Raw genomic sequence first — 62532 nt, forward strand, 5'->3', positions numbered from 1 at the left:
CTGCAGAAAGGAAACCTGATCTTCTATGAATCAGACCTGACAGAGTGTGGCATCGATATCAGAGCAGCCTCAGTGTACTCAGGAGTGTTCACACAGATCTTTAAAGAGGAGAGAGGACTGTACCAGGACAAGGTGTTCTGCTTCATCCATCTGAGTGTTCAGGAGTTTCTGGCTGCTCTTCATGTCCATCTGACATTCATCAACTCTGGAGTCAATCTGCTGTCAGAAGAAAAGCAGTCAACATCCCGGTGGTCTAATGTCTTTGGAGGCAAATCAACACGTTTCTGCCAGAGTGCTGTGGACAAGGCCTTACAGAGTGCAAACGGACATCTGGACTTGTTCCTCCGCTTCCTCCTCGGTCTTTCACTGCAGACCAATCAGACTCTCCTCCAAGGTCTGCAGACACAGACAGGTAGAAGATCAAAAACCAATCAGGGAATAGTCGAGTACATGAAGAAAAAGATCAGTGAGAATCTGTCTCCAGAGAGAAGCATCAATTTGTTCCACTGTCTGAATGAACTTAACGATCGTTCTCTAGTGGAGGAGATCCAACAGTACCTGAGATCAGGACGTCTCTCCACAGATGAACTGTCTCCTGCTCAGTGGTCAGCTCTGGTCTTCATCATACTGTCATCAGAAAAAGATCTGGACGTGTTTGACCTGAAGAAATACTCTGCTTCAGAGGAGGCTCTTCTGAGGCTGCTGCCAGTGGTCAAAGCCTCCAACAAAGCTCTGTAAGTATGAAGAAGTGTTTTCAGAATGCAGTAACTGTGCTGTTATTGACCCAAATGGAAATAATTTTCTTCATTATTCTTTGTCAAGACAGAGTGTCTTCAACCTCTCAGAGAGAAACCCTGTTACTTATTATTGTTTCGTGTCTGTTAAATCCAGATGTAGTTTTGTTGATTCTTTATATCTCCGACATATTAGAGTAAAACAGAAAGCAAGTCTACATGTGCTACAATGATATTATGAATACTGTATCACCTAATCTCTGTTTTACTGTTCACGCTCCAGACTGAGTGACTGTAACCTCTCAGAGAGAAGCTGTGAAGCTCTGTCCTCAGTTCTCAGCTCCCAGTCCTCTAGTCTGAGAGAGCTGGACCTGAGTAACAACAACCTGCAGGATTCAGGAGTGAAGCTACTTTCTGCTGAACTGAAGAGTCCACACTGTGTCCTTGAAACTCTCAGGTAAGGATTCATTATTTAATGTCATTAGTTCATGTAACTTTACAATTGGAGCAGGTCTTGATCATACTCCTAATATAATTCAATTCAATTTAAGAGACCCAACATTTTCCTAATAAGCAAGCAGTTGTTACAGTGTCATGAAAAAAACTTACTTTTAACAGGCAGAAATCTCAAGTACAACCGGACTAAGTAGTGAGACGCCATTCGTCTCAACTGGTTGGGTTGAGAGAGAGAGATCATTCACACTGCCTCTTCAAGGCAGGAATCTTGCATCAATATTCCACCTCACTGTAGGTGTGAAAGTTACAAAGGTGGAATGGGGGAACAGTTTCATTCCACCTCTGATCCTCCAACAGAGGTAATAACAGAGCCACAACAGAGGTGAGACGACATCTGTGTGGACAGGAGTGTGATGTTCTGATAGTGTTCATAGTCTGACAACTTAACAGATCCTTCACTCATCAAAGTAACAAAAAAAAACCCCAAAACAATGACACCCCTAATATATAATATATATATGAAAATATATGCTCCCTTCAGGATGAACTATAATTTCTTTGTTGATCCTCTGACTTTTCATCTGATGCCATCATCAGGTCATCATTTTAATCTGTACAATATGTTGGTTCATGGCCAAATATTTGCAAAAATAATGGCATTTTATCAGCTTCAGTTATACTCTGTGTTTAGTGCTGATTATTGAAAACTAAGATGATGAATATAATAAATGTTAAACCCTTAAACACAGATGTGCACTTAATTATCAGGACTCTCAGCTGATCTGTGATGTGTGTTGTTTTGTGTGTCTGCAGGCTGTCAGGCTGTCTGATCACAGAGGAAGGCTGTACTTCTCTGGCCTCAGCTCTGGACTCCAACCCCTCCCATCTGAGAGAGCTGGACCTGAGCTACAATCATCCAGGAGACTCAGGAGTGAAGCAGCTATCTGCTCGACTGGAGGATCCAGGCTGGAGACTGGACACTCTCAGGTATGTAGAGTCCTGCTGCAGCCACAGACAGTCAGTAGCCCCGTTCACACTGCACACTGCCAATTCTTCACCTCTGTGTGAATTTCTCAGAGGCGGCGAGGGGTGAAATTTCGCTCCGGCGCTGATCCGCCTCTGGAGGTAGTATCAGGGGCGCGTTATTGACGAACTGAACCAACCTTCACTCAACTAATTAAAGACAATTGTCAAAGTCAAAGTCAAAGTCATTTTATTTCGTTTCCCCAGGGAGAAATTTGTCTTGGGTATAGGGAAAATTCCTGCATCAATAACAACAGTAAAACATACACATACCACATACAACAAACAGAGGCATCCAGCCCCCTATAAAAAAAGACAGTAAAAGTACACAAATATTATATATATATTAGGGGTGTCAACGTTTACAATTTTTTCTACACGTGTAAACGGGGCTTCTAACCGACGTGTACCCGGTTACACGTCGGAGATTTATGATCTCTTTCTATCGCAGTTGTGGTAGCACCGATGCCAGCAGCAGTCTCTCCCTCCAACTTGTTCGGGTGTTTCCATCGCAGGTGGTTTAGCATGGATACCGTGCTGTTGTTGTAAGCCAACTTTGCCTGACATAGCCTACACTCAACTTGATTTCCACTGGCAGTTTGTTCAAAAAACACACAGTGCTCCGCTTGTTGACCGCCGCCATCGTGTCCCCCAGTCAACTTGAAGTGACGTGACGCGACACTGGCTGTGGCTGCGGGTTTTTTTTGGTTTTTTTATATCAACGTAACATTGTTCCCCATTCATCTATTATGTATACGGATAACTGCACTAGTGGGAACATTTAATTGTATAGTTAGTTAATGTTATTATCTGAAGCTTTCAGGCAACATTATCTTACTTTCACTTTTAAATATTGCGTCCGTCTAATTTTCCTTCGGCCGTCAGTATCAATTTATAGCGGGTCGGCTCTGGTATGGAATGTAATATGTGCTACTGTCGGAAAACGGGTCGGATGCAGTGACCCGTGCAGGACTCTGCTCTAAGTGACCATTTTAATCCTCTAGCCAATTATCAAGCTAAATATCCAACATGCTAGTTAACGTCAAAGACTGTGGTGGAAGACGACGGTAAAATATTTCCACTGGATTAATTTATGCCTGAATTTTTAAGGTGTGGCGGCTTTTATTTTGCCGTGGCGGTGCGCCACAGTCAATTACATGTAGGGGAAACCCTGAATAGCATATATATTGATGAGAATGAACGAGGAGGAGGAGGAAAAAAAAGACGTGTAAACGGTTATTGATTTTTCTAAACGGTTATAATTTGTTATCCGTGTACCCGTTTACACGTGTAGACGTTGACACCCCTAATATATATAATATAATATAATAATATTAGGGCTACTGTGCAAATTGCCATCCATGTACTTGTGCAAGAGAGCTATCCAACATTCATTCTGTTCTGCCTTGCATGCCTTACGACCACTTCTTCAAGCTTACATAGTCATCCATGCATCCAGTCCATTCTGTACACATTCCTTTATCCATTCATCACTTCCCATGCATTCAATCATAAAAAATATACATTCATTGCTCCATTTCTATACCCACATACATTTAACCTTAAAAAGTTAATTTCTTCCTAGTCTACAATCAGTCATATGTAAATACTCCATTTCTTCATTCAGCCCTGACCATACATTTCAATCCTACAATAACATACATTTGTTGTTCCATTTATACCCATACATTCAGCCATGTGGATACATTACTTCCTATATTCAATCATGATCACCGTTTTTCATTGATGAGCTTGACTGAGAGGGGGATGAATGAATGTTTATACCTGTTGTGTTTGTGCAGAGAAACCCTGTACCTCCTGCCTGAATTCAACAATATATATTCAGGATACAACAGATGGCAGATGTCAGATAGGATAGACTTAGCCTGACTTATTGTTGCCTGGTCAAAGAGCTCCTGCGGGTTGAGCTGGTGTTCCCATGATTTTGCCTGCTGTCTTAACTAGGTTAAAAATCTGGGTTTTAGATTTGACTGTTAGGTTCCCGAACCAGCTGGTAATACCATAACGAAGAATAGACTCAATTGTTGCCCTACAGAAGATTAGCATGATATTTTTACTGACCTCAAACACTCTAAGTCTGCGCAAGAAGTGGAGGCGCTGATGAGTTCTGGCACAAACATCTGCCACATGTGTGCTCCAGCTCAGGTCACTGTCTATGTGAACTCCTAGATATTTAAAGGAGGTCACCTGTTTAATGTCTGCACCGTGGATGGTCACAGTGCTTTGGTCTCCAACTGATCTGGGATCTACCAGCATTTCTAGAGTCTTTTTTGTATTGATATGAAGTTGATGTAGATCGCACCAATTAACAAACATGTCCACACCGGCTCTGTGAACGCTTATGTTTGTGTCTTTAGTGAGAAGACTGAGAATGACAGTATCGTCAGAAAATGTTACTATGTGTTGGTTCGGTTCAGAACTGACACAGTTGTTAGTGTATATTGTAAATAGGAAAGGTGAGCTGACGCGCCCTTGGGGGGCGCCAGTGCTGCAGACTGCTGGATCTGACAGAGCCGAGTTAAATTTCACCTGTTGTGGCCTGTTAGACAGCAATGAGTGATACAACCTGATTAAGAAAGGGTTAACTTTTAACTCCACTAGTTTCCTGAGAAGGATGTCTGGCTGAATCAGATTAAATGCTGAACTGAAATCAACAAAAAGCAGTCTGGCATATGCATTAGGACTTTCTAAGTGTTTAAGTGTGAGGTGCATTACTGTTGATATGGTATCACTTGTGCTCCGGTTTTTAGTGTAGGCAAATTGGTGTTTGTCGAGCATAGGTTCCACTTCTGTATGGAGTACCTCAATCATAAGCCTCCCTAATGACTTGAAAACATTTGAAGTAATGGCCACCGGTCGGTAGTCATTGTCCTCCTGGGGACATGCCTTTTTTTGTACTGGAATTATGATCTGTCAATCTGTCTGTTTCCAAAGATTTGGTACCGTGTGCGTGTCTATAGCCAGCAGAAATAGTTTATGCCATACTGGAGAGAGTTCTTCAGCAAAACTTTTAAGAAGGAAGGCCGACAGATTGTCCAGGCCTGTTGCTTTGTTAGTCTGTATGCTTTTAAACACCTTTGTTACAGTGTGTGGTTCTAACACAGTTCTGTCCCGGTTCACATTACAAATGACATTATCTAACACTGCCGCACATTCATTAACATCATCTGTATAAAACGCATATAAAAATCCTTCAGTTCGTTTGCCCTTGCCTCTTTGTTCTGGGCAAGCAGGGGCTTCTTTTTTGGGTCCATGTTGGTCATTTGTCTGATAGAGTCCCACAGTTCTTCTGTGTTGGATTCTAACAGATTTTGTTCTGCCCATTCCCTGTGTTGCTTCTGAGCTGCCTTCATTTGTGCACTGAGATCTTTTTGTGCAGCCCGGACTCCTGCTTTATCACCAGATTTAAAGGCTGCTCTCTTTCTGTTGATGCATTCCTTAATGCTTTTTGTAATGTATGGTTTGTTGTTAGTTGTTGTTGTTATCGTTTGACAGTTTTCAGGGGTATAACAGAATCTATACAGAAAGATATGTATGCAGTGATTGATTCCGTGATACAATCTATGTCTACATCCTCGAACAAGATGTCCCAGTCTGTGGAAAGAAAGCATCCCTTCAGCTCCTCCATTTGGTTCACTGAACCATACCTTCACAGACTGAGTCACTGGTTTACTGGACTTGAAAACTGACTTATATGTGGGGAGCAACTGGATTTCATTGTGATCAGAGTTACTCAGGGGAGGTCTGGCTCTGCCTGTGTAGGCATCTTTGATATTGTCATAGCATTTATCAAGAATGTTGTTATTTCTCGTGCTACATTTAACATATTGATGAAATCCAGGCAATGATTTGTTAAGGCTGCAGTGGTTAAAATCTCCAAGTATAAACATGGTGGCGTCAGGTTTAGTCTGTAGATGGTGATGGACACAGTCAGTGATTGCATTAGCCCTCTGCCAGCATTCCCACTCGGCGGAATACACACAACACACTAGGGCTGCACGATATTGGAAAAAATGTACATCGCGATTTTTTTGAACCCTGCGATATATATTGCAATGTGAAAAAATACAGGAATTTTCATCAGATGACCTGAATAGCACTTTATGTTATGCTGCACTGCTGCTATCTTGTGGACAATTAACCTGCACTGATCTCACCTCTTATTGTCAATGTTATGAGTATGGCTTCTGTCTGTGTGTTAGAGAGATTCGCATTGTTATCTTTCATTGTTTGCTTTTATTGTGAATTGAATGACAATAAACAAAACTTTGAACCTTTTGAGCTCTCCATCTTAAAATGCAACATTCTAGCTTCATAATTAGATTAAGTAACCAACAATGAGTGATAAACAGGTTATTTAATGACTGAAATCTGTTTTTTGTTTTGGACGACAGGGTCGGACGCCTGGAGATTATTAGCGACACATCTACAAAAATATACCTGCATTTCAAAATGATAATCATATGAGCTCATTCATGCGTGCTTGTGCCCTCCCAGAACTCCCATTACCCACGCTAGCTTACTTTCATTTTTTTTTTTTTTGATACTTTATTTTTTATTGCCGTTTTTTTAAACATTGACAAAGCTTAAAAAAGAAACAAAACAAAACAAAACACCATCAGAAAATGAACAAGTTGGATTGCTATAACTTCAGTTTGCTCCCATGTTAATGTCAGTGCGATAGTCCTTGTCCTGTCGTTGATGCATAGACAGTCCATTTCTCCCATTTTTCTCGACATTGTTCTTCTTGAGTCCTTATCTTGTGGGTCAACAGCTCCATGACATATATTTCGTTCACAATTTTCAGCCAATCATCTTGTGTTGGTGGGTCAGGTTTATACCATTTTCTCGTAATTGATTTTTTGCAAGCTGCTAACAAAATTTTCAACAAATATCTGTCCTCTATTAACACAACATTCCCTGTCATATTACCAAAGTAAAGTAGTACACATGACTTTGATATGTCATAATCCAGAATTCTGACAATGTTCAGGTGAGCATCTTCCCAAAATTTTATAATTTTAGGGCAGAGCCAAAAAACATGGGAATGGTCTACATTTGTAGCCCCACACTTTCTCCAACATGGCTGCGGTGCTAACAGGTATTTGTTCTGGATTTTAGGTGTGATAAAGAATCTAATTAAGCTCTTCCAACAAAATAATCTCCAAGCACGTGATGATGTGGTTGACTGTTGTGTTCTCCAGATCTGTAACCATTCATCTTCAGAGATATTCACACCCAGCTCTCCTTCCCATTTCAGCTTTACGTATGAAGTTGTATTCCCTCTTCTCTCCATTAAATTGTGATATACTGTAGATATTATTCTATATTTTTTTGAATTGTATACTCCAATTATGGTTCTGATTATTCCATTATTATCTAAATCTACATTATGCCTTATTTCTTTGTCAAAATAGTCCCTTATTTGTAAATATCTGAAATGATCCCGGTTATTTAAGTTATATTTCTGCTTAATCTCCTGGAAATTCATGAAATTACCATTTTTAATTAGTGTACACATTGCTGTTATTCCACTTGTAATCCATTGTTTAAATGTCTGGTCAAGAGAACTGGGGATGAAACACCTATCATAAGCTATCCACTGAATCAGTCTAAGCTCTTTCTCCAGTCTATATTTTTGTACTAAATTAAACCACATTTTAAGTGTAAATCGAGTGACAGTGTCTACATGTTCAATCATACTTAATGTTTCTTCTCTATCTCCAATAAGGCTTTGAATTTCTCTTCCGTGCACAAATTGCTCAAAGTTCTTCCATTTTGCTACATAGTCTTCATCACACCAACAAATTACAGGCCTAATTTGTGCTGCATGGTAGTATTCCTGGAGGTTTGGCAACGCCATGCCTCCCCCATCTTTCCCAATCTGTAATGTTTTAAATTTAATTCTTGGTCTGTGACCATTCCATATATACCTTGAAATGATTTTATCCCATATTCTAAATTGTTTCTCAGGTATCTCAATAGGTAATGCCTGGAACAGATAGAGGATGCAGGGGAGGATATTCATTTTTATGGTCTCTATTCGTAAACCAATGTCTAATGGAAGGACAGTCCACCTGTCTAAATCGTTCCTAATTTCCTTATCTACTTTGATGTAATTGGCTTCGTATATTTCGTCAATTCTTCGTGTTAGGGTGACCCCAAGATATTTCATTTTTGTTGCATTCCAATTCAAATTATATTTTGATTGTATGTGTTTAGGGGGGTGGCAATTGAACGTTAAAATTTGTGTTTTAGTCAGGTTCAGCTTATATCCTGAGTAAAAACCAAATTCTTCAAGTTGATTAATTAGTATGGGAATACATGTGTCTGGGTCCTCTAGATAACAAATCACGTCATCAGCAAAAAGCCCAATGGTGTGTACATTTCTCCCAACCTTTATCCCTTTAAGATCTTTATTCTGCCTGATTGCTTGGGCCAGGGGCTCTATGAAGATTGCAAACAAAATTGGTGACAGGCAGCAACCCTGCCTGGTGGACCGTTCTAAAGTTATGCTCTCAGTCAAGCTACCGTTTATTCTTATCCTTGCAGTTGGTCTTTGATAGAGTGTTTTAATACATTCAACAGCTTTGTCGTTGAGTCCGAATTGTTTAAGAACCAGATATAAAAAAGTCCAATTAACGCTGTCAAATGCCTTTTCCGCGTCCAGGCTTATCAAGGCCGCACTAATATTTTTATTTTGGATATGATCTATGATGTGTAGCGTTCTCCTAATGTTATCTTGGGCTTGACGTCCCTTAATAAAACCTGTCTGATCTTCCTCAATAATGTCACTAAGAAAATGTTCATATCTTTTGGAAATAATAGAAGTATACAGTTTATAATCAATGTTGAGTAGAGATATAGGTCTGTAATCCGAGCAAGTCTCGCTGTTATTTTTCTTAGGAATCACTGTTATTATTGCTTCCTTCCAGGATGGGGGGATTTCACCATATTCAAGTGTATAGTTAAATGATAATTCAAGTAGTGGTATGAGTTGTTCACTTAATGTTCTGTACCATTCAGATGGTAGGCCATCACTGCCAGGAGATTTACCTGTTTTTAATTTACTTACTGCCTTTTGTATTTCTTCTCTTGTAATGGGTGAGGTCAAGAGGTCATTCTGATTTTTCCCAATAGCTGGTAGGTCTAAGTCCTTGAGAAAGACTTTAATTTGATCTGTATCAGCAGATAAAGGCTGGCTATACAAGTCTCTATAGTAGTTCATAAATTTAGTTTCAATCTCCTTGGGTTCATTGATTACCTGATTTGTGTTTATATCCCTTATCTTATGAATTGTCCTATCCGCTTGTTGCCTTTTCAATCTTTTTGCCAGCAATTTAGTTGCCCTCGGACCCACTTCATAGTAAGATTGTTTTAAAAATCTTGTCTTCTTTTCAATTTCAGTGGTTAGTAGTCTATCTATGTTATCCCTAATTTCTTTAATTTTTGGAAGCAGTGAGGGATCTTGTGTAGTTTTGTGTTGCTTTTCAATTTTGAGCAGCCTTGCCTTTTCCTTTTTATAAATTTCCTCTTTAGTTTTTTTGATTGCTGCTGTCTTTGCAATGAGCTTCCCTCTAATAACTGCTTTCAGGGCATCCCACAAAACAACGGGTGTGACCTCTCCATTATCATTTTCCTTTTGGTAAATTGTAATGTCTTTCTTTAGCTCTTCCACTATTGATTTATTATTTAATATTCCAACATTTAATCTCCATAATGTACTTTTCTCCTGTGGTTTTAGTTTAACTTCAAGGTAAACCCCACAGTGGTCTGATACGTCTGCTTGTTGAATTTCACATTTCTTTACTCTATACAGCTCCTTTTTATTCATGAAAAAATAGTCAATTCGAGCATAACTGTTATTGGGGGCCGAGTAGTGTGTGTAGTCTCTTTTAGAGGGATGTAGTTCCCTCCAAGTATCAACTAAACCAAATTCTTTAAAAGTTTTCTTAATAACTTTAGTGACATAGTTGGTACTTTTATTCATGTTTGTTGTGTCAAGTTTACTATTCATTACTATATTAAAGTCTCCGCCACATATCAAAATTCCATCCATTTCTAAAACTATTAAGTCTAGCAAGGTTTTAAAGAATAGCTTTCCACTGTTGGGTGGAGCATAAACATTAACCAGTGTCACCATTTCGTTTTCCAGTTTTCCTTTCACAAGGATATATCTCCCTTCCTTATCACTAATTTCTTTAGTACACTCAAATTTCACTGCATTGGGGATAAGTACAATCACACCTCTTCTACACCCATGGCGGAATGAACTATAAAATGATTTTGAGTAGCCAAACTTCTTGAGCTTCTCACTTTCCTGCTTAGACAGGTGTGTTTCCTGTAGGTATATAATCTGTGATTTATCCCTCCTTAATTTAGCCATTACCCTCTGGCGTTTCACAGGATTGTTCAAGCCATTAACATTCAACGACAGTATCTTGGTATTATATTCTAACATTACTGCTTGTGAACTTGCATGGCAATCCAATTCTAAACTTAAAAAACACAATGGAACTATAACCATAGAACAATAACAACAGTGTGACTTCCAAAAGCAAGGATGTGTTTTGACATCCCTGAAGGTCCCTGTTGGTGGGAGGAGGGTAAAGTGCCTCATTTCTGAGGAGGCCCTCCCTAGTAGTGAGAAAATACCCACTATTACTAGAATTGTCCAACATTTGGTGCTTCTGTAAACTACGTACCTCCAGTCGGTTTCCCAAACTTCATAACATTAATCATGAGTCTTTTATCTTATATGGCCCAGGGTGAGATCACTCAGAAGTAAATGTTCATTTTGGTAAGAAAAATAATAATAAACAATATAACATTAATAAGGCTTGAGGTCACTCGAGCCTCAATCATCACCTTATTGATTTCAGTTCTCTCACTCCTTGTCTCGTCTGAACTCTGTCAGCCTCTCTCTTGCGCGCTGAGCTGTGCTCCCTGAAGCGGTGGAGCGTTTCCATGGCATAACTGTATTCAGTCGCTCCTCGGCGACTGCCGCGGCATTTACCTTCGTTGTCACCGTCACCTCGAGTCCGCGTCGGGCCAGGTCCTGGGCCGCCTCATCAGCTGACCCGTAAATCCTCAATCCGGAGTCCCAGTGCACTCGCATCTTCGTGTAGGGCGTCTGATACCGGATCCCCTTCTCCTTCAGCACCGCTTTGATGGGCCCATACGCCTTACGTCTCTCCATGATGTCAGTCGCGTAGTCGTTATCAAAGTAAAGTCGTTTGCCGTTCATCTCAATCTTCTGTTGCCAAGCTTTCCTGAGAATCAGCTCTTTGACATGAAACTGTAAGAAGTTTACTATTATTGATCTCGGGGATGAGGGGGCAGCTGGCTTTGGGATCAGCGCTCTGTGTGCCCTCTGAATCTGGAGCTCCACTCCGTCAGGCAGAGCAAGGCGACTTTTTAACAGTTCTTTCACGAACTCGACAACTGAACTCCCCTCTTTTTCCTCTGGCACTCCGTAGATCCTGATATTATTTCTTCTTGAACGGCTCTCCAAATCGACGATTTTGTCTCGCATCTCCATGTTCTGTTTCACCACCATCAACAGCGTGTCTTTCATCTTTAGGCTGGCTGACTCCAGGTCGGCTATCCGAGTTTGTGCCTCCGCTATGCTAGCGTTTTGGACCTGTAGCTCATGCAAAACTTCCTCTTTAAACTCTGCGAAGTCGTCTTTCACAGCTTTCTTAATTTCGTTTTTAAATTCACCCAAGTCCCGGCTCATAACTTGTTTAAAGTCTACTAACTCTTTAGTGAGTGATGTCAGGCCTTCAAGCAGAGCGTTTTGGTGGGTGCTAGCTGCTGCGTTTGCTTCACCTGTCGATGCTTCTCCATGGTCGCCGTCTTCCCCGTGTTCGGCAGACTCGGTCACCTCCGTAATTTCTTGTGCTTTGTTCATCTTCCTGTCAATCCTCTGACTCCTTTGTACTTTCCCTCCTCTCATACTTAATTTAAAACGTTTTCAAAGCTATTTCTGATGATAGGAGGTACTTTTCTCTGACCGACTAGTGGGAGCTCACTGCTACACGTCCATCTCGCTGTAGCTTCGCACCGGAAGTCAGCTTACTTTCATTTTTAAAACTTGCGTCCGTCCTTCGGGTGCAGGTCAGGCGTCGGTATCAATTTATAGCATGTCAGCTCGGGTGCAGAATGTAATTTGTGCTACTGTCAGAAAACGGGTTTTCTGTTTTAAGTATGGCGGGTGCGAGTTTGCAAAGACCCGTGCAGGACTCTGCTGTTCGGTACCGACGTAAATACAAATTAGTTGTGTTACCTCTCGTTGTGGCACAGAACATGTGTTTGGTCAATATCATCCTTATTGTAGCCGAAATAACTCCAGATAACTGACGTTGCTTTTCTTTTTGGCACCAAGTCTTTGTTTTCCCGATGTTCTCTTGTTCCTTGCTCATTTTTCAATGTTGTCACCAGCGACTCACTTCATGTGCAGGGGCTGGTCTGCTTCGGCACACTGATTAAGAACTAATGTGATTGGTGGATCGCTGCGCATGCAGAGTCTGCATGTAGAGTCTGTGCCAGGTTCCTTTGAAATTAGATGAATTAATTTGCGTCCTACATCGCAGGCTCTGTGATGTGACTATTGCAAACACATACATTGTGATGGCGATGCGCAAACAATATATTTTGCAGCTCTACAACACACACAAATAAGTTAGTAAATTCCCTTGGTAGGTAATGTGGCCGCAGGGAAACAGACAGCAGCTCGAGATTGGGATTACAAATTTTGTCTCTTACTGCAAAGTTACAACACCAACTATCCTTCATGTACATACACACCCTCTCCCCCATGTCTTCCCTGAGTTTGCGTCTCTATCCAGACGAATATGTGAAAAACCTTCAATTTGAATGTAGATATCCGTCCCGTCTTCGCTAAACCACGTTTCCGTAAAAGCCATTAGACCGGACTCACGATGTTCGTAGCAGGCTCCCACCTGTTGACGCAAATCGTCCAGCTTATTTTTCAGAGAACGGGGGTTGCAGAGAAGCATAGGTGGTAGGGCTGGGCGATTATGCTAAAAATAATAATCACGATTATTTTGATTGATATTGAAATCACGATTAATAAACACGATATTCACTGATTTCAAAAAAAGGATTTATTGAGCCACCAAAACTCAACTTTAAGAATAACTTTTAGAAAAACAACCAGATAGATTAGTAACAAGTAAAAAAGTAAATGATAATAATATTTGTATGTTTGCGTGATGGCAACACGTACCGCTTGTCCAAAATCTTGACCAGTGTCTTGAAGCCTGGGTTGCTAACTGTACTGATAGGGCACATGTCCTTAGCTAGCATGAATGTCACAGCCTCCGTTATCTCTCGCTGTCGCCGGGAGCCGGTGGGATATGGAGCGGCATTGTAAAGAGTGTCGTCAATGGAGGACTGTGTTGCGGTGGCTGTGGCTGAAGTTGACGCTCTTGCACTTTTTTGGGTCTTTTGCTCCTTCAATACTTGAGACCATAGACCACTTTATGGTTAAATAAATTTGTCGTGTTGCCCTGTAGTGCAGACACGATGGTGTGACAGACTTTGCAAACAATCTCCTTCTGCTCCACGTCCGACAATTTGAAGCCAAAATGTCTCCAAATGACCGAAGTTGTCCTACCTTTCTTTTCAACTAAAGGCTCAGGCTGCTTTTCTGCCATGTTCTCAATCTCTCGTTCCACAATTGATCCACACACTCACTGCTGCAGCTGCAGGCGACACAGCTGCGTTCACTGTGCTTTTACAGCGCAGTAATTTGCATACATGACACGCGGCGGCACGTTAATCGTTTTTCTTCGATTACAGTGTTTTCATGATCGTGAGAAGCCAAAATCTAAATCGCGATCAAAATTCGATTAATCGCCCAGCCCTAATAGGTGGTAGCGGTAGCTTGGTAGCTCCTCGGGTGCGATGTCTAATGCCGCCTCTCCTCCCACGTTTCCTGGCTTTCCAGCCCTGCTTGGTGCCCGGTCCAGGGTGTCGTCGTAGCTCCCCCGGCACTTTATGCAGCAGGTCAGGCGACGGTAGCACTCCACTGTCCCGCCGTCCCAGCAGCTCTGCCCAGCTGTACTTCAGCAGGCCGCCGTTGACGGACTTCTCAGCATAACACCGAACGACTTGGCCAGATAGAATTAGCCATGTCAACACTAGTTGGGTTCTCCTCCAGTTCCTTTTACACACGCGCAACTTATAGTTCCCATCACGAGTCATGTCCAGCGAATTTGCGCACTTGGTCCACATGTGAAAATCAGAAAAGAAAGACTGAAAGGACGCCATAAAAAAATGAACAAATGAACGAACAAACGAGATGCAGTAAGAGCCCTCCTCCATGTCGCCAGCAGAGCAGCGCCATATTGGCATATAGTCCCACAAACCAATGTTACAGGACCAAACAAAAGCTGAGGAAGAAAATACAGCAGATACACGTGAAGCGTTTGTCCTTCCGCCTGTCCTCCCGTCCAGACTTTAACTCACCAAGTGTTTGTGTTGAAAAATCAAATCTCTGTGACGGTCAGCCCTCCCAACTGAGACTTCAGTGAATTTTCCCCCAGAAAACAGCCTCCGTCCCCGTTAGTGAGTCAGACAGCCTCAAGTTTACTGATGGAAATTATTTACTTATGTAATTGAGATCCTGTCCCACCAAACATCCTTGAAAGTGACAAAGTTATGTTTTTCGCTCTAAATCACTACACATTATAACAGCATCCATATGATTATAAACTATTCGTGGGTTTAGATTGACAGAATGAAAACGGGGTAACACCTTAAAAACACACAGACGTCATCATCATGATGTGTAGGTCACGCCTCTATAGGAGCCGCAGCGTCGGCTTACTGTGTGAATTACACGTCAGTTTGTAATCAAGGCGGAGCTGCTTCACTCTGTGTGAGCGACCAACAGCAGAGAATTGGTGAAGCGCTGCTGCGTTTGGGTAGTTATCATTATAACAGCCTGCAGGGGCAGGAAAGTTTCACTGTTTTGCACCACCAGCTAAATCAAATGAGAGAAGAAGACATTCTGTGATCAATCATCTGCTCCATTGATTAACATGATATGTGACCTGTGCAGAGCTGCAGCTCTCTACAGTAGTTGGTGGACCTCTGGTTTAATGCTGTTGTAATTTACTTCAGCCTGGCTCGTAGCTGCTGACTCAGTTTCACTCTCAGCTGTTCTGGAGTCTGTTAAAGTGCAGCTGGTGGAAATCCAATGTTTCCTGATTTTGCTGCTTCAAAATAAAAGCTTTCAAATAACTACATAATACAGGACCTTCATTTTGAAAGATTTATAGGAAGTGTTGAATGCAGGAAGATGGCGTGACAACGTTGCATGAATGGACTTTTAATTAATCTTCTGTGGCAGCAAACAGCACATGGTTTCAGTCACTAACTGAGTCTATCCACACACTTTATGTCCGACTACAGTAATAACAGCAGCACTTTACTGTGACTGCAGCAACGTGCTCGTAGCTCTGTCACATACCAGAGAGACTCACTCCCTACCAACACAACACAGAGTAGTGTTTGTTGTCACAAGTTATAGAGCTGCAACTAACAACTATTTTCATAACCCATTAATCACATAAAATCACAAAAGCAGATGTTTTTTTTTACATGTCGCCCACAGGAAACAGCAACAACATCCAATAAAATAAAGATGAAGTGATAAATCCAACAGGAGGTTTGTGTGTGTTCTCAGATGTTGTCGTCCTCTTTCACACACACCAACATCCTGTGGCTCACTCTCAGTGTGTGAGGAGAGTGGCAGAGGTGAAGAGGTTCAGGGAGAACAGGGAGAAGCAGCCTGATGGACAGATTGTGTTTCTGTGTATGAGAGTCATGTCATGTCCATGTTTGCATGCTGAAAGAGGATGTGCTGCTCTGACCCCCCTCCTCCTTTCAGGGTGGAGCCTGCTGGAGTCCGATGGTTGACACCAGGTCCGTGGAGATGTGAGTGTCTTTTTACTTTCATTCATGAAAACACTGTGACATCACTCATTCACATCTGTGATGTCATCATCACACTGATGACGCATTAATAACTGCAGCTGTGTTGTGTCTTTTTCTCTCCATCAGATTCCTGTGAGCTCACAGTCGACACAAACACAGTCAACAGAAACATCAAACTGTCTGACAACAACAGGAAGATGACACGTGTGGAGGAGGATCAGTCATATCCTGATCATCCAGAGAGGTTTGAGTCCGTGTGGCCTCAGCTGCTGTGTAGAACTGGTCTGACTGGTCGCTGGTACTGGGAGGTCGAGTGGAGAGGAAAAGTTTCTATATCAGTGAGTTACAGAAGAATCAGAAGGAAAGGAGGCAGTACAGACTGTGTGTTTGGATGGAATGATCAGTCCTGGAGTCTGTGGTGCTTTGATGGTCGTTACTCTGTCAGGCACAATAACAGACAAACAGACATCTCCTCCTCCTCCTCCTCGTCCTCCTCCTCCTCCTCCTCTGGTAGAGTAGCAGTGTATGTGGACTGTCCTGCTGGCACTCTGTCCTTCTACAGAGTCTCCTCTGACTCACTGATCCACCTCCACACCTTCAACACCACATTCACTGAACCTCTTTATCCTGGATTTGGACTCTTCTGGTCCAGTTCTGGTTCCTCAGTGTGTCTGTGTGGTGTTTAGTGTGCAGAGTCTCCTCCTGTCACAGAAACATTGTCAGTGCTGAACAGTTGAGTCTGTACAGGATCACAGTCACATCAATCTTTCAGCTTCTTGTCATAAATTCATCAGTCAACTTTGTACAAAATGATTCAAACTGATTGAAAAGATTCTTCATTTACATTTTAAACTTCTTCCATTAAATTGTGTAAATTGTGTTGACTTGTACTTTCTGTCATGTGTTGTTTTGAATTCCGGCTCTTGTTCCAATAAAATCCAGAACTCTTAGTGAAATGTAAGAAACAGAAAACATTGACTGGTCTGTAGCTTTAATTGTAAAGAATCATTGTGAACAAAGTTGTGAATGGACAGTAAAATATGATCAAATGTACTCGACACTCCACCTGAAACACTCTGACTTGTTTCATGTGTTTCTAATGATGAAACCAAAAGTTTGATGGTGTTGGTTAACACATGTAATTATGTCCGTAGTGACGTGATAAACTGCACAACATCTGTTCATTTCTGTGTGATTATTATATGAGAAGAAAACACATTTTAATGACAATCATTGTGTTTCTCTCAGTGTTTTGTGGCTGTTGAAGTCCGGCTGTATTTTCAGGACGTTTGTTGGATTTGAATCTCGTCCGTGAAAATAAACAGCTGTGAGAAAAGTCTGAGGTCACGGGTTTGAATCTTGATTGAGTTTGTTTTTGATTCTTATGTATGGAATGAAAAGCGCCCAGAGAAGAACTTCCAGTGCCCGGGGGATTGGTAGTGCAGTGGGTCTTTTCCTGGCTTGTAGTAACACAGGTTACAGGTATGACCTCTGCCTCCTCCTAAAGGACCTGGGATGGAAGCAATGAACCAGCAGCAACTAAACTTTTATTGAAGTGTGAGGATGTGACAAAGTTTTAAATCAACCTGTTTCTAAAAGGTTTCCACCTTTTTAAAGGACGAGATGAGATGTCAGAACAAGTATCGGAGCGCTGGGTGGTCCTTATACCTCCTGTGGTTGAGTTTGAGGATTCGAACAGTTCTTTAGCACCATAAGTACATCATAAGTGACAGTCAACCATAGCTATCATTGAATAGTGACTCAGTGGACCAACATCCCAACACATGTGATCCACAACCCAACAGCAACTCCCAGAATGTGAACAAACCTAAAGTAGTATCACGTCAACCAACACCAAGTCATGACATTACTCACCTGAGCAGGTACGCACGCCCGACTGAGGGATCAGTAATCAATAATTATTCATGAACCAGATTGGTTCAGCAGATTGAGCAGCACCTGGTGACAGAGGAGAGTAAAAACAACAGGGCCTGACTCTTTATGAAGCTGCTGCTCAGAAGAAGGAGTGAAAACCTCTGAGAGACTCTTTGGTTGTTGTGTCCTGTTAGTTCAGCAGGTTGAAAGCAGGGTTGGAAGTTTTGAAGTTGTGGGTTGAAGTCTTGATTGATTTTTTTGAGTGTTGAGGTTCAAAAGAGTGAAATGTGAAAGAACAAAGAGCATCAGTCTGATCCAGTAGCTCAGGCTGATAGAAGCCTGATCAATAGTCTTGAGGTCGCTGGTTTGGGTGCAATTATTATAATATTCGGACTGAAAAGCTGAAACTCAAAGGCGCCCAGAGAAGCAATCCTAATGCGAAGTGGACTTTGTAGTGTGGTGGGTTATGCAACTGACTGGCAGCAGGATAAACAAGGGTTGGAAGTTCTTGGTTCAATTCTTGATTGATGTTCAAAAGAATCAAAGACTATCACTCAGATCCAGTAGCTCAGGCTGATGCGGTCCTGAGGCTTGAAGAAAAAAAAGCTTTATTGTCATTTAGTTGTACCAACAAAAGTAGTGCAACAAAAATGAGATTACGTTTCTCCAGGATCAATAACACAAACACAGTAAACACAGAGTCAGTTTTGAATGCTGCTGTCCACCAAAGGGTTTCCACCTTTCAGAAACAGGTGAGCATCATCAAAGATTGTATAGTCTTAGGGTTGACTTTCACCAAAAAGACAACCCTAAGACTATGCAAACTTTGAAAGGTGGAAACCTTTATAGTGCTGAGGATGTGAGGTTCATAATTCATAATTTTGAAGCTGAACACAGAGAAAAAGACTCAAAACCTCCAAGAAACTGATCAGAAGACTCAGTGATCAAGTCGTTCAGGATATTTGGTAATTCCTTGCAGTTTTTCATGATGTGGGTTGGACTGACTTTGGAGTCTGTTATCAAAAAGAAGAAGTAAAAACTCCTAATGAAGGTGGCAAATATCAGGGCAAATAGCTCAGTTAGTAAGAAGACTGACCAGAAGATCTGAAGGTTTTGAGTTCAAGCCCCAGTGAAGATTGAAATTTTGACTAGGTGTCCATCAAAAAGGCTTTAAAACTGAAAACAGCCCCACAGATGAGCTGGGGATTGATCCCTGGGCCTCAGGTGTTGAGAATAGAATCTCACATCCTCAGCACTTCAGATCCGATGCACACCTGTTTCAGAAAGGTGAGCATTGGATCAGAAGTGCTGAGGATGTGAGATTCAACACTTTGAAGCTGAACACAGAGAAAAAGACTCAAAACCTCCAAGAAACAGTTTAGAAGGCTCATTGATCAAGTAGCTCAGGATATTCCTTGCAGTTTGCAAGGTTTGATCCTTGCTCAAACCTTTGACTTTGGAGTCTGTTGTCAAAAAGAAGTGAAAACCCCTAATGAAGGTAAATTATATCAGAGCAAATAGCTTAGTAAGTAAGAAGACTGAGTAGAAGATCTGAGGTTGTGAGTTCAAGCCCTGGTGAAGCTGAGGATTTTACTGTTTGTCCTCTCAAAAAGTCCCAAAAAATGCTTTAAAGCTCAAAACACCCTTATGGACCAGCCTGGATTTGATTTCTCAACCTCAGAAGAAGAACAGCAACATCTCATCTTACTGAGCTATTTCACTACACAATAAACTCAGTTCACGGTATATATAACATGAATAAATGTGCAGGAGAGCAATAATTTGGTTTTTACAACATAACGATTAGCAGAGGATCAATCCCACAACCTCACAGTCTGAAGGCAGCAGTGTAACAAACATTTACAAGCATGAAAACATCATTTCAGCCGTCGATTTCAAATTCTGCCTCTAGTGGTTCTTTGCTCCCAGCCCGGACAGGTGCTCACATAGATCAATCTGGTGAAACTTTCAGCAGCCGAAGCTCGACTGCCACAACAACCTTTGTGATACTAAATTTGTATACTTTTGTTCAGAAACTCCACATTAAATTCTGATGTCACAGCCAAATGATAATTTGTTGTCCAAAAAGTCTTTGCAGGAGCGAAACAAGCATCAGAGCTTCTGTGTTTTTTGTTTTGTTGGTTTGTCACCAAGATTACACAAAAACTGTTAAACAGATTTACATGAAACTTGGCTGGAGGATGAGTTTTGGCCCACGATTGAACCAATTAACTTTTGGTGTGGATCTTGATAAAGTGACACATCCAGTAATTGTTTTCTCACTTACTTCAACATTGCGATTTTTGACTTTTGTCTCAATAAATACATTAATAACTACATTGATTAAAAAACAAAACACTTTGTAATCTTTATTTCACAATACATTACTGTGTAGAAATGACACCTGGTCATTTTTCAAATCAAAATATTTACTATCTCTGCCTAAGAAGTTATGTTTTTTGTCTGTGTCCATTTTTTTGTTGGTTTGTTACAAGGATTACACAAAAACTACTTAACGGATTTTTATGAAACTTGCTAGAGGATCGGTTTTGGTCCTCAATCGAACCAATTAACTTTTGGTGTGGATCTGGAAAAAGTATACAAGAATTTTTTATTTTTTTTGGTTACTTTAAAAAACAAAAAAAGTTTTTATTGGTGATAAAGTTTACAAAACAAACCAGTTATTAGTTATTCCCTATTTATGTGGTCATTTTTCAGTATGTATTTTTATACATTAAACTGAATCATGAAAAGTCTCCTTTTGTTCTCCATATTTCACATAACAGTCTAACAGCAGGGCTCTTTACAAATCACCGGGTTCAGATTTAAGTTATGTATTATTCATGCAGTCTTTCTGGGGGAATACTTTGCAGTCATTTGTATTAAACCCACAGTGAGCTGTCTGAAATTCTACCACTAGATGGCAACATTGAAATGCATCAACAACCTACCTCTCTTGTTGCATACCGATTAGATTATATAAATCCAGTTTCAACATAAAGCAGTGAGGAACAAAATCATCTTTAATTCAGTGTGTTTTATTAAAATGTTCCACTCATTCAGTCCATCACAGTAACAAAAGTGTCGGGATTTTGTGAAATGTGAAAAACACAAGTCAAATATTACAAACAGAGGGTGCTACATTATGCCGTGTACAACTGTGAAATCTCCCCCCCCAAAAAAACACTTAATTAACAGTTTTTTTCCCCCTTAAATCCAGAAGATACAAAGTAAAAGCAGTGCAAACATCAGTAAACAGAACGTAAAAATATCAGTAAGTGTATACAAAGTGCAACAAGAACAGATCCCTTTATAGGTCAATTTTAAAGTGTTAATATGCACAAAGTCTGTGGTGAGACAATTTTGTAAACACATTCAAACATTTTCCTTTTGGTCAAGATTCACATTTAAAATTCAATAATATTGCATCAATATATATTTATAATGTATGCACACTTAATAGTTAAGATTTGTACACGAATACATACTTTAACGTCTTGTAAAAATTAGACCAAATGTGCCCAAAAACGAACAGGGACTGATTACATGTTTTTTAGCAGCATTGTTGGCGCTTGTTGCCAGAAGGGAAAAAACACCTGATTAGTCAAAAACAGTTTATTCAAAATAATAAATATATAAATAAATAAATACAGTATTGTGAAGACTTGTATCATAAAAACTGGCAGCCCTCTTCAGCATGTTAGTATCACTGGTAGCCTAAAGACAGTGGTTTTATTGCACAAGAGCAACAGGGAGCGACTCCCCCTTGGCACGTACCAAACTCACTCAAATCCAGAAGAAAAAATAAACGACAACCCGCCTTCCCCGAAGAAATTCTGCATAGAATTGGATTGACGACGCGTGAAGACCACCTCCGCTGTTTGAGCTATTATATGCAGGATCTCAGATTTAAGGTGAAGTTAACAGTTTACTTTTTGGTCAAAACCCCCCCATTCAAAAACGTCCCCCTTTTTGTTCCACGTTGAGGCGTAGTGAGTTACCCCAGCCAGCGGGGCAGCCACTGCACTACTGCATCCGGGTCTCATCAGTAGCAGCCGTCTCTCCAGGTGCTGTCACGAAGGGCACTGAGGGTGGACAAGCTCTTTGGAGGAGTCAGTAAACTGAAGAAAACAAGAAGAAAGTTTAGTGGCCAAGACTCAGGATGGAACTAACCCACAGGGGCTGCTAAATAAGAGCTGATGTTACTATTTAAAGACACATTTTGTAAAAGCAAACGTGTTACCTTCGTGTTGGTTGGGCCACCTTGCTGCGAGGGGTTGAGATTGGGGTGCCAACAAAGGAGGCGGGGCGGGGCAGACCGCTGCGGGGCGTGGCCGGGGTCGATGTGGGCGTCCCTCCTCCACCAGGTGGTTTACTGAGCATTGGGATTCCGCTGCCCACCCCGCTGTTACCCCCAGCAGTGCCGCCGCTCAGAGACTGCAGGCTGGTGGAGGTCGGCATGGAGGCCGAGCCCTTGATTGTGGGGCTGACGTAGGCGGTGGCCTTTAATGTTTGACGTGACAAGGAGGTGAAGTTCCCGACGCTCTGGACCCTGTTCTGCAGCTGTCCGGGGGAGGGGACTGAGAGGGAAAAGACAATCGGTGATCCTTTCTGCTGAACAATACTTTAATTAAACTATTAGAGGGGAGCAGGTGTCTTACTGGAGGACTGCAGTCGAGTCAGCCTGGTGGACGAATCAAAACTCTGGCTGTTACGAAGCAAACAAGGGGAAGCGCTGGGATTGGTCGGAATGGGCACACTGGGCATGCTGGGAGCTCTGACAAGGTTAGGCATGCTCCTCCGCAGCTTATCTAACAGAGACACACAGATTAAACCCACACAGATGTGAAAAAACGACGATAAAAGCTTCACTTAAATGCAAAAGATACAAAAACACCGTTACGTATAGTTAGCTGTCCGTCATGCCGGTTCTTTTATTCCGACTCCGTCCCTTCAGACGGCTCACAAAGCTGGCTGTGATCTCCTTTAGCGTAACAGCTAGTTTCCAGCCCCCTCAGTCAGATATACACTCGCTAACTCTTAATCCCATCAAACTCTCTCTCGTCTCAGAGCGGAAGCACAAGCCAGTCTGGGAGCTTTAAGAGCGGTTGTACAAGAGGCTTAGACAGAGTTATTAATACGTGGAGGGAACATCGGCGTGGGTCAGTTTAGGGCGTCGATGGAGGAGTTAAGGAGCGGAGGTGGGGGAAACGTTTCAAAAAGTAAAGAAACACATTTATAAGTGATGAATCAGTGGGTTTAACGTGGGTGTTCTCATCGAGAGAAGTTGGATTAATGATCATAAACAAAAAGGTTAGAGACTTCTGAGTTTAGTGCAGAACGGGGTCGACTTACTCTCAAAATCGGCTGGATGACACGACGAAGTTTCCCCAAAACAATACGGCCAACAGCACACACAAAATATACAAATACACACATAAATATTTCACGTACAACAACATGTACACAAAGAGATAACTGATTAGTAGTGTTCACAGATCACAGTGGCAGATTTCAAGGTTGGCAAGGTCGAAGCTACGGAGGACTGGAACGGGCAAAATTTAAAACAGATAGAAAATGTGAGTATTTCTTAGTGTTTGTATGAATTACCCTATTTATTAACTTTATCTACAGAGCAGTAATAACATCTCACCTTTTAAAGAGAAGGCTAAAAAATGGCTGAAGTCTGTTGTTCATAATCAGTTTTTTAGTTACAAGTTTAAATTTTCCAAAATAAATATGGAAATACATCCATGACTTTTTTGTTCAATCCCAACAAAATCAATATGTTAAAAATGTATTTATATTCTTTTAGCTCTGTTTTAGTCTCTGCCATCTCTTGTCATTTTTGCAGCTAAATGCTACACTAGCATGTTGCTAACATTGGTTGTCAGCTATTTGGTGCTTGGCACTTTGCATACATCGAAAAAAAAGTTATAAATATGAGGACTGAGAGTGACAGAAAAAGTAAAGTTTTGCGTTTAAAACAAAAAAATGATCTGAAAGACTGTAAAACATCAGCAGAGTTTGATATACTGCCATTTTAATTATCGATTGATCTTCTGAGAAGAAGCAACATAAAATTTAATCTTCAATCTTGAATATTTAGAGCAGCTTAAAGCGCTTTGCCTTCTCTTCACCTCAGTAAGAATCTGCACAGACTTTCAGGACACAGGTTAAATAAAAGTTATGTCTCACCTGATCCGGGTCTGAAGCCCTGGGGCTCGGCTGCGCTGAGGCTGCCCAGGCCCAGGCCCAGTCCCAATCCCTGGGGCGGAGGCTGGAAGGCGAACCCAGCGGAAGGGTACGGCGGCGTTGAGGGTGTGGAAGGAGGGGTGCACAGGGAGCTTGTGCTTCTTCGCCAGTCTCGGATGCTGGAGAAGGTGTGGGAGTGCGGAAGGCGGGTGAGGCGCGGCTGCGGCGGGGGCAGGAGGCCGTAGTCTTCGTCGTCCTCCTCGTCTTCCTCCTCCAGGTCGGGGCCGGCGCTGAGCTGGCTGAGCTGGAAGGTGAAGCTCTGGCTGCGGCGGTTGGCCAGGACCGACGACGTGCTGGCGTAGTCCTGTCTTAGACCTGGGGGAGCGAGATATGAGGACACGCGAGCAAAACCCACACATACACAAACACACATGGTAGGGACACACACACACACAGACAATCATCACCTCCTGGGGTTAATGAAGCTGAAGTAGCGATGGGCTCTGAGATCTGGTGCCATATGTTAAAATATTAAAGAGGAGGGAACAATAGAGACAGATGGACAGCATGAGAAGAGAGCTGGCAAACAACGACACACAGACAACTAGAAAGAACTGGAATACACACAAAATACACAACATGGAAGCAGTTTTCACAAAAACACTCTCAAATTCTTTTTTTCCTTTTTTTTTTACTAGATTTTGTCTGAAATACAGCTGAATATTTAACATTTAAGATCGCTTGTTAAAGTTTTTGGATCCGGCCAAAACTTGTCTGTTACACGAAAAACCGTCAAGTGTGGATAATTAGCATAAGCAACACTTTGCTAGATGTTTATATAGCGTTTAATTAAACATATCTTAAGTATCAATATGGATTGGTCAACACACAAGGTCAGAGGTTTTAATTATATTCGTGGCACTTATAGAACTGGGATGGGAGAGACAAAGATGCTAATAGGAAGTAAGTAAACTTCTTGTAGAACATAGAAATATAAGGTGGTAGAAGTGCTCATGGTTCGGATTGTGTCTCAATTTTGAGTCATGGATCGGATAATTTACTCGATCAGAAACAAATTTAAAGAAAAAAAAGAAAAGGGAAAAGGGTTTAAATTTCTTGTGAGAAAATTTAAAGTTAAACTGCAAAATATACCAGAAGTTGGGAAATGTAAATGAACGCAGATAAAATCTGATTCATAGACCTCGGCTTGGTTTTAAAAAAATTATTCTGATGCAGCGAGGCAGTTAATGTTGTTAGTTCCACCTGTGAACGAGTCAAGTATCTGCTGTGAGGATTGTTTATTCAACCCTACATTCACGCCTCCGGCCCCACAGTTTGGGAGCCACTGACCTAAAATAAGAAACAATACCAGCAGCATGCAGCGAGCTAAATTCCCTACAATTTAGAGCTTTAATTATACACCAGAGCAGAGCTGTGCTGTGCTGTGCTGCGGAGACAAACACTGCCGTCAGACGTGTTAAATAACTTACTCTCCTCCTGCAGCCGGGCCATCACCTGGACGTCAGTGAGGTCGTGCAGTTTGTATCCCAGAGCGATGGAGTCGTCCTCCGCCTCTGAAGCACCGAGGTCGCTGTCCATGGACGACTGGGGGCTGAGGGCGGAGCGTCGGAGGCTGCGGCCTTCAAAAAACGAAAACAGACCCGGTGTGAGAAAACAGAATCTGCAGGTTTTTTTCCTGCTCTGGAGCTCGTTTGCGACTCCGCCACAGGAGTTAAACAAATGAGAGTTTTGGCAGCTCGGTAATGAGAAAAGCCCCCTCGAGTCTTCTGAGTGCTCTCCACATAAAGATGAAGGATCCAAACTAATGGACTCGGATACTTGGCTGGGAGAATTAGAGCCTATTAAGCGGCAGTGAGGCAGAATATTATCACAGAGGTTATACCAGCGTCTCCCCGCTTAATGATATTCATCAAATCTGAGCTCCAACCTGCTTTTTAAAATAATCCTTCCATCGTTTGTGTCATTATAATTACTTTTGTCACATTTTGCTCTTACGTGGTCACCTAGGAGAAGATTTCTGCTTCTTTATTGGGTCATATTTTATCCAACTACTTCCTTCTACAGCATTCAAAGTGTTTACAGCGAGGTAAACGTGGTTAAGCTCAGAAATCTGGACGAGAAATCATGCAAATATCTAAAATCTTGGACCACATTTGGATACATCTCCACGACTAAACTGCTCAAGTTTGTAAAGACGGCACTCTTAAAGGAGAACTTCAGTCGATTTAAACATGCAGCTTCATTGCTCAAGCTACCCTTGACTTGCCAGTACCGAAGACACGAACAAATTTGGTCCAACCATTACAGAGCTCCGTGAACGGAGACTTAGCATTGAACGCTAACAGCATGGGGTCAGAACTTTGCACTGTGTTTTAAGCGTCTTAACATGCTCCACATCTCACACCAAAAGTTATGCAACATCAGCAGACACCTTAGCACACAGCACTGTAGCGTGTATGACTCAAACTGAACAAAAAAGTAGTTAAAACAGTGTGTTTGTGCAAGGAGCTACTTACCTGTTTGTTGACATCCGTGTCTTCCGGTAGCTAGACCAAACTAGTCAATCCACTGGCGGAGACGGAAATGTAATCTAGCATTTTTGTGTTTATGTTCATAATGTACATGTCCATGTTACAGCCTGTCATGAGCCATGAGCCTTACAATAGCCTGTTAAGTGCACACTCGGTGGATATACTAGTTTGGTCTAGCTACCGGAACACACGGATGTCAACAAACAGGTATGTGGCTCCTTGCACAAACACACTGTTTTAACTACTTTTTTATTCATTGTGAGTCATACACGCTACAGTGCTGTGTGCTAAGGTGTCTGCTGATGTTGCATAACTTTTGGTGTGAGATGTGGAGCATGTTAAGACGCTTAAAATACAGTGTAAAGTTCTGACCCCATGCTGTTAGCGTTCAATGCTAAATCTCCGTTCACGGAGCTCTCTGTGTTCGCGTCTTCGGTACTGGAAAGTCAAGGGTAGCTTGAGCAATGAAGCTGCATGTTTAAATCGACCGAAGTTCTCCTTTAAGAGTCACTTCCTGTCTCCACTTCGGGAAACGAGCTGGAGGTCAATTCAGTCTAATTGAAGATTTGAACAAGAGCACAGATAATGACTGATCCTTTCACCCGACAGCCACTGAAGTAAAAACTGGATGCATTATTTTAACAAGCCACAAATATTCCAAACAAACACACTGACAGTAAAATGGCATCGGGCCTGTTCAGATCCTCGGATTCACTCAACTGTTTAAAAAAAAATAGGGCCAGACATGTTTTTTTCCAAAGGATGCAGACAAGTAGGACATAAATCTGCTGGTGATATTCACTACCGACTTTTCACTACTGCCTGGTGTCGCTATGCAGCTCAGATAACTACCAGTAAAATACATGTTTATTTGTTTGAATTGAATTCAATCTGAGGTTGAGCGTTCAACAAAAACTGTACTGAAAACATACATGTCAGACACACTGAGTGACTCCAAACCTCTGTTACTTCTTTGGCAGAATTTCCTCTGAGGACCAAATCTTTGTAAATTAAGTTAGTGAAGATGGATTTATTGTTTATGGTCGGACAAATGTGGCCGCAAGACTTTCTGCAGTCCAAGAACTTTAAATTTTTACTGTATTTAGGCAAGAAAAGGGAAATAAAGAAGACATAGTCATATTTTTTGAGTCCCACAGACTTTTAAAGAACAGTTTGAACAAGAACATGGTTCCTGTAGGGACTATGCACAGATAATCCAAAGGTAGTGATTACATTGATTGCACAAAAATATATCTTTGTATGTTTCCGTCGCAATTTACCAGGATAACATTATAGTATTATTGAAAAGTTATACTTGTGTGCTTTTTTTAAACGCTCAAAAATCCTTATGGAGTTTGGTTGGTGGAATTTGGACTTTGCATTTGCACTAACGAATGTTGGACGCTCTAAACAGTTGCCGATTAGTCGACTGACTGTTGCACAGACACGCAGGAGTCAATGTTAAATAAAGGTTTTGGGTTTCACATCTGAGTGTAGCCTACAGCCGAAAACGCTCAAAAATCCTGATGGAGTTTGGTTGCCATGGCTCCGGATATTATAAGTTCCTATTGATGAAACACACATGAAGCTGAGAGATGAAAGTGAGTCTTAAACGTGGAACAACACACGGCGTATCTCAAGAGTATTAACCCCAGATCTCTGTTTGGACTCGCACCGTCATGGAATTGATCCCGGGGCTGCAGAGCCCCCCGTGGCAGTCAGTTCCCTGCAGCTTCGCCCTCTGCCGAGTCTGGAACATTCGTTTTTCTTTCCATCACCAATAATGCACAGAGAGGCTGCGGCGCGCTTTGATTCCCGCGACTGAAAACGCAGCTCGAAAGCTGCTGCAGAGAAAATATTCTGCTCACTCCCACGACTTCACGAGTTGAAATAACGTGGAAGAGAGCTCGCGGCTGACCCAGTTCTAGACGCGGCGTCTTCACCTGCACATTAACATGCTGATCAACAGAAGAACACTCAGTTTGGTGTTCTGCTCCGTGTGAGGAAGGAAGCTTACTGCGATGGTGAGGGAAGAATGTGGGAGTCCTCTCAGATACGGGGGAGAGATCCTTCCCTACGGGGCTCAGCGTCCGATGGAGGGCCGGGTGGAGAGGGGAGGAGAAGGATGGAGCTAAGGGAGAAAATATCGAGTATGACTTCAAGGGTTGAAACTCAAACATCATCGACAGTAGAGGCTTGTATTTGAGAGGTTACCGTGTCTGTCCAACGGCTGAGGGGTGGAGCAGGGTTTGGGTACAGGGGAGGAAGCACCGATGGGCGACACTCCGGCCACTCGGCTCAGAGGAGGAGGAGGGCCGGGGGTGGAGGAAGTGGAGGTGGAGGAGGGGGAAGGGCTGGAGAGGGAGCTACGCCACCTGGAGACTGAGGAGGAGGAGACAAGGAGGAAACATTTATACAACCATACAACTATTATTCTTATTAGTATCATTTTAAAAAAGGAAAAATACGCTTTTTTGTCTTCTTTCGTTTTGTTTATCAACATGCCCCAGTTCTTCACATCAATCACTCCGTTCTCTCTCTCCAACACGCTTTAATGCTTTTCGTCTTTTCCCTCTTTTGTGTTTTTGTTTCCTTTGGTCTCGTGTGTTTCGTGTCCTGTTCTCTGATGTCTTACCTTTTGTGTCATATTTTTGTCACATTTAAATAACAAAAGAATAAGACTAAGAAAAGAAAGGGAGGCGCTGAAATCCACTCCAGATCTTTCTCTTTCTGCAACCTATACGTAATATTTGTCTCACAGAATGGTGATTTACATCCGCTAATAAACACACTTTTATACAAAAATTTAAGTCACAGTCCGAGGGATATTCAACCCACTCAGGTTGCAACTAACGATTATTTTGAATTTCAATTAATCTGCAAATTATTTTCACGATTCCCAATTTCTCAAAATCCAAAAGGTGATGTCTTTAAATGTCTTGTTAGGTCAAAACCCAAAACAGACTCCTGTTTCTGCATGAAAATGTAATTTACTACAATTTATCGACTGCCGCCGGGCAAAAGATACTGAAGTATTTGCTGCCGCACAACTACAGTTATGTTGTTATATTTCAACATAAAATGGATTTAACTAGCCCTGCTATGGATGTTTTGAATCAGGTCCCTGCTTAACGTGCTGCTGCCTCCTGGCAAAAGATACAGATGTACCCACTGCCGTACTACCAGACTGCAGAGCAAAGTTTTCTACTCAGAACTGATCTAAACCCAAAATTGCAAAAAATTTTAGCCCCGCTTTGCACATTTCTTAACTAGGACCATGTTTACCCTGATGCTGCCTAGCAAAAGATGCAGAAGTATCTCCTGCCGTACCACCAAAACCCAATGACTCTTCATTTACTGACATCAGTGACAAAGAAACATTGTCTGGTTTCAGCTTCTTAAATGTGAAACTTGAAATTTAATCGATTACCAAATTGCCTTCGTTTAATCTTTACAGGATATGAACACAACTCTTAAAACAAAACCCCATATTTTTTCACCTCAAAGCTCCGAAACCACAAACTGACTCGAACGACAATAAACATAAATGCATAAATATTCATAGACGACACACAGACATGAAGAGAGGCCAGTGTTGTGCAGCGGCTACCTCACCATCACTGTGACTGTCACCCACCGCTCTATTCAAACACTCCACAACAAAAGCTGCATTCAACACAATAAGAGCTGCTCGCACACACACACACTGCAGCTGTACCTGGTGCTGAGCGTCTCAGACAACACACACACACACACACACACACACACACACACACACACACACACACACACACACACACACACACACACACACACACACACACACACACCAGTTACTATTCATGGCCGTAGAGGAGAAACTTGAAGCAGCCGAGAACAAAGAAGAATAAAAATGTGCTGCGTCGTGCATCTTATTGAAGGCGCAGGGAGAGGATTTCTCTGTGTTACCTGTCAATGCGAATGTAAGCCATTTATCTATGAGGGGGTGGTGGTGGTGGTGGAGGAGGTGGGTGTATTCCTTTCATGTAAATGGTTGCCACGGCAACAGCTCTCCATTTCACTGTACTCAGCCTCCGCCGGCAGAGAGGGAGAGAAAGTGAGAGACAGCCGGGCCGAGCTGGTGGGAAGATTCCTCCTCACAGTGATGCCCGTTAGCCTCTGATGCAACAAGCCGCACAGCTGCTGCAACTTCACCGGGCCGAGACGGGTCAGGGGTCGCACCGCCGCGACCCAGATACCGGCTGCAGACGCTGGCCAAAAGTATGTGGACGCCAGAAAACCACAACAATGGCCTCGTTTTCCAGTTTGATGAGGGAGAAAACTGACAGATTGCAAGCAAACTAAACATATAAAGCGACGAAATGAGTCACTGAACATTTTCTTTAACATTTTGTGAAGGTTTTTGTGTTATACTGAACAACGGAAATAAAAATGTTCAAGGTAATATTGCATAAGTTAGCCATTTTTTGGTATTTGATATCTGAAAATTTGTGGGAAAGTACTTGCTAGCTGCTTTTCCAAGAGAATTGTTACCACCTTTATGTCTCTACATTCAATATAAATCTACAGCCAGCACCTTGTTAGCTTAGCTTAGGATTAAGACTGAAAACGGGGGGAGAAAGGGCTAGTGTGGCGCAGTCCAATGGCAAGGAAAAGCAATCACTCTGCAAACTATAGGGCCTCGTTCCACAGTTTTGTCTTGAGCTGCTCGCAAGTTTAGCATCGCTGAGCGTAGATTGTTACCATTCCTATGTCTGGACATTAACCACCACAACCCTCCGGTTGCGGTGGTTAATGTCCAGACATAGGAATGGTAACAATCTACTCATGTAGCCCTCAGAACGAAAATGTCAAACTACTCCCTATGACGAGGAACATTCCTTGCAACCACTTATATTCTTCGATGGTTTTCTTGATGAAACTTGTGTCTCTCATAAGTTTGTCTTGTCGATGTGTGAAGTGCCTTTACCACGCCAAGAAAATATTCAATTACGACAAAGTGTCGGCGCTTTCACGAGCCGACCGCTGACTGAAGTCAAAAGAGCAGTGGGACGCAGCGCCGCTTCCACAATCCTGTAGATAATGACCTTATTTTGAAAGTGTGTGAAGGCACAGCAACTTCGCACGCTCGCACGCAAACACAAACCCGCCCACGCAGGTGATCCGTCTCCTCTCATTAAAGACTTCTGGGTGTTAAGCTGCCCGTTTACCGGAGGCCGTGGGAGCTTTCGCCTCCATTCACACTTCTCACGCAGCATGGCGAGGATTTCTCTACATCTGGACTGAAGACTCATGAGTCCATCTGCTCGATTATTTCAAATATGCTCTCAGCTGATGCAACAGTGAGAGCTGAGTTTACTTTTAAGGAAGCTCTGTCGCTCCTTCCTCAAACTTGCTTCCTTGTTCTTCGGAACTACTTCTTCCTTCCTCGGTGTTGCATTATATAGTTGAGCAATGCTCGTAATCTTGACAGACAAGCAGGTCAGATGACCCTGCAGGCCTGATCTGCTTAATGCAATGAGGCGTGGACCAGATTAAGACCTACTGTCCTGTTGAGCCTCATTAGTCAGAGTGGAGCTATGAAGGTGATCCAGCTTCAACCTGCTCATTGAGGCCACTAAGAAAAATATCTCTGGATGGTCATTTTTAGTTTCTGGTTGTCTCACCCAGCTGAGAAACCTTTCCCACCATCACCACCTGAGTGACTCTCACATCAACTTACTTGCCTTGCTACCCGGCAAGCGTCCAACGTACAGTATATCCATGTTCCATGTTTAAACGGGTCATTGTCTCTCAATACATGTAACGTAGCTGGTTTCAGCCTCAGAAGCTTGAAATGGCACGATTAAATCAAACACACCAGCAGTGGCTTGCAGAAAAGAAAACACCTTTGCCGCCAATGTAGCCCTGTGCTTGGTTTCGCCAAACTGGGCAGGTAAGCGATGGCATGATTGCATTTCCTTCCTCTGAATACTGATTTGGATGGAGAAACACCCCAATCTCTGACTGAACTGATGGCTCTAAAGTTACATTACAGGTAATGTGATACAGGAAGTAGTATGATTCTGATTCTCTTCACTGACAAGGTGGCTTGCTTAACAAAAATCCACAAACTGCTTCTTTTCTTTGTGTAAATGATGCCAAAAACTCTAATTCTCCAAATATATCCATTATAGAAAGAGCTACAAATTAACTGTGCAATGATCAATACAGACCCAGGCAGATTACCCAGCAGGGATCCATCTCAAATTGAGGAAAATTATATTAATTTTGGTTCCTCTCTGCTTCCCTCACAAGACAGCTAGAGCATTGAGCTGTTCAGTCTAGACGAGTAACAATTTAACACTTTTTCTTGGCAAAGATTTGTGCTGTGTGAGTCAGTGAGCTCCTGTGATTTTTGGCAAGGCACCTAAAAAGCTGTGTACACATCAGTTTTAAAATAGCCTGAAGGTGAAAAGCATCCTGCAAACTAATCCACTGTCTCAGCCTTCGGTTCAGTCGGTGTATGACCGAGAAACAGAAACACTGTGGGTGAGTACAAAGACATCTTGCATTTCTTGTTTTCTGTGTCCATTTTATGTTTGTCTCCTAAAGAAGTATATTAAAATAACCACGGAGCAAATCTGAACTCCAGCTGAACTCCACAGAGAGGCTCCAGCATCGTTCATTAGTCAGCGAGAAACTCCTACACATGCACAAACTGGACCTAATAAAATCAAAATTAATCCTGCATCTTTTTTTTGCATTCTGATTTAATACCACTGGTGATATTAACGTTTGCAGAGACTAGAAATAAACCCTTTGTGAAGCTACAACCATTGCTAGTTACTGTATCATCCGGGCTTTTGGACAACCTCCAGCTGCTTAGTATCTGCTAAAGCCATTAACAAGTTAGATGCACAATTTAAGAGAAAGCGCAGCCAAAATTTCCCCAATGCTGACATGCTAGCTTGACAGTGGTTAGTACTAACAATAGCCATGGTTGTTGTTGAAGTTTACTATGATAATGTTGGGTGTTTTCTTACAGGCCAGTGATGGCAACAATACGCTGCACTTACAGTACGAAGCATCTGAGCGTGTTGTTCAGAAGCTAGCTAATTCAGTAGCACAAAACACACCACCCCCCCGAGTCTGTTGTCCAGTAGCTAATTAATACAGCAGCACTACACACACAGCCCAAGTCTATTTTTCAGTAGCTAGCTATTTCAGCAGCACAAAACACATGGGCCCTGAGCCCATTGTTCAGCAGCTACCTTGGTAACACAAAGCACGTAGCCCGTTAGCCTGTTGGTCACCAGTTAGCCAATTAAGTAGCCAAAGAACAGAGTAAATGCAGCAGCAACAGACTTGTTTCGCAGCTAACATTAGCACGAAGCACACAGCCCAATAGCCAAGCTAACCCAGTTAGTACAAAGCTCAGGTAGCCTTTTGGAACTAAGGTAATGTTTAAAATCTTTAACACAGACAAACTTCCAATTCGATTTGATCTAAAGTTTGATCACAACTTTTAACACAGCCTATGACAACAGTGAGTCTGGTGGTTTGTTTAGCCATCTCTCATTCTGCACCGTCTGCTCTTTTACTATATGACACTATCCCCCCCAGGAACCAATTAGTCTTTGTGTTTCCACAAACAAATCCGTCGCCTCGTACCTTGTTCCAGTCGAAGGGACAGCGATCTCCTGGCGGCCTCCACCTCAGATTTGGGCGAGTCCAGACCCTGTCGGCACCACTGCATAGGTGTGAGGGAGTCGTCTGAGGAATCTCGAGCTTTTGGCGACACATACAACCTGGAAAGAGACACAAATTAAAATGGGTCACACAACTGTCTTAGCTGCCACAGGACCAAGTAAAACCAAAGTGATTACAATTCATCGGTAACAAGACCAGTAGTCGACAACCATGCATGCAGCTCTGTGAGGCTGTTTGATGCTCAAGTCAGAATGCTAACATGCTCGTAGCGACAGTGCTAACATGCCCATGTTTAGCGAGTAGTGGATAACTGGAATCAGGAGGAAACATCTCCTTGGGACCATGAATACCTGTGCCAATTCTTAGTGGACAGTTGACCTGCTGGGGGCACTAAAAGTAAAGTCAGGGGATCATCAAGCCGTTTGGATTCGTCCTCTGGGGACTACAAATGACTGAACCAGAATTCATGGCAAATCCATCCAGTAGTTGCAGAGACATTTTAGTCAACACTAGGGATGTCCCGATCCGATCTGTAGGATCGGGATCGGAGCCGATCTGGGCATTTTTCCGCTGATCGGAATCGGCAATTTTGAACGTGGACCCAAGCCCGATTTTTTTTTTTTTAACGTCAGAGCACAATTTGTGGCAGAATGCAGACGCGCGTGTGACGTTACTCTGGCAAACCTGTGACTAAAGTGTCTGCAGTGTGGAAATAACGTCAATTAGAAAGCGAAAGCAGTCTAACGGCGACATGTAACATCTACTATATGGCCGTTTCGCGGAGCTGCATTTTACTACTCATTTGATACAGCATATACAAAACAAAAACTCAAAGAATACAACGTGTTCACTCGAGAGTGCAGGCGAGGAGACCAAAGCAGCAAACAGTCGCGGGTACTTTCAGTTATGAGAAATATCCTCAGCGACATGTCCACAAATAATACAGAGAGGGTCATCAAATTAATCGCTCTGGAAAACCAGCTCATCTCCGTGGTAGAGGATCAGGGTTTTCTTCGTCACCTGGAGTTTTTGAATCCTCGGTATGCCCTACCATCTCTGCATTACATTTTTTCCACTTTCGAGTTACAACATGCCGGTATATGCGCACTAGTTTCGTGGGTCTCATACAGCAGAGCATGTAAAGCAGGCAATCCAGGAGATGCTGAACGCGTTAATAGACAAGCAACGTGTCCACATCATTTTATGTGACAACGTAAAGTACATGAAATAAGCAAAGGATGATATGGAGGTACCAAGCGTGAGCTGCGTCTCACACACACTTCAGCTGGCTGTACACGAGGGTCTGCTGTCACAGTGCAGCATCACACACTCACCTGCTAACACAAGGAAGGTGGAGGCCATGGTTGTAATATCATATGCAGAATAAGAAAGAGCTATATTAAAAGTATATACTTTGTTTCAACAAAATAATAAAAACCTATTAAGGAACAGCTTAGATGCAGGTACTTTTTTTCTTAATGCAGCTGTATTATCTAGGAAAATATTAGTTAAGGCTAAGTATCAGATCGGGACTCGGTATCGGCAGATACTAAATATTAAAGGACTCGGATCGGGATCGGGGTAAAAAAAACCTGATCGGGACATCCCTAGTCAACACCTTAAACTTCACGGTGGCACTGGAGGAAAAGTCAGGGGATCGCTAAAGTCATGAGGATACATCTTCTGGGAACCAAGAACGTGGCTTAAAACTTTGGAAGCCAATCAAGTTAGTGGATGTTTAGATTTTTTCAGAGGAAGAGTGAAACGTTTGACCAGCTGGTGGCACAAGAAGAAAAGTCAGGAGGATTACCAACTTTAGTGGGGTTCATCCTCTGGGGATCGTGAACGTCTGTACCAAATTTAATTCCAATTGATGCAAAAGATCCGGATCGAAATGGTGGACAGAGTGAACGGTTGCTCATTGGATACCATCTTGCCACAAAATGTGAAGTTGACAGAGATAATATTGTTCCATTTCAAAAACAATATTCCTGAACATAAGGCAGCCATTTTCTTTCGATTCAATCCTGGGTTAATATCGATGTTTCCTTTAAAAACACTCATCACAGAGGACAGTAACAGGTGCCATCGCTCTAGGATCGGATGGTCATGACATTATTAAATGCCCTGTTGGGACTATTCCTCCATGTGGTCGCTGACAGATCACGACTCCATCTTTCCTTTGTGCCACCACCTCCTCCTCCTCCTCTCTCCTCCTGACTCCTGAAATCTCTCCCCTGGCTTTAAGGTGATGCTGAGCTTCTGAGATGCGAGGACGACGAGCTGCTCTGTTCAGACGAGATGGCTGAGATTATTCTGACAGCCCTGAACTCCTCCACCACCGTTTCTGCTCTGCGGGTGAAACACGCAGGGAGCTGAATTATAGATTAAAACCTTCAGCGGCATCAGGTAGATGGAGTTTGACCTGAAGGGGACACAAACACACCGCAACTGGTGCTATTCCTAGATCCAGGGAGGGGAAACGCCTGCCGGAAGGATCCAGCAAATAAAAGATTCATCTGATGCGCTGCAGTGCTGAATCGTTATCCTTTTGATCTCCTGTGTTTTATACCATGTAGTCGACCCTCAATGGCGTTAATGAGGCGGACGAAATAATAGATACTGCCTCTGTAACGGGCATCAAGTTGAATCAACACACTGCAACAATTAGTATTCTTTTGAGTCATTTTTTTAAAGAAACCATAACATCAAAATTCTGATCCCAGCTTCTTAGATGTGAATATTTCCTAGTTTCTTTCCTCTCCTACGACAGTAAATGGAGTATCTTTGGGTTGTGGACAAAACAAGACACGTGAGGACGTCTTTGCGGGCCGTGAGCAACATTTTTCACCATCTTCAGAACCAAAACAACCGATTGATTCATCGAGAAAATGAAAATAATCGTGACAGCCGAGCTCAAAAAACGTTGAAACTTTAAATCACCATCATGTAGGAGACAACTGGTTAATTTATAGCTAGTTGAACCTAATTAAGTGGCAACTAGAGTCCAAATCTCAGCCTGTAAACACGCATTATTTAGTACATAATCTTCTGGTGAACTGTTTCTCTATGTGTAACATAAAGCACATACACTGATGGTTTTCTAGTAAAGACCACCTCTAATGGACCACTTATTGATAAACTGAAAGCAGAAATCAATCAGTTAGTAATGAGAGCAGCTGTTCACACCGAGCAGCTTCCTGTTGACAGTTCAGCCTCCATGTTGAGACTAAATCAGCAGAATCTCACTTCCTGTTTTGGATTTAGTATCTTTTACAAACACGTCAGATGTCCAAAGAACCAGCTAACGACTATTTTTATTGTCCATTAGTCTGTCAGTCATTTTGTTGATTAACTGATCTATAAAGTGTCCATGATGATGTCCTCAAACGTCTTGTTTTGTCCACAACCAAAAGATGTTCAGTTTACTGTCACAGAGGAGGAAATACACCAGGAAGTATTCACATTGTAGAAGCTGGAATCAGATAATTTGGATGATTAAAAGATTGTAAAGATAGACGCCGATCACTTTAATACTTGACAACTGATAGTTTTAAAACTTTCACTATGAAGCTTTTGCAAGAAATTGTAACCATAGTAATCGGAATTTAGTTTATTTCAGACAATAAAGTTGATTTTTTTCGGTTAATAGGTGTTCTTTAGATCACAGTTTAGGGATTAATGTCAAAAATGTGCGTAAATATTGGCCAATATATTGATATTGGACATTCTTATATTCCTAATATCAGCCTCAGAGCCAAATTTGGTCAACTCTTATTCCTTAGAAATTGATTATGTGAAGATTTTTAGAGAGATTTCAGCAAAGAGATTTTAGATTTGGGGAACAAATTGTGACAAGAAGAGAAAAATCTTCATTTAGTGTGAATTTCTTCTCCAAAACAACACAATGACCCTTTAAAAATCATTAAATATTCAGTTAAGTGTTTAAAAAAAGTGTTATTAATGACAGCAATTGAGGGTTTGATGCAAAAAAATGATGGATACAGGAGCCAAATATTGTGTTTCATCAGGCTGTGATGGAAAGATGATCAAAATAGGTGACGACTAATCGATTAATTGATTAATCCCTGCATCTGATTTCCCCTCCTGATCTGATTTTGGGTCGTGAACACGCCGCAGCTTTGACTACAGGCCTGATAACAAGTCCCCCCCCCCCCGCGCGCCCGAGCTGTGCTGCTTTGTCCGGGCTGCAGGAGTCTGGACGGGCCGGATCAGAACCACCGCAGACAATGAGCCCATCACACCTGTCACGCATGATGCCTTCACGTGTCTGCAGCTACAACAACAAAAACAAAAAAGGGACACAAAAGCAACAAATGGTTACCATGTCTCGTCCGACTCGTCTGAGCAGGACAGAGAATTCAAGTCCAAAAGTTCCAGCTCGTCCAGAACCGACGGCTCGGATCCGTCCTCCTCCTCATCCTCATCCTCCTCATCCTCATCCTCCCCCGCAGCTCCGTCCCCGCCCGTGTGCGGGAGGAAATAGTCGAAATGCTCCTCTGGAGGGACGAACGACCCCAAGGACGCCTGTCGGAGGAGGGCGGGCAGCGGGCCGGACAGGCAGAACCCGCCGCCGCCGCCGTACGTGCCCGTCGCCCGGGTCCGCAGCTGCTCGTTCTGCCGCTCCAGCTTGCGGACCAGCTCCTGCAGCTTCTTCACCTCCAGCTCGGCGTTCAGACTGTTGCTGTTGTGGTCCACGTCGGCCACCATCGCGGGGTTCAGCACCGCAGCCTCCATGTGATACAGCGCCGTGTGAGCCTCCAGAGTGCCGCTGCTGCTGCTGCTGCTGCCGGCGGGAGGAACCAGACTAGTACCGCTGTCTGGACGGAGATGTAACTCCACCCACCAAACACACACACACACACACACACACACACACACACACACACACACGCCTCTTTAACCCACAAGCCTAATTCCAGGTAGAAGCAGCACCTGTCAGTCTGAACTCAGGGCGAACATCCTCTTTCACCCCTAACTTACCTTTTAATCCTTAAAACGGATTTAAACGTTTTTACTACGCGTTTCTTTACTGTAAGAGCTGATTCTGAATCAGATACTGTTCCTCTGCTGATCGATATCCAAACAATCGATGAGCTGATTGCTCAGATCTGATAAAGGTGTGTTGTAATCAGCAGACGCACCTGGTCGACAATTATGCGCGTCTGGCGACATCTAGCGGCAGAAGCCGGTCAGTACACGAGTTTTTAAACATGTAACATTTATATACAGAACAAAATTAATATAAACAATATTAAGATTTAATGAAAACTATTTGTAAAAATTAAGATTTTTCTCTCAAATTAAGTTGAATAATTTTTTTTCTTTCTAGTAAAACAAAATATAATCAACAGAATCATTAAGACTGATAAAATAATAAAAAAAGAAAATAATTTTTTTTAACTCTATAATATATATATATTGGCGTTTGTTACATTTATATACAGATTACATATATTATTAAAAATATTAAGATTTAATTCAAATTTGTATCCAAAATTGTTGAATTACATTTTTATTTCCAGGAAAAGTTATTTTGAAGTCCTGAAACTGACAAAATACGATCAGTTGAATCATTTGATCATAAAGATTTGTCCTCTATAATGGATATTATAGCTTATAGTATATTACTAACTTCAGATGAAAAATAATATGAGAAGTTCAAATTTTCTCAAAAACTTGTGCGAAATTACTTTTTTCTTTCCAAGAAAAGTTATTGTTGTGATCCAAAACTGACAAAATATGATCGGATAAATATTGAAATAGATAATAAATTAAATATTAAGATTTGTACTCTGTAATTTATATATTGGAGTTTTTAACATGTCAGATTTATCTCCAGATCAAACATAATATACAAATAATAAGATTTAATGACATTTTTTGGGAAAAGGTTAAACTTTTCTCTTAAATTGAGCCGAATTACATTTTTTTTTCTCTATAGAATGTTATGATGTCCTAAAACTGACTTAACCCTCATGTTGTGTTCGTTTCCTGTCAAACAATTTTGTGTTCCCGGTCAAAAATGACCGTTACATTTAAACTCATCATAAAAACTGTATAATACATATATTATCACTACTTGTTGTGTTAGATCTTTTTATCAACTTCAGTTCTTGTGAACATTACAAGTTTTGATCTTCTATTTGTGATTTATGGCCTGTATACCTCACTGATCTGAGCGTATACATCTTGAATTCGAGTTCTAAAAAGCATTTCTGGATTATTTTGACTATAAAAAATAATCAGATGAAACATAGTATATTGTTTATCACAGAATACTTAGGGTCAAAGTTACCAAGGACATTTGTTTTGAAACCATTTAATTTTTTTATACAGTCACATAAAGTAACACTAGTCGTGTTCCCGGTCAAAGGGTTAGGTGGGTCTGAGGTGGGGATGAAGACCAGGATAAGTTCCCATTCTTTGACCTGAATGTGACAGCAGCCTCAGCATGGCCATCCTCTTCATCACTGGATTCCTCCCCATCAGTTAATTCTTGGTCTGGATTATATTCTGTGTCGTCTTCATCTTCTGACACTTCCTCCTCTAATCCATCCTCACTGTCAGTTTCCTGGCCTCTCTCCTCCTCACCAGTGTGGTGATCACATATGTAATCAATAGCCTCACTTATGGTATATTGACATGCCATGGTGCTGCCACACAATGAACTGTGAGCAAGGCCTCAAAAAAGCATTTATATAGGCTACCAAAGCTGCGAGAAAAGTTCAATATTATTGAAACAATGTTCCAACAACTTTCTGAGAACAGGTGTTGCTGCCGCAGGAGAGAGACTCTACTGGGCTAAGGTTCCCGTGGTGGTTGCCTGGGAACCAAGGTGTGTGTGTGGGTGTGTGTGTGCATGTGTGTCCATATGACAAATGAGGATGTACCTGAGATCAGTTTTTTACACTAATTGTAGTCTCCCCCATTCATTTCTTATGACCGGTCATTTTTGACCGGGAACACCAAGAGTGTACAAAAGTTGAATAAAATACACAAAATTGTATGCAAATAAATACTATTTATTTTGTGTGTTGAAATCCTCTTTGTGGACAAAGTCATAGACTCTTAGGTCAGTCTGATCAAATTAAGTAAATTTTTCAGAGATGAAACTTTTAAATCGGACAGATTTGACCAGAACACAACATAAGGGTTAATATCAATTAATCAAATATGAAAATTTATAGAATGATAATAATATTAAATATTAAAGACTTAATGATAACTTTTTGGAAAAAGTTAAAATCTTCTCTGAAAGTTCTGCTGAATCACATTTTTCGTTCAATAAAATATTATTATGATGTCCTGAAACTTATAAAAAATAATCAAAAACAAAAAATAAGAGAATATTTCAGTTTCTTGAGCAGCTGTGACTTAAACAGAAGTAAAGGAAAAGGGAATCTGATGTATTCAAACCAAACTCTGTACAAAAACGGCAATTCTAGCAGGAAGTAAAAATTAACTGCCTCCAAGATGAAGTACAGTGGAAGTGTTAAGTCGCACAAAATAGAAATACTCATGAGTAGATGTACTTAGTTACCTTCTGACCCTGATTTTGAATAATAATGATAGTAATAGTTGAGTTGTTTTGTGACTTCAGAGTCTTTAAATGAGAAAAATACGTTAAAGACACTAGAAATTTAAATTCACAAGAGTGTAATCAATCATTTCTAACTGTAAAAGTTTTAAACTTCCTTATAGTCAGAGGGCAAAAGGACAAAATACTCTAAAAAAACACCAATACGTCGTGTTTTTATGTGAAAAACATGATTTATTGATTCATACACTGATAAATATAATCCAACTTTCATTTATTCTTTGACTCGCGGCTCCATCTGGTGGCTGAAGAGGCTCACTTCAGCTGGATCACACATGAAACATGGCCGCCTGCGAGGACGTCTGAACACTCAGCTGTTTGTTCTCAGACGGGACGTTAACTCTGAAGTTCAACATTAAAACCACAAGTCGCTCTGTGTGAGTTTCCGCCTCAGCGTTTCTTCCAGGTGAACTTCTTTCGGGCTTTCTTCTGACCCGGCTTCTTCCTCTCCCTCACTCTGGGGTCAGGGGTCAGCAGACCGGCTGGAAGCAAACAGAGACACGTGAGACGAGGACGTCATGACACACAGTGACTTCTGACACGTTCCGTTTGTTTGTCTTTTTTTACATTTTCAGGCATCTTGAGGTTCAACCAGCATCATCTTTCTGAATTTATGAGCTTTTATTGTTGTAAAACGTTTACAGGAAGTCAGATAACAAACATGGTTTCATTAAAACATGTTTTTGTGCCGTTGCTTCTTTTATTGATATGTTCTCTCTCTCTCTCTCTCTCTCTCTCCTTCCCTCAGGAGGGTTTGTCTTTCTGCCAGCTGCTGTCGTAAATAACAAGTTTGTTCTTAATGAACCACCTCGAATAAATAAAACGTTACACAAGCAAAACCGTCCAAAACATCCCGCACAGAACATGTGTTTCAAATACGTTGAACAGAGTTAAAACAATTAGTCAATTAATGAATTAGTCCGTCAGTTCTCGACCGGAGGAATTAGAGGAAATCAAAAACACAAAACTCTTCCTGAGGTGAACACCCACCTTGCCTCATGTTCTCCATCTCGCCGTCGGACAGGAAGCTGAGCAGCCCCCGAGAGATGGCGAGCCGCAGCGCCCCCGCCTGGCTGGACCTCCCGCCGCCGCTCACGGTGCACTCGAGGTCAAAGCGTCCCAGCATGCCCATGAACTGCAGCGGGAACATCAGCTGCTCTCTGAGAGGAAAAAAAAAGGGGAGAGAGAATGGGAACGTGGCAGAGCGGGGTGTGTGCCATTTAGCAGATAGCGGTATCAAACGGGCCGGGCCGGGCTCATTTAATGTCTGGTTGGGTGACTTTTCAGACAAGCGGCGGAGGATCCGGGCGCCGTGAAAAGCTTTCTCTGACAATCTCACCGCCGCATATTACAGAGTAACTTCTGACTCAGCAGGAAACGGGATGACTTTGTGCGTGTGTGTGAGGAGTGAAAGTGTTCTGGATGGCGTCTCAGCCTGAATGGCCTATGGCTGCTGACAAAGTCAATTGTCACCTCTCTGCTCCAATTACAGCCCGTCCTCACACGGCGTGACAACACCAGCTCTGGACATTCTCACACACTCACACACACACACACACACACACAGTCACTCAACTGTGTAATTAACTTACTACAAGGAGATAAATAAAAAACGAGGCGATGCTGTGAAGAGTGAAAAAGCTGCTTTTTAATTTTTTTTTTTTTTTTTTTGGAGCGGGGGAGTAAAACACATCACGTCGTGCATTTTTTAAAGGGAAAGCGGTATCTGTGAATGAAGCAGCCTGCCGTGAGGTGGAGGAAAAGAAGAAGAAGAAGAAGAAGAAAATAAGGAGGGTTTATTTGTTCACGCCGCTCTCCTACCTGTCCTGGAGGACGGGGAAGTACTGCAGGTAGTCCCGGCCGTTGATGGTGATTCGTCCGGAGCCGCAGTCTCGAAGAGTCACGGTGGAGTCGGACGTCTTCCTCCGACCTGAGAGGGGAAGAAAGAAACAGTGTCATCTTTGTTTTACGGTGGCCCAGAGGGTCAAATCACAACAATTACAAAAATTATGATCTGAAATGTTGGTTTCCTGAAAAATCTACATGTTTTCTGTGAATGACTAAACTGCTGGTGTCGTATATCTACCGTCTGCGGTGCTGAAGGCCACGCCCCTCTCGTCTCGCTCCAGCACCGGCATCGCTTGCTTCCTGGACTGGGCCTCCAGGTTCTGACGGTACCGCAGGACGAACTCCTCCTCTATGGTGCAGTAGGGCATCGACAGCAGGCTCTCCATCAGCTGGATGAAGCGGTTGTACTGCAGGAAACAACGCATTCAAGTCACCTTCTCCGGCTTCCTGTCATTTTCTCATAAAGACGTGACGGAGACAGAGTTCTTACGTCTTGGATGGAGATGTTCTCCACCAGCAGCTCCTCCAGTTCCTCCTTTTTGAGCCACCTGCTCGCGCTGAGAGAGCTGACGGACACAGACGGACAAAGAGTCCAAAATCAATACGTTGAAGCGCTGAAGGAGATCATCTGCTTCTCTGACACGTCTCTGCTGTCAAACTGCCTCCTTCTGTACGCCTTTGGACGACTATTACTGGAATCATGAGTCCAATTCTACTTTATTAATAATAATAATGATAATAATAATGATAATGATAATAATAAAATAATAATAATAATAATAATAATAATAATAATAATAATAATAATGATGATAATAATAATGATAATAATAAAATAATAATAATGATAATAATAAAATAGTAATACAATAATAATAATAATGATAATAATGATATAATAATAAAATAGTAATAAAATAATAATAATAATAATGATAATATAAAATAATAATAATAACAAAATAGTAATAAAATAATAATAATAATGATGATAATAAAATAGTAATAAAAATAATAATAAAATAATAATAATAATAATAATTGTAATAATAATAATAATAAGACCTCAGTCCAGCTTTGGAACACCACCTTCCTCTACTTACATCTGCTTGATGTCCTTGGTCAGCAGCCCCTTGGCTCTCAGACGATCTTGGTACTTCTCTATCACCAGGATTTTGCCGAACGTTTCCTGTAACGCGACAAAAACATTCAGTTGAACACATCCTGACATACAAAGAGTGACGGGTACAAACCATTAGAAGACCACCCGGTTTGTGTCTTTCGAAATGCAGTCATGTTTACTGAAATGTTGCGTTTCCTTACATTTTGTTGCACTTTTCTAAAACGTCTCGTGTCTTTTGAAACGTCGCTGTGTTTTCTTACGTTTTTTACGATTGAGAATCGCTTTGACGCCTCAGACACTGAAGCTCCGGAGACTTAGGAGTCAACGATGTCGGGGTTGGTTTCCATTTTTTTAATCTTTCTCTGTCACAGTTTTGTTTGGAGATTGAACACGAAGCCCTCTGCATCTTCTCACATGTATTTACAGCGTCTTGCATGCACATAAACAAAAACTTCCATCGTTCTCGTGTTAAACTTCAGACGGACACCTGCGCTGCTGTTTAACCCCTAAAAACAAAAAGCTGGACGGGATCAACGCGAGCCTGAACCAACGTCAGGACGGTTTGGCGGCCTCCTCAGCGGGAGCGAGCGTGTCGCGGCGACGACGGGCGCAGACGGGGACAGACGGAGTGCGCCGAGGGGGGAGCATGCCGGTCACGTCCCCGAGGCAGACGCTCCCCACCTCGGCCCCGCACCAGCGCCTGGGTGAGAACTCATTTCCCCGTCAATTATTCACCAGATGTTTGTTTAATTCCTTCTTGATAGAGTGTGCCTAATCCGCTGCCACTCCGACCAGCGACGGAGGGGTATGGAGGGAGGAGGAGGAGGAGGAGGTACAAACATCAAGCAAAAACCAATTTTCTTTGCGGGAAAAAAAAAGGGGGTAATAGAAAATGAGAAAAAAAAAAAGAGAGAAGGCGCGGGGACACGTTTGCAAACACTGGGCGCTACAATGGCGAGGAATAATTCGCATGGATCGGCCGGATGAAAGAGGGAGAGGGGCGAGTATCTGGATACGTTTAAGTCGAGGTTGTTACAGAGACGGACAGCTAGACCGCCGCACTCTCTGTTCGGTTGTCTTTATATGCACGGCAGGACTTCCAGGCTTTAGCTGCGCTGGCGTTGGAAGTTAAAGTGAAGGGTGGAGGTGGAGGTGGAAGTGGAGGTGGAGGCCTCCCCGGGGTTGTGTGGCCATAAAAGGGCTCAGCGGAGCGGTGAGCGGGGTAATGCACCGACGACGGCCGGAGGAGAGCAGCCGAGCGGGGAAGGCTGCTTTACACGCCACTGCCCCCTCCTGGAAACACTCCTGAGGTGTGTGTGTGTGTGTGTGTGTGTGTGTGTGTGTGTGTGTGTGTGTGTGTGAGAGAGAGGGGAAAAAAGAAAAATCCTGGAAAAACAGGAAGAGGAAAGAGAAAAGGTGGAGAAAGAGGGAAAATGTGAGGGTAAAAAGGAGCAGACAGGCAGCACGAGCTCTCAGACACGTCTGACATACCTATTTAAACCAACAGCAGGGGGTGCAGATTGCAGCTGCAGGGCACAATAGTGTGTGTGTGTGTGTGTGTGTGTGTGTGTGTGTGTGTGTGTGTGAGAGCCCGGACCGATATTCAGACATCACACTCTCTTGTGTTTTTTGATACAGACACACGCCTCGCACACACCAGACGTCTTTGAACAAGGTCAGCCGCAGACAGGAAGCCGGAGCGGGTCGAGCGCGTGAAGGCAACAAAAGATGGAGGGAGAAAAGAGGAGCTCAGAGGTGAGGAGGAGCGGGAGGAATGGTTGGGAGGTAGCAGCTCCTCTCCACCCCCTCTTTGCCTGCTCCCCCCTTCAAATCCCCCCGTGGAGGAGGCGCTCCCCCGCGGCGGGGACAAAGGCAGAGGCGCCGCACCTCCGATTCTGAACCCGGGACGCTCTGACACACGGTTCGTTTTGGTTTCATCATCGCAGATTCAGGAAATTAAAGATTGTTTTCATATTTTCATTCATGTGTCAACGTTATGAATGAAGCAGGGCGGCACTGACAGTGAAACTCCAGAGCGATGGCTGACGTGTTTTGTGCTGGAAAAGCAAAAATCATCAAAAATATAACTGAACTTATTGAAAGAGCGTGAGAACGATCACACAGATTCACCAAGCGACCTTTAAATCAACCTGGTCTCACGTTAAAATAAATGCTTTTGTTGAAGTTTGCTGCTTTTTCAGCGCGATGAGACGGTAACCCCGCGACGTCAGACGAGATTCATATTCATACTTTTACAGCAAAACCTCGTAAATGTGGTTATTTAACAGCTGAACTGGAACGACGCCTCCACACAGCCGTCGTGTTTCCGTCTCTGACCTCTGACCTCTCTGGATATCAGACGTCTGAACTTCACCACTCGGTTATCGTTTGTAACGATCGAGTCGCGGCCCCTCACATCTGACCTCTGGCCACCAAAGTCTAATGAGTTCATCCTCGAGTCTTAGCGGACGATTCTCTACGTGCATTCCTGAGATTGCGTTCGCGAGAATGGGAGGCCATGAGGTCACAGTGATCTTGACCTTTGACCTTTGTCCGCCAGCTTCTAATCAGTTCATCCTCGAGTCCAAGTGGAAATCTGTACCAAATTTGAAGAAATCCCTCCACAGTGTTCCTGGATTATCAGACAGACGGACAAACTGATCGTATAAACAATATTAACGATTGAATTCTGTTTTTTTATTCACGGTTTATTTCATTCATGGAGTCCAAACTTTTCTTTTTTTTTTTTTTAGAATGGCGGTACGTCGCCACTGATATCTTTAAAAAGGACTCATTTCTTTCGGTCCTGGCTGATTCTGCTGAGAACATAAACTACCTGAGCTCCTTCTTCACCTCTTCTGGATTACAGGTAGATCTACAGGTATTCCTCACTCTTTGACCTCTCCCTCTCTCCCTCCTTCTGCCTCACCTCCATCTAATCTCCCACCTCTCCTTCACCCCGGCTCGGCTCTGCTCGGCTCTCCGTGTGGAGAAGAGGATCTGACGCGGCCTCTCCTCTGGGGACGGCCTCTCCACTGTCTGTCTGAATAAGATATGACCCGAGGGGGGAGGAGGGGGGAGGAGGCATTTTGGAAGCTGGATGGAGATTTTCGGCTGCCTGCAGTACTCACATGCATCAGGGTGTAGTAGGACTGTTTGCCGGTGTAGAACAGGAAGTGGAACGGCCGTCGGTCCTCGCCCCACTGGATGGCTTTCAGAGACGGGAGACAGAATCAGATGTGAAGCAGAGAACACGCGAGAAAAATAAAAAGATTCTGGAAACATTTAGATGATTGAAACGAACCTCTCTGCTTGGGGAATACTTGATCTGGGTGCTGGAGATGAAAACAGACATTTAATTATTATCTTTGGTGTCTGTGTGCATTAAAAAGGAAACCAGAGAAGAAGAGATCCGAGAAAATGACAAAAAATACACATAATGTTGTGTTACGTTATTGGTTTTCCATCTTTAACCATTTTATCAATATTAAAAAATAATTGTCGGTATTAATGAATGTATAAAGTGTGACAGTGTGCTTCTGTGTTCACTATCTTTGTATCATTTGCCCCTTTTTATTTGTATTTTCCTCATTAATTTGTTCTATTAATTCTATTTACCTGTTTATTCATGTCTTATCTTCCATCTATCCCTCTGATTTACTTTCATAAACACATTTATTTCAACGTTTTGACAACACTGTGTAAATATAACCTAAAAAAAGCAGAAAATGAGGTAAAAAAGCGTAGTTTCTGCTTGGTTTTACCATGAAAGCAAATTAAAACGACATGATGGGAACAAACTGTCACACTAATCAATAACATCAGTTCGACATGAATCTATTTCATAAACAGGAATGATTTACAGCCTTTAAAGTCGTTTTCTGTGCGACTTTATCCGAGCTGCAGACACGTACCTTCATGAGCGGCCGGGCTTTCTTCTCGAACAGGCCGGAGGGGAAGAGGTACTCGATGCTCCTCTGTGAGAGAGAGAGAGGAGGAAAAAAAAGAAAAAGAAATAAATAAGAGGAGGAAGAAGAAGAAGAAGAAAATGGCAGTTTGAGAGCTGATGGCACGTCGTGACGAGGCCGACGCGTCCGAACAACAGAGGTCACACCGAGCGGACGCCGCGGAGAAAAGTGACAGGAAGAAGAGGCACAAGCTGGCGGCGGGTTCAAGGAAAGGCGAGCGTGATGAGTGTGAGTCTGTGTGTGTGTGTGTGTGTGTCTGTCTGTGTGTGTGTGTTATTGTCGAGTTAGAGGAGAAAACAAGCAGAAAAAGGCACAAGTTTTTGGCCAGGCTGACAGCGAGCAGAGGACACTGTGGACGTCCAACAGTTCACTCCAAGTTCATCCTCCACTCGGTGTGTGTGTGTGTGTGTGTGTGTCGTTAGCGGGGCTACAGATGGCACTGGAAATGTGTGTGTGTGTGATAGAAGAGAGGGGAGACAGTCTGTTCATCTCTCCTCTTCCTCCATCCCGCCGTCCCTCCTCTTCCTCTTCCTCGTTCGTTTGTTCCTCCTCTCTCCGTCGGTTCAATTAGCGAGGCAGCAGGTGCAGCCGGCGGAGAGCAGGTTGCTGCCTTTAAGGTTGTCAAAACGACGGAAAGCGGGGAGAAAAGGACTGGTGGAGAGGTGTGTGTGTGTGTGTGTGTGTGTGAGGAAAAAGTTACAGGGTACAAAGGGAGGGACAGGCGATGAACAGATGAAGACACACCTGCGTGTCCCCGGAGTCTCGGCACAATATGGCCGAGATCCCCCCCGAGGGGTGAAGACGGACTGACGGAGGCAGAGAGAGTCCGACAGTCACCAGCACAACGCCGTCAGCGACCGATTTCAAAACGACATCGTCAAATCAATCAGATAGCATTCTGATCAGCTTTAATCGCCTCTGCCGCGTCACTGAAACCCAACGAGAGGCCGTCGGCTGCCGTCTGTAACAACGACATCGAGAAAGCTTCGACAAATCAGCAGACAGTAAAAACAAAAACAAACTAAACGGGCTGAGAAGTTGTTTTTAAACCTGCAGAACCTCCCGGGAAAACACCAGAACTTACAGGAAGACGTTCTGAAGACGTCAGCTTTTAACTAAAGTGGAAACAAAATGGATGCCTTTCCATAAAACCACCTAAATATTGATATACAAAACATATTGTAAACTACATGCGAGGAGAAAACTGATATATAATACGAGTTAATAAAACCGACCAAACATTTACGTTCGTCCATCAAAGTCGAGCAGTTGCGCATCAAAATTCTGATTATTCCTGAGACACGATTAACTTTGATGACTGCTGAACTGATCAGTGGATCAACTGAGTCTTGTTTTGACGAATACTTTTCTTATGTTTACTGATCTAAAGGTGTTTTTTTTTCTTGCCTGACCTGAGAGTTTAAAGACAGAGGGAGTTGTAAACTGTACACAGGCTCCATCAATTCATGAAGAAGTTCATATTTTTAGCGCTGAATGAAATATTCTGTGATCAGAAGTTGTTTAAACTCACAACAGGTGTTTCTTTTCAACACTTTCTGACATTTGTATCAACAAAACAATTTATCTGGAATCAAAGAATGTTTAATGAGTCGTTACTGGCATTGATTTATTTCCAGTCATCTAAATGAGGAATGAATCTACTCTTTGTTTCTCATCGTGGCTCAAACTAATACTTTTGGCATTTTTGTTTTCAAATAACCGTCACGAGAGTTATTTCATTTTGTCTGCGGTGTTAATTTCTCCCCCCGGGCTGTAAACGTCCTCCTGGATCTTCACCACCGTCACAGCTGAGGCGTCTGGACTCGGAGGGATTTATCAGATGCCTCTCCGCCTCCACTCCTCCAAAATGTTCCTCTTCCCCTGCTCGCATCTGAGTTTGGGCTGCCGGCCGTCGCTTCGGCTTTCACAGCCGGGCGCCAACAGCTCTCTTCATTACCCGTGAGGGGCGCTGGGGACCGGGCCGAGGGACGAGTGGGAAATCGAGCTAAACGGTTTGGAGCAGCGAGGGGCCGGTGCGTTGCCAAAATGTGGAATCGGCATGTGTGTTTGAGGGCGTTGCTAATGTCCCTGATGGAGCGGATTAGGCAGCGGTGGCTCCACCTGCCTGATGATGATGATGAGGATGATGTGAAGAGACGACGGAGGTTTAAAAGACAGAAGCTCTCCAGTCTGAGAGAAGGAACCTGATCAGCGGTCTGTCATTAGGGATAAATGTTGATACATCAGGAGGAGGGATGTCTGGACGTCCACAGGAAGAGATTTAAGGGTTAAAGCAGAAACTAGCTGTGAGCATTTATCTGAGACTGAATATGAACCAAACTCCTGCCTGTCAAAAAAACAGCTGCTCATGAGCTTATTTCATGTCAAATAAGGCAATAAAATGACTTTGCTATATCTCCATCTCAGTGTATCTGTCGAAAGAAACATAATTCCAGACTGTTTTGATAATCGATGAGCCACTTTTCGCGCAAAAATGTCAAATATTGTCTGTTTCCAGCTTCATAAATGTGAAGGTTTGCTGCTTCTCTCTTCTCTTTGGGTTTTGGACTTCTTTGATTTGCATGTTTCAAGTGTGAAAACAATCAGCAGGTTCATTGTGAAGGAAAAGGATTGATAGCTGCAGCCCTACGTACGTAACTACTGTTTGGCTACACATCTCACAGTCGATGTTGCAGTAACATTAGCGACAAATCTCCATAACTTGTGTTAATGAGGAAAAGCGCTGCCTGGTTGAGGACCTGAAGAAGGTAAGTACGTGTTTGTACTGTTCTGATACCGCTCTGTCTTCCAGCAGTTTATAATCAGGAAGCTACGGTGCTAATAACGATTACCTACGATTGCTAATGACATTAGTATAGCTGTCAGTGAGGTAGCAGTCTGTATTAGCAGTGTAATTCCTGTTGTTAGCCAACACCTGAAGCTAAAACTACCTCAGTATGATCTGAGCTTTTGGTCGATCATTAGTTAAGGAGACAACATCTGTGTAAGCTTACCGAGCCGGGCTTATCTATTAAGTGAAATCTTAAACTCTTCCTCAAAGTCTTTTGCCATTTTACACAGAAATACTGCTCTCCTCAGTAAAAAATTGACTGGGTTTCTGCAGAAAGTGTGATTTTCATCTATATTACAGTATACCAGTATGTTAACCTTCAACAAATTAGCCAGTAACTTTACTTTAAAATGACAGGAGTCGTTTCTTTATGGTGCAGCTCGAGCAGAAGAAGGACGCAGGACGTTTTTCTTCCACATACAGTTATTTGTTTGTGATGCAACGGCAAGTTAATAAACTGGTTAGTTGATTAACAGAAAATTAAGTCATTTTTAAGTGGAGAACGAATAAGAAAACAGACAAAAGAAGCAAATCGTAACCCTTGAGAGGCTGAAGCGGTTGATGCAGGATTGTGGTGAACCCCCCATCCCCAAAAAAACACCTGACAATTTATTTCACCGGATAATCGATTTGTTGCGTGGTTCATAAAATGTCATTAAATCATGAAAAATGCCCAAGATGACATCCTCAAATGTCAGGAACTTAAAGATACTTAAAGAACTTAAAGATGGTCAGTTTGCAGTCATAGAAGATGAAAGAAAACACAATGTATTCACATTTAACGAGCTGGAATCAGAGAATGTGGACCTTTTTTTTTGGTAAAGAAGGGACACGTCATCCAGCGCACATTTTCAGACAACGATTGAGCTCTTTGACGTGGAGGAAGAAGATATCGGGCTTTAGATGCACCACAAAATATCTGTCAGGAGGATGAACTCATTGCTGATTTGTTGGAAATAAGAAAAAAAAAAATCTCACCAGCGTCCACCTATAAATGTACCCATTTTAACACTCAAAGATCAAAGTAAATAATCAAACTGTCTGAAACAACAGAGCTTTTACACCTGATTCTTTACTCAAACACCCAGACAAGTACTGATAATCCAGACCTTCTTGGTGTGTTTACATTTGCCTGACACATATGCTAACAACCCTTCACACATAATATGTTCTTAATTGATACAGGAGTCACTTATCCTTCATACAAGAGACAGAAAACAAGGAAAGTCAGCAAACAGACAGCTAGAAACCCCACAGAGACAACAGGGAACTCTTACATCTATGTCCTCCTGGGTGAAGTTCTCGGGGTCCTCTCCCATCATGTTCGCCAGGTGTCGTTTCCCGATGTCAAACTCCTCCACCTGCTTCTTGATGTACTCCATGGTGTACTTCTCTGGCCCCGCGGCCGCCAGGTTCTTTCTGCGGAGGGCAGAGCTCACACATATCTGCCTGCTCAGGACCTGAGGAGGAGGACGACCGCCGTTATTTTGACAGGTGTTTGGTTAGCTAAACTATGCTAACTTTCTACATATATGTAACATTAGCGGCATCAAACTGCAGCCGAACTGAAGTTAAGTGTACATTGAGTTGATTTATCATATCACACAGTCTTTAACACTGTAATAAAACTGAATGCAGCGACGGGTAAATTTAATTCCACGTATTCGTCAAGCTAGTTTCGGCTAGCTGCAAGAAGATGCTACCTCAAGGACGTCAGTGGTTACGCATTGTGGTTCGTTTCTACGAGTTCGCGTTTGTTCTACAAACAGAACTGTTCAGTTTATCAAAGACAACCCCGAACTTTACCTGCCGGCTCAACTGCGACGTGACAGCGCTTATACTCGAGCTGCAACTCCCACATTTTCCCAAAAACGATCCCACGGTTCGCGCACAGGACGCCGCCATGTTGGCATGCAGCTGTGGCGTCACTGGCGGAAGTTGTCAGAATAAGAGACACGTGCCATTAAAATGTACAACAAATTCCTTTTCCTTATCATTATTGTTATTATCTTACTTTATCTATTTGTTTATTCTTTATTTGTTTGCCTATATGCGTGGTTATATTTGCTCTTCAACTGTGATATCTGATGATTATTTGAATTGTGAAATCAAGAGAAATGATGAAAAGATGCAAATTCCAACATATATTAAAAAAATATATGAATATAAATCTCAGGGCTAATAAAAATCCAGTTATTTTTATTTCATGATTAAATCTGTTTTTAGCCTTTTGAAAAAGGCACCACAATAACGTGTTTTCGCAGCTTTAGTCGTCATCAGCTTTGCTAAATAATATTTATATCTTTAGCTTTATTTTCTAAAAAGGAAATCTGATGTATTATAGATATATTATAATGTACACTTTTTGGCTTTTATTTTGAAATAAATTGAACCAATCGCCATGCCAAAGCAGCTCAAATGTTGCATTCAAGTGACTGCAGTAGCCTTCGTGATGTGTTCAAGTGCTCTTTAACGAGCATATAAAACTGTACATTATCAAACCCTAAAACCAACAAAACAGCGTTTTTACAAAGATAGCAGATGAGGTTGTTTTGTTTCATTTACTGCATGTAAACAGTTACAACTTAGTTGATACTCATATAACCTGTGCTAAAATGTTAAAAGAGCCAATATGTAAGACAGCTTCACGGCTAACTAGCGAAGAACAGCTGCAGTCAGCAGTAGTTAGCTGTTTCTCTGGTGCTAGATGTTTATTTTGAGTTCTTACATATTGCACTTTAACATAAACAATGTCAGAAATGTGAAGGAAATGTAGAAATGCATGCAGTTAAAGTAAACAATGAAAATAAAAAGGTTTATGTCTTCACACCAAAACAAAAGTGGCAACGCAAGAAATGAAAAGAAGAAAATCAAGACGATAATCCAAGCCACATGACGGCGACCGCAACGTTGCGTAACCTGTCCGAGATGACAAATGAAGGGAATAAAAATGTGTAAACTCCAAGGAAAAGGACATAACATTTTTAAAACAATTGACTACAGTGACTTAAATCAGCAGCATCTCTCGGAGCATCAATCTCGATCACATCACTCGCTCATTGAAAACTTGTGTTGCTCGGGACGATCGCCGGAAATCCAAACCAGGCCGGCCACATGGCGCAGCTGAGAGCAAAATCTCCAGTGATCCAGCACACTGCTCTTTATTGAGGTTGTAAATCAACACCAGCCAGCGTCTAAACTTTAAATGCTAGAACCACTTAAAACGTGTTACTTTCAGCACAGATTTTCAGAATAAAAGATCCTTTATAGATTATTTAGAGACGGCTGATTCGTGCCAACACACACACAACCATCCGAAGAGCCCCACTTTTTACAGGCTCCGATGCCCTGTCCGGTTTAACACGAGCTGCATGTGAGCACCATCTGTCTCCCATGTAAAAAAAATAAAAAATAAATTAAAAATCACTGACAATAAGAGCGGAGCGCTGCACATGTCACGCCACAGGATTTAAAACGCAGCCGATCCACATGACTTATCAGAAATAACACAATAAAAAATGCTCAGTCACTGTCTGCCAAACATGCTGGCACGGCGACACGTTAAAAAAAAAAAACAGATTGTTTTTTTGCATATGTGCTGCAGTCGGTTGCCGGGGAGGGCCGACACGGATTAACACAACATTTTGTGCAGATTCCCTGAATAGATGAGCGCAAGCTGCCACCTTAGCCCGGCTAACTTAGCTCGGGATGAGAGTAATCTTTGTTCTTGCAGGGAGCGACGCGGCGCAACACATGTTCTGTAAAAACCCACAGTTTTCACGCTGTAGATGTTAAACAGCTGGGAGCCTTATTCAACAGCTTGTGTGCATGTTCAGTTTCCTTTTGCTGAACCAGTTTGGGATGAATATATAGAGTTATATGGAGTCAAAGCTGCTGTTTAGATGTTGGTTCGATATTTTTTTCTCTCTACACTCGGAGAATGTCATGAATTTTGCTGTTAATCGAGGATATAAAACAACAAAACGGCAGCTCGTCTGGCTTTGCAGGGGACCATTGTTATTATGATCATTATTATTATTTGTAGTATATAAAGGTGCATTACGTAAGAAAATTTGTTTAAAGAGGGTGAACAGAGGTGCTGCAGCGATGGACAGTATGAGAAAAGTAATAGCTAACATGGAAATTATAATGCATATTCTATATTTTAAAATCCAATATTAATGAAATATTTTTAATTAAAGAAACTTTCCTGATAAAGTCCCAAAAAATTTATACATATTGAAAAAATGATACTTTAAGTTTAATAGACCATTAAAAACTCAATTAGATTAGATGAAGGTTGTTTTCATAAAACTTTAAAGGGGCATTAAAATCTGACATTTAAGTGACAAAACAGTAATTCTTCTCTTTTAATATACTATAAAAAGGATGGTTAACAGTACAAAGGGGGTGGTAATGTGTGAGAACAATCTCATAACCACTTTAACATATGAAATCCAGGTTCAACAATAAACACATGAGATGTAAAGATGTCTTCCATTTAAATCTGACGTCCTTTGGTTGATCACAAGTTGAGGGGAAACTCACCTCCAGTGATCGTGGCCTCCTTCCCTCTCAGTGTGTGTGTGTGTTTGTGTGTTTTCAGTACAGTATGCTGTGTTTACAGATCAATGCTGTGTGTCTTCACTTAGATCACTTTGATAGAGTTGGAACAGGAACACGGGGAGATTAATCAAACTGAAGGGGCACTGACTGCCGGCCCCGGGCCAAGTCGATACGGCCGCGTGGTTAATTTGCCCCGAGGAGGGCTGTCGTCAGGCAGATGATAAACAGTGTTTGCCCCGTTTTTTAGCCACAAGCGCGCTCCTGCTCACCAAGAAAAATAGTTTCGACCCGTGGTCTCTAATTTACAGTGGGGGGCGAGAGGTGGGACATAAATCATCCTTCTGCCGCGGCCCGTCTCTGACAGGCCGAGCCACCGTGGGTGGAGATATTCGTTTGGGTGAGCTCACTGTGGACTCACAGGGGCAATTTGTAAAGACATGGACGTTATTTTAGTTTAAAAGATTCAAGAAACAAACTGAGATTATCAAGAGAATGCAGAGAAACAAGTGCTGACTTAAATATTTCTGTGTTCTGTGTTGCAGAGGTGTTTACGTTAGTGTGCTAACCAGCTAGCCCATTTGATAGCCCCCAAAGTTTCAACTTGGAGATGTAAAACTAGCACTAGCATAAACAATAAAGCACCTTCAAGGCTGAGAAGTGTTAGCAAGGTAAGCTAACAGATAAAAATAGTGTTAGTAGTATTCACTAGATCTTCATTGATTAATGGTAAAGTGAAAAACATATTTGACAACCTATTAGCATCTGTTAGACAACAGCTAAAGTTAGCCTTCAACCACTTCAGAGCAAACATTATAGTTTCATAGTTCTACAATATCAAACCATATATTGGACACATTTATTGAAAGTGAAGTGTTTTAAGTGAAACACACTGTAGTCAGACAGTAATGTTAAGTAGAAAGTTTTAATGCTAATGTTAGCTAATGGGTTATCAAATATGTAGTTTTACCTCAAATTATGGCGCAAATTCAACCGGGAACTGATGAAATACTAACAATTCACCAGATTCCCGACATGTATATAACCTACAACATGGCAGTGGCGCATTAGCATTGGATAGTTTTGGAGCTAACGTCGAATTCCGTCCACCTTTACATAAACCCTACAACTCACTGCGATGCTTTTGGAGAGCAGTCTCTTTTATGTTAATGAGCAGATACACCTTGTTAATGAGAACCAAACAGTGGCAGTTGCTGTGAAAATGCACTGAAAACAGCGCTGTGACGTGGATTCATTTAGGGAACCTCATGGGCGTCTGTTTTCATGCTTTGGCATGTGCCATCAATGCTTCATACGCGGCTGCAGCTCGGTGCCAGGCATCAGAGAGCTGGCTCCCATCCAACTGTTCCAACAAATCTCCATATGGACACCGGGGATTCCAGCACCGTCTTGAAAAGGAAACACCACAATAGGCGACATTGACCTCCTCTCAATTTGCCCCGTCCCCAGATTGGGTGACATCCTTTTAATTGTATGGCTAAAACAGAGATGGAGGAAGAAATAATGGAGGATATCACACCGTGGAGCTGTGCCAAGTCCGCTCCTTCCCCCTCTTTCCTGAGGATGGAGTGCTGGAGAATTGGGGGCTTATAATACCAGCGAGCTGAGGCTTTGCTCCAGTCATCATTTCCATGCTGCTTTACGCTGATTCCCTAATATCCTTAGCGCCTTGCGTAGGGATAAGCCCATCGTGCTGAAACATGGCTGTCATGCCTATAAACCGTTCACGGCTCTAAAGAATCCATTATGGTTGCTCCACAAACATGGGGACTCAAAGGGCCACTTTGCTCAAGCTCATTTACTCTTTTAAAAGCGTATTTATTTACCCTTAGTGCCGTGGTAGAAGGGATCGCCAGTACGCCACAATGCATCACAGCAGGGTGTAGAAATGATGTATTTAGGCGTAAGCGGTCACTCATAGTTCGACTCACTCGTCTTAAATATTCTGAGCTACATATCCTTAGAAAGCAAGTGTTAATCTTGCTGAGCACAAAATATATCCCTTTAAATCACGACTCGCCTTCCTGAAGTCACCTTTTCATCGGTAGGCGTGGATGTGTTCTCTCACAAGACTGAAAAGTTGCTTGTTGGTCCACATAGATTCACTTTGCTTTTCCCAGATTTCACCCATAAACCTTGATGGCTGGGAGCTCCCTCAGTCGCATAAAGTTAAAAATCGGGATCACTTGCTTTCATTTGAGCCACGCATCAAGCATTTAATGCAACCTGCTGTCTTCTGTCCCACAACAAGCCCGAATACGCCCCATTTTTTTTTATCAAAATCAGACACAGAAATCCTCACGACCCCTCCAAAAGTTTACTGGAACGCAAAACCCGGATATCAGTTCGCACTTCTGCACACCTGGTTACCTCGTCTTTCCCTTGGTTTCGTTCTGTGACATAAAAAACCATTAAAAGTCCCACAATTGAATTAAAAAGCACGTTTCCTCAAAATGCCTGAAGAAGCGAGGCTAAATGAGACTACAGACGTGAAATAATATGGTCAAATATAAAATTTCAGACAATTTGCCTTCCGAATGAGGACGTCTCTGTCGAATGAGGCACATTGTTTTTCTGTTTTAATGATTTGCAAAGAGACTCTCGATGATACTTATCTCCATTTCTACTCTTGCTCCTCTTCCCATTTCCATTTCTTTTCCTGTTCTTGTTTTCCTTTTTCCAATTCCACCTCTTAATATCTGCGTTTTTTTGCATTACTGAAATACTTCCGATGTAGTAACTCTACTTACTTACAGCTACTAGTCCGTTACTACGATACAAAGAAGTGCCACTAATACTACTACTATAATAATAATCAGTATATGTATATACAGTGACACTGAAGCTGTGTGCTGCAACCGACTGTGTCAACACCCACAGTTATCTTTGTGTGAGGTAAACCAAGTTATACGCTACGGTTCAAAGCTCCGTCAGGGATTTCTCATCCCCCCTTTTCACACACACACACCCACACCCACACACACACACACACACACACACATTCCAATTCGCAGATTATCAACAAGTATGGTCATTGAGTGGAAATTAATTTGCCACTGGTAATGGATAGAGACATTTTGCTGAGATGCGTAAAAACAGCTGAACTGCCAGCGATTACCTGCTGGAATCAGCCTTCATCAATATCAGGATAATTACAAAGCACTTCTGGCAGTGCGTGAAATGAACGGAGCGTGCAACAGATTGGGCGGTGGCCATAGATGTCTGCAGATATTAGGCCTCCTCCTCAGAGGAGATCCACAGGGGGAGAGAGAGCTACCTGAGCAGACTGGAAGCTGCCGCTGCTTCTGTTGCACCAGCAGGTTCTGGGAGGGATTCATATTAAAAATGGAAAACAGTCAGGTAGCAGAGAGCAGAGCTGACTGTGACTGAGTCTAATAGAGTTGCACAGTCGTAGAATAGAGTCAAAAAAGAAGCGTAGAATTAGATAAACAGTGCAAAACGCAACTAAATAGAATAAAATGAAGAAAAGGGAAGAAGTGAGGATGAATGAGATGTATAGAAATACAGCAGTGTAGAAGAGAATAAAACAAAAGCAAAGTCTGGAGAGGAGCAGTCAGTGCAGCACAGGAAAGAAAAAGTAGAGCAGGATACATGAAAATTTAATAGATTTGGCAGAGTAGAAAGTAAGAGCACCAAAGAATACAACCAAATAAAATCAAATAAAATAGAAGGATGAGAAAATGACAATTTAAAAGTAGTTCAAAATTGCAATTAAAATGCTTTTGACACCAGAAAAAAAAAAAACTGAGGAGACATAAAAATATAATTAATGTTGATAAAATGGAATTAAATAAATTGCAAACTGACAAAAAAATGATGCAATATCAACTTTTGGTGCAGTCAGTGGTCAGCTACAAGTCAGAATAAAGGGTCTATAGCTAGAGTTTGCCCAGACGTGTCTAATCGTGTGAACAACTCTTTATGTTGGCTTTTAAAAGTCTAACCTGAAAGTTAATTTGTGAACTTACAAATTGAAACCAAATCTCAACAACACAAATGTTAAAATGTCCAGTTTCTGAGCTCTTCTGAATGAATTCTTGTCCATTTCAAACGTAGAAATTGAGATTTGTTGTTCAGGTTTCTGTTTAGGACGAATTTAAACATAAAGTATCATAACATTTTAAATACAGATAAAGAATTGTCTTGATATAAGTGATCAACTGGGGACGTTTCATTGGTAACCCTGATCGCAAGGAAGTAGCATCCATGTGAAGCGCTTCACTGGGCTTTGTTCCGACTCAAGGGTGTACCAGCTGACTGCTATGGTACCTGAGGTTTATACTCCTCAAGCGTGTTAACAGAAGAGAATGGAGTGGATGGAAATGTCTATACAAGAGGGCAGAACGGCACTGACAGAAAAATAAAAGACCTGATTCGACGCCAATGATCGGACCCATTTTATCAACGATGGGACTCTGCAAGGTGGTTTGAGAGGGGAAGCAGGGGGAGTGAGAGGGAGCGGTGTTCAGGGTGTCGATCCCTGTCTTTCCCAGACTTCACTTCCATCCCTCACATGGAACCACTTTGGTTACCCCCCTTTTCCCTTTGCCCTCTCCTTTCTGTCCTCTCAGACAGCGAGCTGGAGGCAGTATTGAGTTTCCTCTCCAGCTGAAGGGTTACTTCAGTCCATCTCTGGGATGAAAAGATGACTATTTCCCTCCCCGTCTTCCATCTGACTCGTTTCTTTTTGTTTTTTTTCTCAGGTGAGAGGCTCGAGGGAGGAAGGAAACTATTACATACGGGGTGAAAGGGGGCCTGGAGACGCAGCCCTGCCCGGTTTGTCGGGGGAGGAAGAGGATCGGGATGCGAGACTGGATGGGGGAGAAACCCGAGATCTCTGGAAATGGCTGGGAATGACCCAAGAAAAACTTCCGCCATCCTCGTCTCATCCTGTCCTGTCGGAAAGTGTTTCCCATAATGGTCTCAGTCTGCTATAAGACGGCGGGGCGATCCCTAAAGGCCCGCGACTCGGACAAGCATGTGTGAAAGCATGAAAACACAGAAAGCACCCTCAGGTCGGGCACAAAAAACAAGTTCATATATGATTAAAAATGAAAAGGTCGTATTGCAACGTAGATTCATCCGAATTTCTGTTTTGTTTGCTCAACACCTAAAAGTTCGAGAATGATTGAAACCAGGCACAGCTGCTTGACGTCAGTCGGAGCGAGATTTACATATCTGGATGAATTTTTTAAATGCCGAAGCTGGATCTGAAAAGTCGGGAGGGGGAAGTCCATCCTTCAGAGAGTGTTTTCATATTGTTTCCATCTCATCTGGACTTCGAGTGAGCTTTTGCACGCAGTCACACATCAATCACCGCCTTTTTAGGCGAGAGGGATTAGGCGGAAAAAAATGCTTATTATATGAGGAACGGGATTTCGTAATCGCTGCTAGTTTGCCCTTCGGTTCAGAGATGGAATGCGAGCGAGTTTGGCTAAAATCTAGACCCTGTTGCTTTGTCTGCAATTCGTTTTTCTCTCGAGGACCGAAGTCTACCGTCAGCGCCGCGTAAGAAAAATGAATTTTGTTGGTTTTTGCAAGGTGGTCGAAATCGGAAATTTAACCACAGAAGTCTCGGCTGAAATTAAATACTTTCAGATGTGGAAAGGAGTCTAATAATAGCAGTAGACATGTTTATAAGCCAGTTTCAACATGTAGGAATGCAGTATGTCCTCTCCCATAGCATTCTGGGAAAGACCCGTATAAGTGTTGTACCCCACCAGGTGACAAATTGCTCGACTGATTGAACTGAAAGACTACTTGCTAGGTTAATATCGACCATTGATCTTTTCATTGCTCATTTGTACCCCCCCCCCCCCCTCTAATGACTATGACTGGACTGATTCTCGAATAATATGTCTCGCTTGTAACCTGACATGAGAGGACGGGGATAAGGATCGAGGAGTACGACCACTTTCTCCGGGAAGGAAACCGCTGTGAAAAATCAGCTTTGAAAGGCCAAAAGGAAACTGAGACGATATTCAAAAGAAAAAGGTTCAA

At 42.3% G+C, this 62532-nt stretch overlaps 2 protein-coding genes and 1 long non-coding RNA gene across 8 annotated transcripts; 1 reads left to right on the forward strand and 2 right to left on the reverse strand.

Annotated features, from left to right (window-relative positions):
• Window positions 1–21094: 21094 nt before the first annotated feature.
• On the reverse strand, window positions 21095–39667 carry LOC115577284 (SLAIN motif-containing protein 1-like). Of its 6 annotated transcripts, none has more exons than XM_030410271.1 (12): window positions 39521–39667; window positions 38862–39357; window positions 34478–34614; window positions 29039–29206; window positions 28842–28955; window positions 25763–25912; window positions 24740–24782; window positions 24276–24647; window positions 23433–23485; window positions 22739–22888; window positions 22321–22657; window positions 21095–22198 (listed from the first exon to the last, which is right to left on the reverse strand). In XM_030410271.1, exons 2-12 carry the CDS (start codon window positions 39272–39274, stop codon window positions 22123–22125), a joined length of 2013 nt encoding a protein of 670 aa, XP_030266131.1. In that variant the 5' UTR covers window positions 39275–39357; window positions 39521–39667; the 3' UTR covers window positions 21095–22122. The 6 variants fall into 6 exon arrangements, with proteins under 6 accessions (XP_030266131.1, XP_030266130.1, XP_030266132.1 ...); XM_030410270.1 differs by having other exon boundaries at window positions 38862–39373; window positions 39521–39663; XM_030410272.1 differs by lacking the exon at window positions 24740–24782 and having other exon boundaries at window positions 23433–23444; window positions 38862–39373; window positions 39521–39662.
• A 2621-nt stretch (window positions 39668–42288) lies between these two features.
• mrps9 (mitochondrial ribosomal protein S9) lies at window positions 42289–53866 on the reverse strand. The gene is made up of 11 exons (XM_030410395.1): window positions 53734–53866; window positions 53205–53387; window positions 49023–49085; window positions 48413–48443; window positions 48240–48319; window positions 45089–45174; window positions 44476–44551; window positions 44224–44392; window positions 43959–44067; window positions 43128–43297; window positions 42289–42619 (listed from the first exon to the last, which is right to left on the reverse strand). The coding sequence occupies exons 1-11, from the start codon at window positions 53830–53832 to the stop codon at window positions 42528–42530; spliced, it is 1158 nt and encodes a 385-aa protein (XP_030266255.1). The 5' UTR covers window positions 53833–53866; the 3' UTR covers window positions 42289–42527.
• Window positions 46664–48634, forward strand: LOC115577354 (uncharacterized). The gene is made up of 2 exons (XR_003983090.1): window positions 46664–47029; window positions 47862–48634. It is a non-coding gene; the product is annotated as an uncharacterized LOC115577354 (long non-coding RNA).
• Window positions 53867–62532: the final 8666 nt, after the last annotated feature.

The sequence above is a fragment of the Sparus aurata genome, chromosome 24, assembly GCF_900880675.1.
Source record: "Sparus aurata chromosome 24, fSpaAur1.1, whole genome shotgun sequence".
Lineage (NCBI taxonomy): Eukaryota > Metazoa > Chordata > Actinopteri > Spariformes > Sparidae > Sparus > Sparus aurata.

Coding starts and splice junctions, on each gene's coding strand:
- LOC115577284 (XM_030410271.1), bottom strand. CDS start 39,274: ATGGAGGCTGCGGTGCTGAACCCCGCGATGGTGGCCGACGTGGACCAC. Junction 34,615..38,861: donor GACGAGTCGGACGAGACATG/GTAACCATTTGT, acceptor GTCTCTTTCCAG/GTTGTATGTGTCGCCAAAAG. Junction 28,956..29,038: donor TCAGCCGTTGGACAGACACG/GTAACCTCTCAA, acceptor TTTCTCCCTTAG/CTCCATCCTTCTCCTCCCCT.
- mrps9 (XM_030410395.1), bottom strand. CDS start 53,832: ATGGCGGCGTCCTGTGCGCGAACCGTGGGATCGTTTTTGGGAAAATGT. Junction 49,086..53,204: donor TCACCCAGGAGGACATAGAT/GTAAGAGTTCCC, acceptor TCTCTCTCACAG/AGGAGCATCGAGTACCTCTT. Junction 43,298..43,958: donor TTCCCCGTCCTCCAGGACAG/GTAGGAGAGCGG, acceptor TTTTCCTCTCAG/AGAGCAGCTGATGTTCCCGC.